The 68,229-nt window shown below is 36.4% G+C and overlaps 1 protein-coding gene across 1 annotated transcript; it reads right to left on the reverse strand.

Annotated features, from left to right (window-relative positions):
• Positions 1–4,463: 4,463 nt before the first annotated feature.
• Positions 4,464–39,009, reverse strand: LOC129253716 (RING finger and SPRY domain-containing protein 1-like). The gene is made up of 13 exons (XM_054892137.2): positions 38,450–39,009; positions 31,583–31,635; positions 23,047–23,159; positions 22,566–22,751; positions 21,617–21,683; positions 21,101–21,232; positions 20,150–20,265; positions 17,393–17,536; positions 16,592–16,703; positions 15,702–15,804; positions 10,493–10,645; positions 9,692–9,796; positions 4,464–9,140 (listed from the first exon to the last, which is right to left on the reverse strand). Exons 1-13 carry the CDS (start codon positions 38,911–38,913, stop codon positions 8,975–8,977), a joined length of 1,914 nt encoding a protein of 637 aa, XP_054748112.2. The 5' UTR covers positions 38,914–39,009; the 3' UTR covers positions 4,464–8,974.
• Positions 39,010–68,229: the final 29,220 nt, after the last annotated feature.

Raw genomic sequence — 68,229 nt, forward strand, 5'->3', positions numbered from 1 at the left:
ACCCATCCTTTTTATGATTACAAAAAGTAATTAGTAGAATGTCCCATTTTGGGGACTAAACCTCAAAAAGCGCGCGTTTTACCTTTGCAATAATTGTTTATTGGATATATATCTTGTTCTCAAATTACAACGTCCAAAAATGATTGTTTTCATATCAAAATATGAAAAATTTACAGTCGCATCAATTAAGATACCCATCCTTGTGATTGGTACAAAGAGTGTTTAGAATGTCAAGCTTTCAGTCAGAATACGAAAAAAAAATCAGCTAACACTTTGTACTCGCATTAATAGTTTATTCAGATAACATCCTGATCATTTTTACAAAAAAATGCTAGAATTTCAAGTTTTCAGGTTAGACTACACAAGTTTTAGCTCGCGCTTTGCGCTCACATTTTTGATCGGTGATACATTAACCCTCCTCATGAGTCATTGCAAACAGTTTTTCTGTCTCTTTCCTTGTCCATGAAAGCTTATTTGTTTCTCATTTTTCCCTTTCTCTACACCATTTCTGCCGACTACAGCATTAGACAAAGCCATGCCACCTGTTCTGGAACTAGAATCGTGCTATCAATCTTAGCAAAGTACAGCAAAGAAGTGTTTTAACTTCCGTAACAGTAATTGTTACGGAGGTTAATGCACTTTATATAGCAAAGGAAATTAGAAATCTTAAGTTCTAAAGAAGATGCCAATATTCAAAATTTGTAGTATGAATTATTTAAAATTCTAAAAGCATTAAATATCATATATAATTCTCGGGAAATTGTTTTTTGCTGGCAATTTTCCCTCTTTTCAAAGTGATGTTGAAAATAAGGTGTGTAATAATAATTTGACAAGGATGAATAGCTATCATTTTTATGGGTAAATAGGTGGACGGTACCTTATATGATTTATATCTGTATGATCCAGAGTGATTCAGTAAAGCACAAATTTGTAGCATATTCAAGAAAAAATGTTACGGAAGTTAATGCGTTACGGAAGTTAATGTCTTTATGCTTGATGGTCCAACGTGGTCCTTATTTAGTAGCCATACCTTTGAAAATTGTATTTATTATGAAATGTGTCTCTTATTCTATATAATACTGAATCCTTAACAGAACTGCCAAAGTGCATATTTTCTTATGGTGCGTTACGGATGTTAAAGCTGTTTAGTCATACTTTTTATTTTTTAAGAATAGTCCTTTATTTCCGTGTAATACAGGAAACACATAGGATAATTCCCTATCAATTATTTATTAATGAATATCACTCTACTTGTAGACACATTATCACATAATATCATTCAGTATGAATGGGAGAAAAAACTTGTGGCAGTATTCGTTACGGAGGTTAAAATGAATTTGGGACAAAGTTAAAAGTGAAATTAATCACAAAGGGATAATCAAATACTAGGATAAGCGCAGTATGTCGGACGTTTACACCAAGCTGCCCTCACCAGACATTAATGTAGGTAAGAAATACAGACTACTTAGGAAAGAGAATGATAGTAAAATCTAAAACTGACCCGAGACAGCGTCGATTCTAACAAAAAGCAAAAATAAAAGGCTTTTGTAATAAAATTAGAGCTTTACTAGTCACTGGTCGCATATGCTTTGTGGAGCTAGTCTATTATTGTCATTTTCTTGATAATATTTTTGTAGAAAATGTTCAGGGTTGTGAAGCTAGTGGCCATAAGATAGTCGAGACACGTTTTTTGTGAATTGTAACATTTTTTTGAGAATGACCCCACAGTATATGAGTGAATCTACATGTAGTCTCATTACTTCAGACTCTGCATTATGCACTATGCCAATACTAAATGTCTGTGCCTGCAGACTAGCTCATAACTTTATCATGCGAGTGTGAATGCTAAAAATAATTGGGCATTTTTAGCCTATTTGATCTACACTAATTGTGATCAGACTGGTATGATACCTCCTAATATGACCAAACCTTTTAAGTGGATTGTGAGAATCTCGACTACTTAGCAGGCTTCAAATAGAAAAAATGTAATAAAACTACAAGCAGAAAGCAATGAGTAGAGTTTCTATTACAATATGAGTTTTCTTTATTACAAATTTTCATTAGATACTTATATATGCACAGAGTTATAGCAGCAGAAATTTACATGATTTATCATATAATATAAACAGCATAAAGTTTGTTATCTTTACATTCAAAGCCCTAACTCCTGAATACAGGCAATAATCAAGTTGATAGGAATTCATCATCATTAGAAAGTGATCTAAAATGATATATCAATAAAAGGATATGGGCTCAGGGAAATGATTCCATTTAGTAAGCCTGAGCCTCCCATTTACCCCCCTCCCCTCTCTTATTATTATTTCTCCACTTTCATTCTCAATCTTTACCACATGGCTCTTTACGCTCATCTTTGGCCTTTCCTATGTAGTCTGATTTGTTTTGTAAGTGTGCAATCTCCTTGATTGCTGATTTCATAATTATTTTCAAGGAACCTGCAGACATTACAACCTCTGCTTTTTATGCAGGTTCCTTTGTATTCCATCGTCTGTATTATTTATTTAATGAAATGTTTTTCTTGTATTGTGTTATATTTTGTTATACAAGGTGTTTCTAGAAAAAGGTAAGTGAAGTTCAAAGGTCAGCTATATCAAGAACATATGATTTATTCTTGTTCTTTCTATTCTACAGAACTGACTATCATCAACTTTAATTTGACACCTTGATTGGGTCACAATTGTCACAGGTCACAAAGTTATGGTCCTTCGAAGGCGAAGGGTACAGAACCTACTTTTTCCAAGTTTTGGGTTTTAATGAACATTGCACCCCATGCACAAAACCAACTTCGTTGTAAGGTTTTGTTTTCATCAGAGTTTTTACCTTCAAATTTCAGTGAAATGCTATCCCTTCTGTTAACTTTTTGTGAGTGACTGGCATTTACTGCTAAGCTTCTATATCTGTTAAATACATCAGTCATCCCTATACCTTTTGCACTAACACCTTCAGCATTCTAGTACCTCCACTATGGACGCTGCATTTCTTGCATTGCTCTTGTATCCCAATGCGGGCTTGTGACGAACATCTATCTCATGCCAAACATTTGCCTGTAAATCACGAAGGAGGTGCTCAACAAAAATTGCAGCCACGTACCAGTTATAAAACATTCACTTGCAAAAATATTAGCAGAAGGGATAACATTTCACTGGAATTTCCAGGGAAAAACTATGATGAAACCAAAACCTTACAACAAAGTGTGTTTCCTGCATGTACATTAAAAACCTAAACTTGGAAAAATTAGGTTTTATACCCTTCGCCTTCAAAGGACCATAACTCTGTGACCCGTGACGCAAGCAAGAAGTCAAATTAAAGATGAGATACTCAGTTATGTAGAACAAAAGTCACACGAATAAATAATATATTCCTGATCTAGCTGACCTATGAACTTCAGTTATCTTTTTTTTAGAAACAGCCTGTATATTTTGTAAAGTATGAAGATAAATTCAATTCAATATTAATAATAATTCATTATAATAACATTGGGTACATTATGTCACATACAAGTAACACTCCCGACTCCTAGAGAGCATATCATGAAACAAATAGTGATTTTCTGACAACAATTATATGCTACTGAAATCCTTGTGTCTGTTTGGCTCGGGACAACAAAATTCACTACATATTTCATGAAACCCTCCCCTGGTGCTCCACAATTATGAAAAAAAAATCTGAACATCCTGGCAGACAACCCTCATGGGTTCGTGATGATAGCAGAGTTGATAAAGTGGCAGTTTTGTAATCCTGGTTCAAAACACAGTCCACTAGTGCAGTGGCGGATACAGGATTTGGAAATGGAGCGGGCGCAAGGAGAACATTTGAAAAGAAAGAGGGCACAAAGGACAGTATTTCTAGATTTAGCTATACTCCCATTTTCAATGGGTGATTCTCAAATTATAGAGGGGATGTGCACCCTTCATACCCCTACCTGGATCCGCCAATATACTAGTGCCTTTTAATAAGATAGGTATCCTCATTACCAGCTCCATCACAGAGAACCCATTGGTCCTCTGATTGCTCATTAAAAAGCATTCATTTCTACTTTACTAGTGGTCAAGTGAAATAATGACCACACCACATGGGTCATAATGAAATTTTTAAAGATGATAGAGAATGAAATAATATACACGGTTGCAGCAAGCAGGGGGGGGGGGGCTTACTTTTACTTCCAGGACTTACTTTTCATTTTTCAGATCTCTTCTGATCAATTGGGGGCAAGGTAATATTTCCCTGCCAGAAAATAAGATTTTCCCTCGAACTGTACACATGCATACCACACTAACAAGCAACTTATTTTGCCAAGACTTGCATACATTCTTTTTTGCACAAATCCCCATAACAAACAATAAATTAATCATCAACTATGATAGCGTGTCACATATTTTTCATGGGGGAGGGGGGGGGTATGTGTGTTTAAATTGCAAGATACATTATGTACTTACACATATATGGACTTCAAATGAACCTTAACAAAGTTGGATACAAAAATATATATTATACAACTACCAAAAATATTTTGTCATCTGATCGGTCCAAATCGGATCAAATGATACTCAGAGCATTGCACTATGGCATCCAAAATGCAATATCCTGCACTCTGACATCATACCAAATGCTCTATCCTCCACTCTGACGTCAGAGTGCAGGATAGATCAAATATAGCATTCGGGGCAACTCAGTAACATGGGTGAAGAGCGGGGTTGTATAAAACAAACAATGCAAGTATTCTTGTGCATAGAGGACATAAATAATGAACTCTGTGCTCGACTCGCCAAATGGATAAACGCACTCGGTCCTGCGGATCTCGGTGCAGTATATCCATTGGCTCTTCTCGCACATCGTTCATTATTTGGCCCTGCATGCACACGCTTACATGCATTATTCATATACTATTATTTATCACCAAACAACAACAAAAAATTCCAATGATTTACAATTTCATCTAGGAAACATGGATCCATTCCAAAATGCATACTTTTTATCAAAAAGCTGCACAAGGAATTATCCCACCAAATATAGTATTCTTTAATATTACATATACAGATAAATCGTATACAAAGATATTGCAACTTGTTCTTATAGTAAAACATTAATAATGTAGTTCTGATATCGTAATTTGGGTTAGCCTACAGACCTCATAGAGATAAGAAGTGTTAATACCTGTAGGTCTTTGATCAAAAGAGGGTTTTGTGAGTAAAATGATTTACTTTCGTAATTTAAAATAATTCTACACATTTTCTTCTCTATGGTCAAAGTGAATTTACATGTATGTTTAGGGGACAGTGTTTTGTCATAGGAAAAAAGCATCTTAATAAAATCTTAAATAATATGAAATGGTTTTTTAGCAGTTAAACACAATGAAATTTCTAAAACACAAGTTTAATATATGAAACTAAAGCTTTTTAAGCCAAATGAAATGAACTCCTTTTTGCTGACTGAGTACAACAAAAGAGAAGCATGGTCTCAAACGTTACATAAAGTCATGGCATCTACAATGAAATTACAACAAATTATAGCTGACTGAATGCCCATCAGGCCTTTACATACAGCTTGTAGATTTCAATAGCAAATGAACATAACGTCATAAAAACAATTGAAGATTTGTGGTCCTTTCTACAGCTAACTTCAAGAAACTAACTTGGTTTCAAAGCATTTCATAATTTTAATTATATTAATGGAAAATTTAGCAAATCCAGTGGATTAAAGCTTAAGAAATGTTCTAATAGAGCAATTATTACTGGAGCAAATGAAATCAAGAAAAATTATTTGAAAACTAGGACAGTAAGAAAAAGGAACATAATGGGCAATGGCTACTCAAAAAAAGTATTGGCAAGGTAAAATATGTAACTTTAAGTATTGTAATAGCTTAAAAGAGTGAAACAACATGCCCAGTCTATACATGTTCATGGAGTATATAAAGCAAATCATCAAAGGATATACCATTAAAGACAGAGAAATATGGGTCCTGTTTCATTAAGACTTGTTACAATAACAAATGGACAATTTATGTAACAAGTTTACTATCAGCCAATCAAATTGAACAATTTCAGTAGCTTTAAACTGTTCTGGCAAAGATTTTAATAATACATTGTAACAAGTTTTATGAAATTGGCCAATGGAAGGAATACTACAGATTGGACAAAATATAAGAAAATAAATTATTTCTGAAATAGAGTTGGTATTCTCTACTTCTTGATCATAAATACTTCAAAGATTCACAGAAATTCCTAAAAGGTATCGTCAAAACAGTGTTCCCACAGCTCAAAAGGCAAATCAGAGGCATTTCCTAGATTCTTCAAGTTTGCATTTCAACAAAAATGGACAGTACATGTAATACAGCAATCCTGAAATTAACAGTTAGGCTTAGAGACCTAAAACATCATGGAAATTAAGACCTCTCTTGTGCATACAATTTCTAACGTGGGCACAAAATCACTAATGCGAACATGAGCAGGGAATTTTGAGCTACCTAACGAGGCAAATAATTCTGAATATTCAAACTATTATCATTTCTTTTAATTCAATAAATTTGTTATTTCAATTTTTGTATTTCCCTGAATTTTCCTGGAAATTTTTTATTTCCTGAAAATTTCCCGAAGATACAGATTTCCCAAGAATCAAGGAAATTCCTGCCAACATCGAAACACTGTCGCCACATGCTGAAAATCTTAAATCATGATCATGGTTATCGTTTTCTCAGCGCTACACAAGGAGGCATAATACCTGAATTGGTATGAGTTGATATGAAGTGGTGGAATCATAATTCCACAACTTGGCTTTTAAAACCCAATCAATGCACTAGTGCCATTTGGTTAGGTATTTTTCACAAAAAAGTATGAATGATTCAAGTCAATTTTTACTATGGAAACCAGAGACCATTTTGTGCTCTTGTGATAAGATATCTGTAGACCTATGCAGGAATAATCACTTTAACCGATCAGCAAGCTTTTTTTGTTCCAACGGGAATCCAAAATGATTGGTGTGGTCTGCTAGTCTGCTTTTTTAAACAAGAAGTTCACTGATAATAGCTGTAGTTAAAAGGACTTGGATATTATTACCCCAGCTTTGGCTTGGTAAGCGTAATTATTTAAAACGGACATGCATTGCAAGGAAGTAATTTCTGGCAGGTACCAATTAACCTCACCTGGTTTGAGTGCAGCACAATGTAAATCAATGTACTATGTACATCTCAAATTGACAATGTGGTATTAAAACAATTGTGGCAAATGGAAGAGAAAACTTCTTTTAATTAATCACTGTTATACTTTATGTCATATGTACCCAATACCGGTATATATTCTAATTCAGCCTTTTGGCTGTGAGTTGAATTATCAAAAAACCATTCAAGTCAATTAAAGATTATCTCTTAGATACTCTAAAAAGAGATGATAATATGACAAATAATGACCCTTATCATGCGATCTAATGGCAAACTCCCATCTGTCCCAGTTTCCAAAGTCACAAAGCGGCTGTTTCTCCAAGACTAAGCAATGAATAATAGAAGCTAGCAGCAATGATATGGTGACGTTACACATAGGTAAATTCAAGCAAAAAGAAATTGATATGCAATATTGTTTCCATAATCCCACTTAATTGATTGAAATATAATATCACATGAAACGTTTTAGGAAATTAAGTTCTTTAACTGGCCAACAATCGGTCTTTGAGAGTAAATTTCTCAAAAATTGTGTATTTCCTTATAACATGAGCCCTCGGGCCTGCAGGAAGTTGCACTGCAACTAAGCTATAGCATCAGCCAGGCACTACTGGACCAACCAGTTTGACTTGGGCCTAGTTACAACCCAGAGAATTCTTTGAAAAACAGAGTGCTATTTGGTGAATTATCCATCTTAATTGCACGTAAAAATGCACTTGGGGTTTCAGCTTGAGGTGAATTATTCATATCACCACACCATTGCAAACTTGCGAACATGGAACTCACAGAATGCATGCACCATTAACCCTATTTTAACTGGGCTATTTCAGACCAGGATATACTTGGGGGGGGCGTCATTTTGACCCCCCCCCCCTCAGATCTCGCCCAATGATTGCGTGATTGCCGCAAAAATTTGCATACACGTAGAGTTGGAAGTAAATTACAAGATTGTATAGTAAAATTTTCAAACAAGTAGAATGCCTCTTGCAGTCTTGCCTGCATTTCGATATAGCAGCTTTGCTGACTTTGAAAACAGCTAATGAATAATTATTCACAAAAGAAATGTCCATTGACCCAAAATGACCATTGATCTTGATCATGTGATCTATGACGTGTGCAAAATAATCATTCTTACTTGATTACCCTTATGTCTGTTTCATGAACTAGCTCCATAACCTTTCGAAGTTATGATGCCAATTCAACAAATACCCCCAACACGGCCAAAGTTCATTGACCTCACATGACCTTTGATCTTGGTCTTGTGACCTAAAACTCAGGCAGGATATTTAGTAAGACTTGATTACCCTCATGCCCAAGTTTCATGAACTAGGTCCAATGTACTTTTATAATGACATTTCAAAAACTTAACCTTGGTTAAGATTTCAATGTTGACGATGCCGCTGCCGTCGCCATCAGAAAAGCGGCGCCTATAGTCCCGCTCTGCTATGCAGGTAAGACAAAAATTAATTGTTTATATTTTTTATTAATTTATTATGCAAATAAGCATATGAAATTTAGGGCTTTGCTAATCTCATGATTAATCCATAATCCCAAGTGCTAATAGGAATAGAATTTTGAGAGTGAGAAAACTTTGGCTAATGTAGATCAGCTTATCGTTCTGTGGTACAAATGATCATGTGACAGATGACCATGTGATGCAGGTGATCATGTGATACATATGATCATGTGATACATATGATCATGTGACACAGATGATCATGTGATACAGATGACCATGTAAAAGTTGAAGCTGTTGCAGTAGATCATAATTTCTCCCAACATCTCTGACCCACAAATTCACCTTTGTCATGAATCCTCTGTCTCTAAGGATGCTGCTGCATTGTTGTTTGGGTTGCTGGAAGAGCCCGGTTCCACGCCTATCGTGGAGTCGTCATTGCATAGGCGTTGCACTATGGTAGTACGACACAGCGGGCACTGTTCTAGCTGTATTGCACAGGATGGGCAGAAGCCACTATTGAACAAGAAAAATACATCAATGTTTTTGAAGTAGATTCTTGATGTGGCTTTACTAAAGGAAAAAAAAACTCTATTGCCAAGGCAACTGTATCACAAACTATCCCTTTACCTTTACAACTGCATTGCTATGCAAATCGTGCCTTTCAACAGCTTTAAAATTATATGTAAAAGTGTATATTACCTAAAGGTTAAAGTGTTGATGTATAATAATAATAATAATTCAAAATAATATAAATGATGCAGATGATGATGATGATGATGATGTTAATGTTGAGGAAGATGGTGATGATGATAGTAATAAACTGAAATACTAATTTGAGCATGAGAAATCCAAGTATAGAAATTAAAAAGAGCTAAATTTGAGTAGTTGAAGCAAGCAACAATTTCACCACGAAGTGTTTAAAACAAAGGATTATGTCCAAATGAAGTTTTGATTTCTAACCACCTTTGTGAATCAAGGTGTCAGATATTTGAACAGTCCATACAGATTCCATCAAGGAAGTTAAACTTTGATTTAGACATAAATGGTAGAAACTGATTTCTTACCCGTGTCCACATGGTTTGAATGTTACAGTTGCCTCTTTGTCAAAGCACAAGCTGCACGCAGAATCACTGATACTCATTTGGTGAATTAACTCCATCTTTTTATGCCTAAATCAAAGACCAAATTTATTTATTGTTCACCAATTAAAACATCTTTATACAGGATATCACATTCAGACACTGTACACTGTTTTTCAGCATGGTTCTGTTCAGATCCAGATTAATATAATAAGCAACATTTTGGGAATTCAATTGATGAAGCTATTCCCATGGCCCCATCTTGACCAAAGCAAAAAGTGAAATAATAAAGATAGTAATAGGTATTTATATAGCACCATCTATAGGCAAATCATATATCAATCAAAGGCTGATAAGCCACTAACAATAGCAATGCCAGGTTCCACTTGCACCACTTACCAGCTGAGTATTTTGCTCATAGGACCATGCAAATGAACCAAACAATGATGCATCAGCATGCACAAGTATTTGTCAAGACTATTCATGGATCATACGATAAGATTTGCAAAATGAAGAGATCAAAAACTTGTGCCCTACAACCATGACATAATTAATTTCCCTCCTGTTTTGATAAAAATTTAAAAAAATGCTCATGAAGCGATATGAAATTTTCAAGTATTGAAAACTTGAAAATTCAATTTTTATGGGTTCAATTTGGGTTCTGTCCTTACCATTTTTTCATGAAAATTCAATTTTTATGAAAAAATGGTAAGGACAGAACCCAAATTGTACATGATTTAAAAAAATTCAGAATTAATGATAAAACTTGTGAAAATGAGGTGTTACCTTGGAAGTATCTGTTTTTCTTCAGGAGTGAGCTTGGCATACTCATTGAATGTTTTAAATGGACCAGCTGGAGGGTACTTGAAGGGGGTCATCCCAAAGTTGAACTCACATTGTTGGAAGGACATGAAACTAGCGGCAGCAAAAAACCCTGTCCTGAAATAATATAGAAAAATATCATGAAACTTAAAGTAATATGAAATATCTATATTCTGTATTGTTTTGATAACAATCATTTATGTAATGATATTACTTGTTATTACATATACCAAGTGTTTTTCTGTGGCAATCATTTTACATATTCATGATATCAATTGATTTCCAGTTATGTATTTTATTTGTAACAGTTTTCACAGAGTATAAGGAAGAAACAGAATTAAAGAAACCACTCCCGTAAAAACATGTCTACAGAGTTTTGATTGATTGGCTGCAGCTACATGTATGTGCGTGCAATACATAAAGCACGCCTGCCTAGTAACAAATAACATCACAATTACTTAATAGCCAGGATTACTTCATCAAGTTTATGATTTACCTAATACCAGAAGTAGGGACAAGCAAACAGGCACAACTGTTCCAAATAATAGCCCTAATTCCACATTATACAGCTGTACAGTGCGATCCCAAAAAAAACTATACACTTTTGAAATGGCTGCCAAATGAAAAATATAGCACTTTGGGGAAAAACACTTACATGTATGGAAGTCAATTAAGTCAACTCTCAAATGACACCAAAAGTTAGAAAACTATTCATGCTTGAGCGAGCACTGCCCACTGAAACAAAGGGTATGAAAATTAGGGTGGGCTGGAATTAGCCTTCCAATTTATGCCAGTTTTTTAGAGGCAAATCCTTTGCAACTTGCAAAGTTAAGGGCGTTGTGATAAATTAATGATCAACCGTGACCAGTTTTGGTTGCTTAAGCAAATTTCATAAATTATTAAATTGAACTAAGCTTGTAACCGATTTTGCAATCGGCAACCGATTCCATTCGATTTCACCACAATCGGCGATCACTTGCCGATCTTCGATCATACCCCTTGAAGGAAAAAATCGAAAATAAAAAATCGGCGTAGATCTAGTAACAGTGCGTGATCGTTCAAAACATATTTCAAGATTGTTTTTGAGGTGCTAGCTATTTAGAGGTCGCATTATTCAGGGAGAAAGACGCGGTATTATCTATTCCGATCATTTTTAAGAGGTTATATCTTCTCTTCCAACTCATGTTGATACTGATAGCGGATGCCGCCGTGAATTTTTGAAAGGTCGTATTACTGACGGAGATCACTGCGCTACTCTCTCACATCGTTTATGATGATATACATCTTTTCAACCTCGTGGTGATAGCGGACCCCGCCGTGAACTTTTAAAGGTCGTATTATCGACGGACATCTCTGCGCTACTCTCTTACATCGTTTATGATGATAGATATCATCATATCTTCTCTTCAACCTCATGGTGATAGCGGACCCCGCCATGAACTTTGAAAGATCGTACTATTGACGGAGCTCATTGCGTTACTCTTTTACATCGTTTATGATGATATACATTTTATTTTAATGATGATAGACATCTTTCGTGGTGATAGCGAACCCCGCCGTGAACTTTTAAAGATCGTGCTACTGACGGAGCTCATTGCATTACTCTCTTACATCGTTTATGATGATATAAATCTTCTCTTCAACCTCGTTGTGATAGCGGATGCCGCCATGAACTTTTAAAGATCGTGCTACAAATGGAGCTCATTGCATTTCTCTCTTACATCGTTCATGATGATATACATTTTATTTTCAACCTCGTGGTGATAGCGGATCCCGCCATGAACTTTTAAAGATCGTGCTCCTGACGGAGCTCATTGCGTTACTCCCTTACATCGTTTATGATGATATACATTTTATTTTCAACCTCGTGGTGATAGCGGACCCCGCCGTGATCTTTTAAAGATCGTGCTACTGACAGAGCTCATTGCGTTACTCTCTTACATCGTTTATGATTATTACACCTTCTCAACCTCAATTTATTTGTCTTTGCAACTTCGTCGGGAGATGCTTCTTTTATATTTCTTCTTAGATATCAAAAGTTCAGTTCTCAAGATAGTAATAAATTGACTTGAAAACGCTAGCTACCCAAAACATTTCAAATCATTGTGCGTGCTTGCGTCTTGTACTACATTTTAATTGCACTTGCGACTTTAAGATGATGCGTCGTACGAGATCAAGAGATCATTCCAATAATCGTAAATCGCTAGCACCTAAAAATAGTTATAAAAGATGTCCCGCCGATCGTTCATTAACCTGCGAGTGAACTATGAGAACTAATTTCATTTTATTTTCCTTTGCGTCTTTCGTTTATCTTTCTAATAAAAATCACTCGGTTTATTCTAAAGCAATAGCACCTCAAAACCCCTTTAAAACATGTTCCAAACGATCGCGCATGTTGGCGACTTCCATTCCAATGCATTCGTCTTTGTGACTTTGTCAGGAAGATGCGCGCGACCGCGAACAAAATTTTGATGTATTCCTTTGTTTTTAAACATCGCCGATTCGATTTTCGATTCGATTTCGATTTTAGAAGCTTAAGTGCCGATCCGATTTTCGATCTGATTTTTTATCCGATTTACAACATTAAATTGAACTTTAATGCATGAGTGAACACAAATTACACTTTTTGGGCAGCATTTTAACTTGATCATTTGGATCTCTTTTGGGGCAGCATTTCAACTTAATCATGTGGATCACAGCAATGTGTTCATGGGTGAGATAGAACTTAAGTGGGAGAAGTAGGTTGAAGGAATAAGGGTCAACAAAACATTCAGCTCCCGCCCCCTTCCTCTTTACTGCCCTCCCCTCCTGTTGAGAGATTGATGGCTATTGTCATGTACGCGTGAAGTCCAGAGCAGAATGTTGATTTAATGATAAATTCTGAATTGGAGCATCAACTTTTTCCTATCAATCATTTAATCAAAAATTTATCAGTAAACCAACTCATTCAATGTGTGATGTGATCAATCAAACATTCAGGGTTTTTTTTCAATAAATTATTTCATTAATCATCATAATCAGTAAATTTCTTGGTAATCATTCAATGAAAAAAACTCAGCCACTGGTCACTTGGCATTTAAGCTTTGAATAGGCTACAATCCAGGAAGTGAGACAGAGAGAGAGGGGGACTGGGAAATGGAGGTGGACGGTACATATGACTTTAAATTTGTAAAAGGACAAAAAGAAGAAGAATGCCCTTTTAACCAAGTCTTAGCATATCTCGCCCTTTAGCTTGTAACAGGTACCATCACATTACTCTGACTCTCACGAACACACTTTTGAGGTCAACAAGATGAAAATGCTACACTAAAATTACAATTCCTGTTCACTCATGCATTAAATTTTAATTTAGTAACTCATAAAATTTGCCTAAGAAACCAAAGTTATCTCATTCATTAATTTAGCTTAACACCCTTATCTTTGCAAGTTCCAAAGGACTAACCACAAAAAAAAAACTGTAAGGCTAATTCCTGCCCAGCCTAGTCGAGCTTAGTCTCTCAGGAGAGAAGTGGAGGGGGGTAGAGATGGAGGGAGGGGTTGCTAAGTGTTCTGTTGACCTTTATCCCATCAACGTACTTCACCTACCTTAGTCATATTATCCCTCATCTGACTCTCATGAACACATTGCTGAGATCCACATGATAAAGTCAAAATGCTGCACTAAAAATTGCAATTCATGATCACTCATGCATTAAATTTCAATTTGATAACGCATGTAATTTTCACAAACAACAAACTGATCACAACTGATCATTAATTCACCAAATAACCCTCAACTTTGCAAGTACCAAATAAAAAGCCTGAAAGAAATTGGGAGGCTAATTCCAGCCCACCCTAATTTTCATACCCTTTGTTTCAGTGGGCAGTGCTCGCTCAAGCATAAATAGTTTTCCAAGTTTTTGGTGTCATTTGAAAGTTGACTTTATTGGCTTTCCATATATATAAGTCTCTTCCCCCAAAGTGATATATTTTTTATTTGGCAGCAATTTCAAAAGTGTATAGTTTTTTTTGGGACGCACTGTATAAGTAACAATATTGACTGGCTCCTCTATACGGGAACATCAAAATTGCACTCAAAATAACCATATTTTTTCCCTCATCTAAAGACTCGAGCTAATATAATTCTTTTGCGGGAATATATTTGATGCTCCCCTCAAGGTCAGTCAGTATTATATAATTATAGAAGTGGAACACCTCTAACAGTCTCACTTGCATTATTTGATTCAATATAGCAGCAGTTCTGACTCTGGAACAACCTTTAAGCAAAATTCTTAAAAAAACAAAAAAAACATTGATTTTATCATGAAATACTATGTTCCTTGACCTCAAATGACATTCAACCTTCACAGAGTGACCTTAAATTTCATTCATCTAATAGACAATACCCGATACTAAGTAAGTTTAATGCAATAGGGACGTATAATATACTTTTCAATATTATATAATCAATCAATACTTGTGATAACTGCGAGATGTTTGATAACTGGTAATTGATATAACTATCTAGTTAGCAATAATGTGTGAAGGAGAGGAAGGACAGGGGGATTAGGCCAAGAATATTTCAAGAATGGAGTGACAATGAGCTGCATTATAATTCATGCAAAGTACAAAAGAATACACAGGTGCACTGCAGCTTTTATTGGCAACCTATGATGCCGCCAGTTTCATGGGAAAACTGAAAGTGATTTGTGTTGAAAAAAGATAATTGGGAATATTTCCCAGTTTATTTGATTTTTAAAAAAAATCATTGATGTTATACACATGGCAATAAATACATTGTGTCCTGAAATTGGCCGAAATTTTGTATAGCAGTTTCAAAATTTGAAGAAAAAAAACTGGAATTTGACAATTTTAAAATGAATATTTTACAAATTTCAACAAACTTCAAAAAAAAAAAAAGTGTTCTGGAATGTATTTTTGGAATAATCATTTTAAAAAAACTAACCATATAGCCTTGTAGATTACATCACACCCTACCATTATGCCAATTTTTTATCACTCATCTCAGCAGCTGAAATCTCAAGGGGGGGGGTAAGGATTGATTCATTTCCTTCGCCCCAGCCAGAGAACAGGCCCCCCCCCAAAAAAAAAAAGGGGGGGAATGTGTTGACTGGTACTCCATTTCTTGAACTTGATTAGACCAAGTGGCTATTCACGGTTTGAACATACTTACTGAGCTGATTTGAAGACTTCACATTCAGGAGGAAGGATGTTGCCGTTGAGTGAAAAAGACATGTACTTCTTATCAAGGTCTAATAGAAAACCTACAACATCACCTAAAGATATACAAAAGAAATACTTTCAAGTTATAAAAAGATCTTAGCTTCAGACAACAATTCTAAATCACTTGGTCAACTAAACTGCATTATAGTCAACAAATAATGCACATTAATAATGAGTGTGTTGTGCAGATTAATTTGCAATATACAACAAGTAGGAGCCCAGTGTTTTTCCTATAATAATATGAATACCCACATCACAAATTTAGAAATGTGCATCATCCATTTTAATTTACAATAAATAATAACACACAATTTACTTCATGTTGCAAACAGAGAATGGTTTTACCACAAATACAAAACACAATTGTTTTTTATTACACCTAATTTTGAGAAAATAACACATTTTTGATAATCTATGGAAATGGAAAAATTGATTCACTTTGAGTCTACCACATGTTTTTTTTTATAATGAAATGTAAATAATCTGTTTTTTTCATTATCAACTAAGGATGCACCTTGGGTATAACCATAGTCATCATAAACAAGTGAAGTGCCTCTGGCAGTCTTGCATGCATTATACATTTCAATATGGCAGCAAAGCTGACTTAAAAAACTGCAATGGAAGGTGAATAATGTTTCCAAAAAAACTTGTTTCCTGGTTTTCATTCTCCATTAACTGTCACCATATCATCACAGATCTAGAAACCACAACCTTTGGTTCGACTGGCAGTCACTTTACCGACTGAGAAAACTGTGCTCTCTTGGATAGTCAGTTTATTGGATTTTACATGAACACATTTTAAAATCATTTCCACATTTGGCATTTATCTTTAATACAAACCTGATTTCCAAGGTGGATGTCTATGCGTTCTGCTCTTAGCATTATACCAATAGAGCTGCCTGCATCCATCGTAAGAGAAAGAGAACTCATCATCACCTATACCAAATCCTTCCTGTTCACAAAAAAATATATATATATGTAAGACTTGATAACCAATTATGCAAGTTAAATGGACTAAGGACTTCTACTTTGCATCAAAACCATCTTAAAAAGTATACTTCTTATCCTTGGTCAAGTTTTGATGTCGATGCCACAACATGGTCAAAGTTCATTGACCCTAAATGACATTTGACTTTGTTCCAGTGACCTGAAACTCATGCGAGATGATACACTAAACTGCAACCCTTTTTTACTCTTGGTCAATGAAAGTTTGAGCAAATTTCAATTGAAAATCATTTATTATTTAAAGGTTTAGATATATAAGTCTAATATGATGCAATTTGATGATAAATGATTATAAATATGAATAAATATAGTGAATTGTGTATTTCATGCTTCCCTCAGATCAGGTATGAATTACTCTTAAATAGCTCATTTGTAGTGTAAAAGCATTAAATTAAGAAGTAATACTACAATGGCAAGGGATACATTTTTTTGGTGAAATTTGAATCCTCTTCACACATCATTTAATCTCACACTCTTTAGGGCCCAGTAACATAATGCTTAAAGATTGATTGTTGAGATGATTTCAACAATTGATCATATACAATACCGAAATCAAAGTAATTAAATGCAGAAATCAGTCAAATGATCAATCACTAAGCTTTATGTTACAGAGCTGACTCAGCCCAGAGTACTTACGTGATTGAGAAATTTACTGTTTTTTGTTGCCCAGCCTATCTGCATGACACCATTGGTGATGACTCTAACCTCATAATACCAGACACCTTCATCAACACAAAATGTACAACGGACACTCTCAAATGATAAAACATCGCTCCTTGCCTTGAGAGAAAAAGGAAAATATTGAAGACATATATTAACTTTGTGAGCATATAATTAAAAAATCTAATTCAGGATGAGAAATGTATGTGGATGGCTACCTATAAACTATTGAAAGAACCCTGAAACCAACATGAAGTTAGTATGAAATACTTTAACCCTACTATTCCCAGGGGGGGCAAATATGGCCCCCCCCCCCCCTGTCGTATTTTTGTCTGTACTATGAAGTACTATGAAGTACAGACAACAATTTGACAGGGGTTCCTAATGCATTGATATTTCGAGACACAATTTCATTACCTTTTTCTCTGATCCTTCCCGCACATTTTGATACAAAATTTACGGCGATAGGACCTAACGTGCAGGTGTCAGATTATGTTTACCGAACGTGTGTCACTGAAATTTTGCTATTTCTCTATTTGACTGTGTATAATGCTAAGGACAAAATCTGGAGCTTTTCAAATTTATGTAAATACTTTTCTAGTATTTCATTGTTTCAAATAGTGTAAGTAATTGGTTTATTTCCAATTCGTCTAATGCCAATTCGTCCAATTGCCAACTCGTCTACTATCATTTGGTCTACCATCAGTTTGTCCACTCACCACATGGTCTACTTTCATTTAGTCTAATACCATTCCATCTAATAACCAGTTGGTCCAATAACCATTTAGTCCATATACCATTTGGTCTAATTGGACGAAGTGTTAAATTGTGCAAAATGAATGAAAATATTAGACCAACTGGTTATGAGAAGAAATGGTCATAAACAAAATGGTGAATAGTCGAAGTGATGATGGACCAAATGGTTGTTAGACGAAATGTTGATGCACGGAATGGCATTAGACTAAATGAAAGTATACCATGTGGTGAGTGGACGAGTTGGCAGTAGACGAATTGGCAATTTACCATTCTACCAAATAATTACCACACACACACACCCCTCACACACCCACACCCATGCATGTGAAAACGCTTGACGAAAAACAAAGAAATACATAAGAAAATTGAGAAACAATATTAAAATACATAAGAAATAATTACAACCTATCTCTTTCTTTCAAGAATTAATGAGGGAGTTATGAAATACTTTTGTACCAAAAATTGCTATTTCAGAGGATTTATTTAGTGAGAAATACGAAAATCTATGATTTCTTGCATAAATTAGCATAAATCAATTGATTAAAAAAGAATAAAGACTTTCATAAATTTACATCTTTGTAGATTGGTACATAATTCTTGACCCTTGTGCACAATTATTTTGAGGCGATCGGGCGACCCATGGCCAAGATCTCAGGGGGGCGCCTATAATGGCCCCTCCTCTGTAAGCTTTGAAATACCCTGGGAGTATTAGGGTTAAATATGTATAATCTGTTCCTGAGATAAATTTCAAACAGACAATATTAGTGATGGTGAGAGATGGAAAGAAATGAATGTGAAGACACATGGCCTATCCCTGACTACTCTATGACCTACTACACAACGCAGTGGATGGTTTCTTAGTGCATCAGTGCCATATGCAAATAGTTTACATTTTTTAATATTGTTTGTTTTTATTACTGCCTTCAAATTAATACATGTACAATACATATCTATAAAAAAATACATCCACATTTTGCTTAGAAATTTCCAAACAAGTATTTTATAACTTTAACTCTTATATTTGTACTAAAATTATTATTATTATTTTCATTCTAACCCAAAAGTTAGTATTTGCCATTTATTGAAAATATTTGAAATCCAGTTTAGAAATTGGAGACAATACTAAAGAATCTGTAGTGTACAAATTATCAGAACCTACATATTTAAGGGGGCACTTCAAGAAAAACAGTTTAGTTCAATGGATGCAATCAAGCATTGGTGCAGACTTGGCAAAGCCAGTGCATCCATAATGTATAAAACTGAAAATGCAGGAAAGGAATTAAGGCAGTACCATCCAACATTGTACACAAACTAATGAACTATACTGTCTGGCTAATATTAACTTGAATTTTATTCTGAAAAAATTCTTAAAGATCTTCCATCCTAGTTGCATTATTCCCAATAAATTTGAAATGTATTTCTGATTAAAGTTAATAAGCAGTACTCATCTGCTCATGCTAAGATAACTTATGCCCAACTATTATTCCCTTTGAGACGCTGGTAGATCATTTAATTCATGGAAATAAGCTTTGCTCTACGTCATTGATTGTGCATGCACATTGTGTACCTTTTTTATTAGATTATAAAATGGAAGAAAAATATAATTAATAGCAGGATTTATACTTCAATATCAACATACCAGAAGCTTTCCTTACACAAATAATATTTATAAAGTATGACTGTAGAACATTATTTTTAATTTTTCAATAACAATTTGCATCAAGTTGTGTATCAATTTGCATCAAATTGTGTATCTGAGTGTAATTTGTGAGTTATTTTTTAGATGTGTTTCAATCAGGAATACTTGCATCTGGGACCGATCTTTAATGTCACAATTCGAAAGACATTACTAGGGCTCAAAGCTTAAACTTATGCATCAATTTGTAACTTTCCCCATGTAGCTTTGATTAAAGGCACATACCACAATGCCCAGTTTAGAAAATAATTAAGGGGGGGAAGAAATCTCATAGATCTTACCTCAAGGCCATTAGGAGATATTTTCAAGTACTCGCTGACATCATTGTCATTCAGCATTGCATTGAGTCCCTCAAGATTGATTATTTCATAGGTCAGTGATCTTCCTGGTACAAAGACTATTTCAAAGGGAAGAAAAGGATCAAATGAGAAGTATTTAACTCAGTCACAATAATGACAAGAAATGTAAAACTGCAGAACTTTTTCGTACATTTCTTTACGCCAATGTTAACTATGTCCTACTGGTAAAAGTACAGACATGCCAACTTTCTTCAACCCCCAAAAAGTATTCTTAAACAGAAATAAGTAGAACACTTCTGGCAGTCTCGCCTGCATTACCCAATTAAATGTAGCATTAGTGCTGACTTTAAAAACAACTAAGATAAATAATTTTTCATAAAGGGAGGAAAAAACAATTGATTGAAAATAAAACTTTGTTGCACTCAAGTGCCCTTTGGCCTTGATTGAGAAACTTTTTTTTATTACATATTTTTTGTACTATCATAGTATCAACTTCATTTAATTTGATAAAGTAATTTAAAAATAATTAACAAAACATATATCTATATATTCTCATCCAAGTTTAATTGATTTGAAATGACAGTTGACCATGACCCATTAACCTGAAATTATACTAATCTAAATTCTAATACCTCCTAATCATTATCTCAAAGTTTAACATCTTGAAAATAAAAAATCTCAAATTTTGGTTAGGTTTTTTTAACTTAACATCAATTTGATCCCCAAATGACCATTAACTTTCACTTAATGACTTTAACTTTCATTTTATCTCGAAATGTGCACAAAACTTTAAAGAAAATACTTCATAAACAATGAGGCACAAGCTTGTCACTTAACAGATTTATCATACCATATGTTGAGAGGGTCCAAAAACAAATACCCCCCCCCCATCCTGAAAGGACATATAGGATTAAGAACCAAAAGTTTACTCACAGACATTATCAAGGCACCATCTTGCACAGAATCCAACTTGTCTGTGGTCTAGATCTGAACTCTCAGCCCACTGAACAAGGGGTACAAGCTTCTCAGCAATTCCAGCCTTCTTGATGGTAAGCTTATTTTCACCTGAAAAACAAATCATTTAACCACTTGGAGTGTTACATCATTATTAAAATCTGACTTTCTTTTGCAAAATGCTGGACCTAATTTGTTTTTAGGAACAGGGAGCACAAATTTGCTGATGATAGCGGCGGTCATTGCTTACCAACATCGTCTTTTATTCCTTTTATCTTTTTCTGATAAGAGAAACATTCCACTGAACATTGCGAGAAAGCATACATAGAACACTAGGGAAATGCTGTATATTTTTCACATGCCTTTTTTGAAATAGCAGAGGAGTTCGCATATTGATATCAAGGATTTTTCTCAAGATTACAATCACCATACAATACGAAGATGACTGTCAAACAGAAAAATTAAATTTTAAATATTAAAGGAGGAATTACTTACTTGTTTGTGAAAACTTCTCTAGGGCAATTAGGGCATATAATGTTATTTGTGGATGTACATTGCCAACCTGCACAGGTAAAATATTAGAAAAAGAAAAACATGAAATATGATAGATATTACACATTTCAAATTTTCTTCTTTTTTTTTTTTTGGGGGGGGGGGAGGGGCTGGGGGCAGGTCTTTCTGAATAGTCATCTGTGTGCAGGGATGTAGAATGTAAGATACCAATGATCACAAAGATGTTCTATCAAAGCCCTGAAACACAAAGGTTAGCGATTAATTGTACACTTGATTTTCATCATTGATTGTACATTGTAGTCAATGCAATCAATCGTAGAAAACTTATGTACGATCACTACTAAGCTTTATGTTACTGGCCCCTAGTTAGCGCACATCAAAGTGCTTACAGATCATTGCTTAAATTAATAGATGTCACTAGTCATAATACCAGAAGAGGGTCACTCATCATTAGAAGGAAAATAGTTCATTATAAAAATTTTCCTTTTTTCATTTTAGAAAATCATGTTTTGAGCACAACCATCATGTTGTTATTGGCTCTTAAAAATTGTACAAGATAAAACAAAATTATACTATTTGGCAGTTCTGACATACTTTTCCCCATGATGTTTTCTTAACCATAGACTATTGTTAAACCACATACATGTACTATCCTTATCCCCATACTATAATTTTCTGCCTAATGCCTGCTAAGGAAACATATACTGTTCTCACACAAAATTCAGTATTCCTGGACTAGTGGTAGCCATTCATGAGAGTAACCACAATAAAAACAGATGGGGATAGCCTACTATGCAAAAACATTAAGAGAACAGTGGACAAAGCTTCATCTCGGACTATGGGTGGGGTTAACTTGCCTTCTAGCCCCCATCTATAGTAGTACAGGGTTAAGGATAATTTGGGTAGTGAGAAATGGGTATTAGCTACTTACCAGTAAATTAAGCAAGTACTCAATGATTTCTGGCACAAGAAGGGACACACTATTTGGACCAGCTAGTTTCTCAGCAATGCAGCCCAGGACGGCTGCTATGTTCCGATGTCGCTGAGGTTTTAACTTTGCCTCCTCTGCTAGATGGGCGGATATTCCAAGGGCTCTGTATAATCTCTTAACTGTTTCCTATCAGAAAAAGGAATAAATATGATTTAATGTCAGAACACGGGATATTGAAGCAGATTCAAGGCACGTGGGCTCCGTTTTTATTGATTTCTTTCATAGATTTGAATTGATTCAGATCTGATATATTCACCTTAGTATTATATTTAAAAGAGATGAAGAAATACTAAAACTTTTGACTTGAACTGACATATACCACACTTTGGACCCTAATATACACATATGTGAATATTGGGGCTTCTAGAAAAGATCCTCCCATTATGAAGTCTCTCATCTGGGTATGATAGGTTCTACTCACCATGGTTGGAAGAGGGCATTCATCTATAAGAAGGGTGATTACAGCAGGTCCAAGGGGGTCATCCATGGGGATCACTCTAATCATTGCTTGGACAACTTTCGACCATCCACTTTCTAAAATATAGAGGAAAAAGGGGGAAATCTCCAATAATAAAAATTCAATTTGGGTATAGCATTATTTTTTGGTAAATCTTCCTATTGAGTTTCTGCCTAGACAGTCAGTGGAAGATCTGAAGTGTAGTCAACCCAGTCAATGGCATAAACATATTAAGAATTTATGAAAGTTAGGTAAAAAGTGTGTACCAATTCCCTGTGCTGAGACTAACCTTTTAGAAACTGCAATATCTATCAACACCCACTTTGCAGAAATGTTCTCACTTGCCTTCATTGGAATTGATATCATTGCCTGCATACATACTTCCAAACCACCTCCAATTGTTAATCATGGTCAGGTACTTAATGCATTGCAGAAACTCAAAATCCAGACACCCAATGACCTTCCTTTGCAGTTGATTTAAGAATTCAACATAGAGCTGGCTGAACCTTTAACTCATATCTTCAATAGTTGCATTCAAGATGGCATTTTCCCAGACAGTTGTAAAATAACTGCAATTACTCCAATTCCCAAGGAAAAGTCAAGCACTTTTGATCAACTGAGACCCATATCTCTCACACGTACATTTTCAAGAGTATTTGAGTCATTTCTTGCTAGGTGGATACAAGTTGGGTGGATACAAGTTGGGTAGATAGTTGATGATATTGCAGAACGTATTGATATCAAACAGTTTGGTAATGTTAAAGGATCGTCTACTATACATTACCTGGTTAACCTGTTTGTCAGAGTGCCCCTGAAATATCTTTACTAATTTTTCCTCTACCCTGAATTCTCATGATCCATTTGAAAGGAGCTGCACTTGATCTTTGTTATGCAAATCAACTCCACCGCTAAGCATGCTAAGTACTCTAGGTTGACTGCACAACAGGGTAGGAATTAATTTTTTTTTTTTAGGGGCTACTTTTTTTTACATTGGGGCTACCACTGAATATCTTAGGGCTATTTTCTAATTCATGGGGCTACTTTTTTTTTATCGCATATCAGCAAATACCTTTTGACATTCCGAGACTCACTGTGACGCCTAAAAGCTCAGAACATTTTAACTGTAATTACTGCATGTATACATGTAAGTTTGCATTTTGGTTGAGGATTTGTTCAAATAGACTCAAAGATCACATATATGATATTAAAGAAAGGTGTTCACCATATGGGCATTTTCACGGTAACTGACATTACATGGCACAATGTTTTCACACCTTTTATTGTGTGTATCTCTAAAACAACAAATGATAGGAGTTTGCTTTTGATAGAGTTAATAAAGTGAACCTTGCTATATACTCTGATACTAAGTTTTCCTACGTAACCACATTTTTTTACACATCAGCAAGCAAAAATGTGTCGGTAACTGACATTACGCATAAGGACATGCAATTTCAGGGTGTTCATTAAAATTGAAATATCTCATGTCCCTCAGTAGATAGAGTAATAATTTGAATATGTTAATATACCTCCGTTACTAGGTTAAGATGTGTCAAAATATTAAACAATACGTATTTGTCTTTTGGGGGCTATGATAATTTTTCCGCAACCATGCTGGTAACTGACATTACGGTAACTGACATTACACTTAATTTGCCATAGAGATAACACATGGAAGTCAAATGTGTGGAATCATTGCATTGTATCTTCTGTGCAGGGCTTCACATGAAAGTGAGCTTGATGTGGAACTATACCCGAGTTTCTAGGAACATTTCAATGAAAAAACTTTTTCTTTCTCTTAATTCCTTTCTTTGATTTGAACATTTTTATCATTACTTGTCGGTAACTGACAATACACATTAACATTTACCAGTGCTATATGATTTTCAAAGGCATAATTTTCTTGGTACTTATATGTAAGGCTTTTTAAAATCATAAAAGTTTCATAATACTTCACATTTTTAATTATCAAAAGATAAGAAATGTATGTTTTACTTACTCGGGGGGGGGGGGTGGGGTCATACCAGCTACATGTTTTCCTATAGTAATTTAATATTGCATTGACTGTACACATGGATTTTTCTGACTATACACCCATAATATATTCATCAGTTTTATATTGACTTTTTAAACCTTTTCCTTCTCCAACCTCCCCCTCCCCTCAAAAAAGGCAAAAATTAATAAGGGTCTCCTCCCCTAGGCTACACGTACCCCTCCCCCAATCTCATGCAGCCATGTAGTTTTATTGATTTCTATTCTGGTCAGTGCAAGCAATGCTTGTTCATATCTGTCGGATTTCAATTCTCTTCATCATTTGTTTAATCATTTTCTTTGCTAATTTCTTTTTTAAGCTGTCAACAAAAAATAAACTCCAGCTTCTAAACTGAAACTGAACTATTTGTAAATTAGAAAAAAAAACACAGTTTTAGTAGATGCATGCAACATTGATCAGAACTGTCAAATTACACTTTTCCTCTAAACTTGTAAACCAAAAACAAAATTGTATCACACATCCACACTACTAACAGGTATAAAAACCAGGAATTTTCTTTTAGCGAGGCAATGCTCAAAAGAATCCTAGAAACTAAAAAGGGACCCTGGTAATCCCCTTCATCACAATGTTAAGCTTAAAAAATGTTGCAGATTTAGGCAATAGGTTGGGAAAAGTACCCCCTACCCCCCCCCCCAAAAAAAAAACAAAAACAATTTCATAGTAATTTTTTTGCACGATGGGAATGCAACTTCCTTCATAATTTCATGTAGTATTCCTTGTGAACTATACACGTACCTTTTAAAAGTCAATAGCAAGCTCCTTCTGGTGTGACTTTTAAAGTGAAAGACTTATATTTCTTCACCATAAAATTGACCACATATTTGCATTTCAATATTTGTAACCAACGTTTTATCATGGTAACTGACATTGCATTTTCCACTTGGTAACTGACATTACATATATTTAATGGTACCCTATGGCTTCATTGTTAATTGGTAATCTTTAATTTTGGTGTAGAAGGGAGGGGTGTTACCTAGAGAGGAAATCTACCAAGTTTCATATAATATATCCTCTTTTCCAGGAAATGAGAAAAAAAAGTTCATGTTTTCGGTAACTGACATTACATACCATATCACATACTTCATCAATGTTTTTTTATCAAATGAATGAATTACTGGAGTTTCTTTCTATGGGATTTTAAAAAGTGTTATAATAGCAACTAAGCTAAATCACAGGCGAAAACATCATGATCAAACCTGTTCTTTAAAAATCTGTCAAAACAAAATATGTATCAATATCCTATTTTCAACACTTAATTTGTATCCATACTTTGGCAGCCATTTTGAAATAAAAAATGGCTGCCAGAGTCGGAAAAAAAATTTGTCTCAGAAACTTCAGGTCTTGTTTCATTAAAAAACATAAAGCATTTGACATGAATATCAACTTGATTTTTTTGCCTCTGTGTCCATCTGTGGTGAAAATGCCCATATATGAATGTCCAGGCTTGTTTATTCTTAAGTTTTGTCTCAACTTTGAATAGTGATATCAGCCCAGAGTGATATAGTGATGAGCAGTTGAATGAGTGGCTATTGAGTAATACATATCCAGCTGAGCAGAACAATGATGCTGTTAAGGCACACCCAATCAAGCTGCAGTGCTGCACCAAATTCATAATTCCATGATGATTTCCATCAATGGTTAACCATTGGCAGCATTGATGGAATTATGAATTGGTTGGAGCAATGCAGCTACAGGCCTTACAATAAACAGTGATCCCACCAGAGTCGCCTTCAGCTTCACACACTTCAGATTCGAGCCAATCAAGGCCCCAAGACTTTATTGTCGATTGTCTCTGTACAGTCTGTTTCTTTTTCTGTTTCTTTTTTGGCTTATCCTTCTCAACAGTATCTCGATTTGGAGAGGCTTCTGGCGCTGGCTCTGGCCGTTTGGCAGAGCCAGGTTGAACTCGAATTAGAAACTTATCCATCTCGCACTCTGACTCAACGATGTCGATAATCAGCGCCGCGCTGTCACAATCGATATCACCAGCTGATCGCATACAATTCTGTACATGCCTAATACACATAATATACCGTACGATGCATGTGGTCTCGTTACCAGCTGTGCAGTCTAATCGTGCACGCGTACATGTACATAAGCCATGCGGCAAGTGCGTCAACAATTCTAAAAACCCCGTGCTAAAGACTATGCTTACTCCGCATCCCATATTGCATTGCGCGTTTATTTACAATCGCGAAGCTTCCGGTGTTACGGAAGGCTCGGATATTACATCGACCGTTCAACTAAAAGCTGGCAAGGGCGATATATAAAAGATGCGCTTGCTCCGCCGCCGGAGAACGTAATTATGTGAAGTATTTTTTTACATTGTCGATGGTATTTTATTGGGGCGATTCTGAAATAAATAGTCGCCCCAAAGCATTGGGTGTTGATAATTTTTAGGGGCGATTTGGGCTGTCATGGGGGCTAAATTGCCCGTCGCCCCCGTGTAATTCCGACCCTGCTGCACAACTTGTATAGGTCATGTAGGTAGTGGGGTGTGGAGCTATGTTGGGCATATTTGATGTGCTGGAGAGGTCTCCACAGAAAGCAGGGACCATTTTGATTTATGCAGAGGAAGCTATCAGACCCTCTTTGAGAGGAGTTTCTTCGAGTTTTGTTTTGCCAGCTTTAAAGAATCAACTGGCGGTTTATTTTATATTCATCTTCCAAGAAATCAAGTGTAAGTCTTTGATATTTCTATACTTGTATTAATTTGGACAATCAAACTTCTCGTAGCCGTGATATGTTAAGACATTATGAAAGTATTAAACTATTATTGGTATTGATAACGCTACTAGACAAATATACATGTCATTATGGTACAACAAGTCATGTGAAATTATATATTGAAATCACAAATTTATGTACTCACAAAAAGAGATTTTGCTAAAACCATTCTGACCTGATTGATACAGAAGGACAAAGTTGATATTAAGACGTGACAGATTAATGATAATGAGAATTTGTATTTATGTTTGGTTTTACTTTAATGTGTAGCCTGTTCTGTCATAAGGAAGTTTGCTGTAATTTTCAGGTGGCTCCTAATTTATGGGCAAACCAATCAGCCCCCGGAAGAACCCTTTCGTGTCATCCGATCTGGAGGGGTGCTATACTTAATTCTTTGTGGAAACTGGTGTATTTCACCGGCTGCTACGTGGCCCCAACCTGAGTGAGGGGGATGTTTACAAGTGCTCCATGTTTCGACGGATCACGGAACCATAGGGACATCTATACCAACATAAATTGAAAGAATTAAGATCAACCTTGTCAACGAGGGACATGTTCGGTACGAGGAAGTAGGTCTAGTTGACTGGCCCGGTAAGCAGTTGATTACCAAGAACTTACACCTGAGCTTGAATCAGTGAGCATTGCTTGTCTTCCCTTTGAACTGGACATTACATAAATCCTTTCTTACTTGGAATAGATTTTTATATCATACCGGCCTGGTAGTTATCGTGAGATGTTTTAAAGGGCAGTCACTTTGTAGTACAATCAGAACAAATTGCAAACACAAATCTGTCACAGATTACCCTTGGAGATTGTATACGTTTCACTACCACTTTTGGTTGTAAAATTATTTAACATGTCTTCTAGCGTCACAAGACTGAACGATATAGAGATGATTGTATTGTGAACCTTGAAAATAGACTAATTATTATGTTAATAAACCTGTACTTCAATTTAAGACAGTAATTTTATTCTATTTATTCTGCGTGCAAGCTTTTACCTGACACTGTTGACATTTATACTTGAAGGTCTTGATAAACCTGGGAACTATGCTTATTGGCGACAATTGATTTTACTTAACCCTTATCAAACTGGGGGGGGGGGTGAATTTGACCCCCCCCCTCGACAATGACAGCGCCGCTCTCTTAATACTTTCATAAATGTATGATTATTTTTACTTTTGTTGCTGTGGATGGATTTATTTTATGTCTTTATGATTGCGAAAGGGTCCCCGACAAAGTTCATCGAAAAAAAACAATAAAAAACAAAGGTTTGAAAAAGCAAAGAAACACATACATGTGTAAGAATAAAAAAAAAATAAGATACATAGAAACGTGTAAAAATCTATATATTCACCAAAAATTAGCATTCTACTAGCTATATAAATCAAATTAAAGGCAAAAACATTTTTTTAAAAATCAGGGCAAATTGGCATAATTAATTAATAAACAATATACGCAATTAATTTTTTGAAAATTTTACTACCGTATACAGTCTTGTAGTTCACATCCGGCTCTACACGCGTGCAAATTTTCGCGGCCAAGATCGAGGGGGGGTCAACTTGACCCTATCATGTGAACATAAAATTGGGTATAAAAGAAATCTATCTGTCTTTAATTTTTTTCTATATATGTTTTAGAAAAAAATCATCATTGTGGACCTAACCCCTTTTGCAAGTAAACTGAAATTAATCCAATCTCTTTTGATTAAAAAAAGTGGTTTTTCTTTGCCACTTTCATTCAGGTTTTCATTTGAATTTCGAATTGTCTTTGGTATCATCAGAGTGACTAAATAATTAGAGGATTAGAGATAACAATAAAACGCAGAAGCATCATATCCGTCATTTGTAGTTTTCTCTCAGACAGGACTCAAAGTACCAAGATAGGAAGTGAGATCTCACTTTTGTTAATACATTTTGTGGTATGCCGCAAGGCACACAGCTAGGTCCCATCTTATTTTTAATCCTTTTTAATGACACCGCTAGTGAAGTTGAAAATAAGTGGAAATATGTAGATGATCTTACACTTGGAGAGGTCGTTAGGCGAAAGGAAGCCCCTAGCCTCCCGAACTTTCTTGATAGTGTTTCATATTGGTGCACTGAAAATGATGTCCTTCCCAAACCTGCCAAATGTAACTTGATGAATGTGTGTTTTTTTAAGACAAATGAATCCCCAAACAGATTTCTCATTGAATGATATGTACCTTAATTCTGTTTCGCATTGTTAGGAATTACCATCCAAGATGATCTGAAGTGAAACCTCCACTTGGAAAACAGTTTCAAAGGCATCTAGAAAGTTATATACTTTGTGTATTCTTAGGAAGTGCAAAATACCAATTGAAGACAGTTCTCGAGTATGCATGCCCCGTTTGGCATACCTCACTGATGGAAACACTGGCAGATAAAATTGAATATGTGCAAAAGAGAGCACTTTGGATTATCTTGGGCCAAAACTATACATGTAACGATGGTGCCTTGGATGTGTGTAGACTGCCCTCACACCGCAGTCGGCGGGATGCCCTTCTTCATAAGTTTGGATTGAAGTTATTAAATTCTGTCCGGCATCAGCATTTGCTTCCACCATCAAAGGAGAGTAGTTGTAGGAGACAGTTAAGGAACATGTCTGGTTTAAGTATCATCAAATGCAATACCAAAAGATATCGGAAATCAACAATACCCTTTTTGTTGAGACACTTACAAACTAGATTTTTATGACAAATTTAACATGCATGCATGCCTTTAATTTACTTTTGAAATTGTTATGAAATGTTTGTACATGCAGACGTTTCCTCCTCTTCGTCAACTTCTTTCTTTCCTTCTTTCCTTTTCTTCTTTCCCCTCTTTTTCTCCTTCTTCAACACCATCCTTCTCCATCTTCTCCCTTTTCTCTTCTTCATCTTCTCCTTCATCTTTTTCTTCTTTGTCTCCTTCTTCTTTCCCTTATTCTCCTTCCCTCATTCTTCATATTTGCAATAAAATGTAGCCAGATATATCATATATGTGAATGTTCACTAATTTTTGGAAATGTTTATGTTCTTGGTTTTTGTCTCCTCTTTTAGTCTCTCTGACCTCCCTCTATTTACCCGTCTCAAATTTCTCATTCTGCAATACATTTCTACGTATATATCCCCCTGCTCCCTCACTTTTCTTTCTCTTATCTATCCTTTTGTATTCAAGAAATACATACAGTATATCTCCATGTAAATTGATTTCCATAATCATTGATGCCATTCAATCATCAAGCGAAAAATTATATTTACTGTGCTTGTTATGTTTGGGTTTTGTACTTTGTATTGATATTGTCAATTGACCCATTCAGTCCTGCTGCTGGTCAATATATGTGCATATAATGATAATAATAATAAAAATATTCTTACATCGCAGATTTGTCGAAACAAAAAGAAAATTAACTAGGCGTACTAAAAGAAATAATAAGAACATAAATGAGTATTGCCCATTACTCATAAAATATCTGAAAACATACTAATTACTAAGTATTATTCATAGTGCAAGCATGTATATAACATTTGAAAATCAAAAGAAATACCTTTTATAATGCTTTTATATGTTCATGATGACTGCCCGCATTAAATTGACAATTTTTAGGAATATGTGATATTTCAAATGTACTGAAACATTGATAAGTGATTTCATTCACATTATAGGAGAACTCACATATCAATGTTTCAGGACATTTAACACTGTACAGTATTCTGCAAACTTACCTGTTTCAGCTATTTCATGTAATCTCAGCATGGCATATGGTGGCTCTTGTTCACTGTAAAGTTAGATGATCAAAACATTCAAATTAAGTGTTTTTAAAGAGTAAGTCCACCCAGCAAAAAGTTGATAATGAGAAAAATCAAACAAGCCTTACACTGAAAACTTTATAAAAATCGGGAGCAAAATTAAGAAAGCTTTGACATTGAAAAAACTGAACAATATATTTAAAAAAAAAAACAATCTGCTTTTCAGATCCTAAAATAAAGTGTGTCAAAAATAATATAAAAATTCGATCGAAATTTAGTTTCATCTCGTCCCAGGCCCCAGCCTTATAGCTACATCTACATGAATTCATTGAATGCATTTCTGATGACAATGCCGTAGAGCGAATTGAGAAAATTATTAAAAGATCACGTTAATAATGACAAAGCCACAGGAATGGATTGATATAATGTCCAACTCATTTACTTACAGCAAAATGATTTATTCACATTTATATTCCAATTTTACTCCATAATTTCCAAAGTCTTAATCTCTACATCAATCTTTTGAAAGAGTTGATTAATTTCGCGACGGTGTGTCTACCAAGTTCTGTGTCACGGCACTCGCGCTCGCCACGGCCACATACAGAATACAAATCGCACATGGCATCAAAATCCTTGCTCCGCGGGGATCCGAGTCTTCCAAAATTAGATGGGATCCAAAACCGATTTGAATGTTTTTTGTTTTTTTCAGATATTCATTGAATCTGTTATAATTTTCATAAGTAATAATCTTTATTAATATTATTCACGCTTTTTATCATATTACGACTCATTCTTTAATGTGAGTTATAGGTACAGTGTATTTTCATTTGTATTGTTCTTTGTTACTCTTTGCCTGCCAATTAAATAATGAACGCACCTGTCACGGTCCTGAGAAATGTTTTTAGTCATTACAGTGAATGCTTCATGAATTTGTTGTACAATTGCTTAACAACTCCCGGTATCAACTACGATTTAAAATAAAATATTATTTGAAATTAATTTGTGTAAATGAGAAAGAGAATAATGGGAGGTGGCCGTGGGCAATGTAAATGAAAATAATGGGATGTTTGTGACTTTGTGGGGGAGGGGATTGGCGAAAAGAAGTCAATTTTTCGGAGCGAATTAAATCAATATTCTTTTATGGATGTGTCTACTGTGATTGTGGCTGCATAATCTTTATGGCGAGTGGAAAATCAACCCTTGGTCGGGAGGGGTACGTGATTCAATAGATTTCGATAGAAGTACACATTCAACAAAGTGGAATTGACAATTCATTCACAGATATTCATTCCAGGGCCGCGGAAACGGGGGGGGGGGGGGGGGGCTGCCTGGGTGGGCTTCAGCTCCCCCACTTTTTTCTTCCAAAACCGTGTACAAAAACATAAAATGGACCACCTGATTGCGTTTTTTGCATGCTGGTCAGCCCCCCCCCCACTTTCAAGACCTTTCCGCGGCCCCTGCATTTCAAGTACGAATTATTGAAGTTGATATGTGTGAACGTTTTAGAGGATATGTATTTCGTTTGTCCACGCCCACATGAGTCGCAAGTATTTAATTTGAATATCGTTGGATGAATTTTTCAATTTCACTTATGTCTTTATATACAATATATATGTTTTATATCGGAATTGTGTTTTATATAGAGTTATCTTTACAACGTCGTTAGCCTAATTACTGCGAGTGGATTATATTTATGAAATGAGTTGGAATGTGAACGAGACGCCCCAAAGCCGATGGCACGTGATCTATAAATTAGTATTCACTTTCTGGGTTGAGCCAATCATTGTGCTTGAAAACGGGTTCCCCGAATTCCCGCGCTTGGAATGTGTGCCATGTGCGTGACCTGTTAACCTGTTGTATGAATGCGAATCAGCTGGTTTCGTGACATCAAATATTCTTCATGTTGTTTATGCTGGATGGGGGCTATAAAATCAAGATCTTTCTCTTTTTTTTTCATTTTTAATAATCTGTTCGTGAATTTCTGTAACTTAAAAACTGATGCAATTTATTGAATCACGTACCTTGATCTTCCCACTCATGGTGCAAGAAAATATTTTTAAATTTAAAATCGCTAAATATGTAAAGAAATATTATTGAGCCGTAATGTCTATAAATATGCATTCGCTTCGAATATTGACTTCTTCACCAATCCCACGATCTCAACATCCCCTTGTCATTGTCCACGCCACTACCCCTCCCCTTTTGCTCTCCCCCTTCGACCATCCTAGCTATAACCCCCCCCCCCCCCCTCTTCTCTCTTTCACACACGCTGTATTTGTAGGCCTACATAGTGCATTATTTAAAAACAGAAATCTGCTTTCCTGTCAAGCTTTACTTTCAAAACATTTTAAATCGCAATTAATTATAATAAGAACAAAATCGTAATATTACAGTATGACGAATGACTAAAAATATTTCTCCCGCTCGTGATGGACACATTCATTATTTCATAGGCGAGTATAGAACAATACAAATGAACATAGCAATATTGACAGTGATAAACGAATCTTGATTGGATATTATTAGTATAAACATCATCAACAGAAGTCTTAATTATGAGAGTTATAGTTTCAGTGAGTATCTGAAAACAAAACAAACATGCAAATTATATCGTCTCATGAATACCAATGCCCATTATTTGGAAGCCTCGGAAGTTTTCTTCCGAGGCTTCCAAACAAAGTCGGAACAATCTTTGGATTTAGTAACGGCGTGGCGCGGAGCAAGCTCAAAGGGCTACGCATGCGGTCCGTAGATGTAGTCGGTCATTGACACGCATTCACAAAATGAATCGCACTTTCTAAGGACTTAGCGATCTAGACATTGGAAAGCATGGAGTACATTATCGATGTCATCGATGTGAATAAATCTATAAACTGTAAGTATAAAATAAATTGAATTTAAATCATTTCCTTTGACCTTTTTCATCAGTACTTGCCTTTCTGCTTCAATCGCAATTCGCGCAACCGTTACGGCTGTGTGGCCGGAGAAGCATTAAATAGACATAAAATGTGGTGCATTTAGCAGCAATCTAAGCTCGTCAATATTGACATTTTCGATAGCTACCGCGCTCCGCGAGGGAGGGGGGACACCCCACTCCCGCAACCCTCCCCCCCGTGCGTGCTTCGCACGCACCGAGGCCGCTGCGCGGCTTGCGTCGCTTCGCGCCGCCAAGCGTTAGAATGAATCTGGCGAGAACGTACACAACAAGAAAAAGGAAAATTGCCACTGTTGCAACCTTTTGTGGTTCATAGAATTGCTACTCTATAGAGTCTATAATCTGCAAAACCTAAAAATAATCTGTATTTCATACAATAAAATAAGAAAGAACTAGTGAGTGACATCAACTTTCTTACTTGCAGTTGCATATCACTGAGTTATGCATATATTAAAGCAAAGTAAAAATGATACAGCTTTCTTATTTTAAATCCAATCTCAAAGAAATTTTCAGCAGTATGCTTGATTTTTTTTTGAAAATCCACTTTTTGTTGGAATGGATTTGCTCTTTAAGAACAATAGTACAAATAGTGAATATTCCATCTCCATTGAATAAAAAAAGAATGAAGCTGTTGAATTTCAAAGGTCTGTATTATTCTGATAATGTACACTTCTACATGTATGCATGGCATTAATGAATATGAAGGAGTTGATGATTTTGACAAATCACCTTTTTCTGTTGTGTAATACTTACTACATACTTACCAGTACTGGTTATATTTACAGTGGTTGTTCAAATCAACTCAGCACTTATTATGATCATGTACATGTACATGTAGCAACTCATAGTTTATCTCAACATACTGAAATGACATTTTTTTTAAATAATTCTTCCCAAATTTACCAGAACCTTGTGCAACCATCTAACAATTAACAGACTTTCTTTGTTTTGTTTGCCCACTATTATTCACTATTCCTCGTCATTTTCGATCAACCAATTATCTTTCATCTTTTCGCCTTCATGCAGGTGCTGTTTCATCTGAAGTTACATGTACATGTAGGTCACCACACTCTTCGTTCACCAATCGCTGTAAGTGTAGCCTAAGAGAAAAACATTTCAATGGAAGAATTTCCATCTCACTTTGTCTTCTTACTTTTTCTCGCAAAGTGGATATTCAGTGAGAAAACCAACCTATAAATTTTACCTTTGACAAATTTAAACTGACTGAGATATCCACCTTTCTCTTGTATCGCAAACTGAACTCATTTAACCTAAACTTCCTACTTCACTGTGAATATTTACTCCTGACTGTAGAATAGACAGTGTATTGATATTATAAACTGATCCAATATACCTTCGAACTGCTCAGGAATGTCAGTACTGGTTAAGTAGAAATACACATGAGCATATAATCATATTTCCAAGTTGTATAACAGGGTTAATGATATCATGAAAAAATAATTGTGATGTCACAGGTTTGTCCATTATGCAACTTCAGACTTGCAATACAAAATGCCTGTTAATTTCTGAAAATTGGGCAATTGGCTCACTTCAGTTCTACATCAAAAGAAGTATTCTTTGAGGAAAACATAATATCTTTTGAGCCTCGCCTGTTGCTGTTGCAGTATGGGGCCAGAGCGATTTACGTGTCTGGTCACTGTCAAGGATTGTGAAGGCCCCAAAACGAGCATAGGCACTGTAGCTTGGTTACAGTATAGTATTAAAGCAGATTGTGCATAATACATGGCACATACAGTACTCCATGATCATAATTTTTTTTAATGTCACAAATCATACCAAAAAAGTATTGTCTCATAGCTACCGGTAATTAGGAACAAAAACAAGCAAAATAAGAAATGGTCTGCATCTCGGGTACATGTATGTCTGAACACTTGGAAAAGCTCTGAGCTTTGTTTCAACATATCTGAATGAGGCTAGTCCACCACCACAACATAATTTCAATGAATAGATGAAAAATTAAGTATAATGCTGAATAAAAATTGTGTGCTCATTACATTCAGGAACAATATTTGATTCCTACATGAAGCTGAAATATTTATCAAGCAAATTTGCCATCATATTGCAGAGAAAGTCACAAAGTATGTTCCAACAATAATAAGTGAATTGCGTTGAAATTGGTGATTCTTTCTGCTCATTTTTGTATACTAGAACTGCAATAACGACCTTTGATTTAAATGTCCAGACACCCCCCCCCCCCATCCTACATGTACTTGTGTGTATCCTTCCTATGAAATCTGTTTGTGCTCCCGAAGATACATGTAATTCATATTCACTGTACATGTAGGCTACGCACAAATTTCGTACAGCAAGATAAAGTACAGTTTGCTGCTATTTGAGTATTGCATGACAATATGGATCCAAGAACGCAGTAACTTTTATGTATTGAAAATGCATGTCAAATGACAAAGAAAAGCTGGGAGATCTTTGTCCAAAATTGTTCTTTGTCATGACAGGTATTTGACAATACACTTTCTCTGTTCTAGAAAGCGCTATGTTTTACTATTTGTGCCAATTCAACGGGGCAAAACCCAGGAATTTAGTAAGGAAAGTGTACCATCAATCTTCAGGCTAGTTTCCCATAGTAAATCTGTACTGGTTGGCACCTCTGATATTTTACACTGAAGTACAGGGTAGGCGCGTTTTGGGTACACGTGTACACGCACGATTAAGTCAGTGCACGTGTACTGAATTCCATGACCTTGTACACGGTAGCATCTCCATAAAACTTGCATGGGAGTTCAAGTGAACAAGCTCACAGCCTCACATTAATTCTAGGTACTATCATTCCACTTTCATGCCCACCCTTGAAGTTCTGTATTTGTGAAAGAAGCCACAGCGCTCACTCACAAGTAACCAATAATTCCCTGGTGAAACAGTAAAAAATATCAGCTTAAATTTTCCTCTGGACAAAAGTTTAGCCACAAACTCACTCGCATTCATGTTACAGCTCACATCAACGTGTTCGTACCGTCGAAGGTTCGGTTGGTTGACCGCAAGATGTCTCGTAACTTTTCTGATGTCATTGTTTTGACTCCTCTCCCCCTCTCTTATGTCCCTCACCCAACCCTTTAAACCCTCCTCCCCTTGACTTCTTTTTCTCTGCCATCTCTCATTCTTTCTTTCTTGTCTCCACAGACACAGTCCTGTAATTCCCCTCCCCTTCCCGTCTCTGATGAACTCTCAACTTTTACGCAAAGGGCACATTGATAGAAAGCATAGTCTGTAGAACCGCCCTTTGTTCAGAGTGGGTTCAGTAAGGGGTCAACTCCAGTTGTGGATTGCGCAATAAATTCATGGTACAATCAAATTGAGCTTCTGTGTGTGTGCAGGGATAGGAGTGTACACTGTTTGCAGTGACCATGCCTCGATAGCGATCGAGTGGCCAGTGTTTTTATACTGATCTTGTGTTTTTCCTGAATTTCAATAAAATAAATAAATGTCAATGTCATCTCCTATCTCCTACACAAACTTTCGAGTGATCGAGATTGGTGATTTTTTTATATCAAAGCAATCTACAGTCATTTTTTAACACTTTATATTTGCTTATAAGAAAGAAAAATCAAGTGGAAAAAATGTGAGTATTGTAATCATCAGTTCATGAATTATTGGTGGAAATTCAGACAATGCAAGTTATCGTACCTTACATAGCTGGCTGTTTGCGTTTACAACGTGTACACAACCGAAAAACATGCCGTGTACACGTGCGTCAAAAATGGACTTTCAAAAGTGGCCTACACTGAAAAGAAATAATTATGCTTAGGTTTAGATTTATCTTGGATCCCCACAACATGTATGACAAGATCGTAGATAAAGATACCAAGCCAGCACCAAATGCAAAAGTAGGATTCTAATATCTACATGCATGACATCTTCTAAGGCACACTTACTTATCCACAAGAGTTCTAATGACTTGCAACGTCCTAAGCATGAGTTGATTCACATGCTCCATTTCCTCATCATCACTACTGTGCACATGCGAAATGTCTGAGGTAAAGCTAGGTTGAGCGGCAGCCATGTCCCTGGAAGCCAGCATGTACAAAGGGGTGACCTGAGCTTGAACCTGTCTATTCTCATTCAGGGACTGTCCTGACTGATCTGAGTTGTGATTTGTCGGTGTGCTATGCGAGGAGGGATAATCAGAATAATGTCCACCACCACCTCCACCACTACTGCTGCCATTACCTCCATCCGTGGTGTCTCCATGCTCCAGAGTTCTTCGTCTGTGGTCCTTACTGATACATGAGTTTCCCATGGTATTGATGCAATACCTGAGGAAACGGTAAACCACCGGCCACTTCCGTACAAGCGTCTCTCGCAACACAAGATAGGAGTACCAAGCGGAGACAATCATGAATGTATTGCTGTCCAGTTAGAGATTAGAGGCAATATGGCATTTCACTACTTGATTCTTCACTTCTGCTTCAGGTTCTTCCTTAAGATTATTCCTGATTGATCAAGAGGAAAAAAATGAAAATTTTAGGAAGGCAGATGATGGGTAACTTGAATAATCTTGTTGCATTTCATATCATTTGAGATATTAAACTGGTTAATAATAACATTAACACAATAAATATTTCGCTGCCGATTTCAAAACATCGCACGCGCATGCGCGAGAGTCTGAGCGGACCCTCGTGCATGTGATGTTTAGAAATCGGCAGCAAATTATTTATATGTGTGAAGAACTCAATGTTGGCTCTAAATCACCAATAGATATCAGGGCTCGAAATTAGCGGTTGCCCGGGTACCATTGGCAACCAAAACTTCCGGCAGGCAACCTAAAAGTCCCTCCATGGTTGCCTGGATGGCCAAAAAAAAATTCTGGATATTTTTTTTCTCAAAGAGAATAAAATTCTCTAGAATTTTGCGGCAAGCAAAAATGCTTTTCCAGTCCAAGGTTTACAACTTCGGGAACAGGAAAAACATCTTTCAAGATCGCATTGTCGCAAAGTTTGAGCTCCAAAAGATCACCCAAACCTAAGCACATATTCTCGATCAAGCCATGTGCTATGCGATCCAATTGAGCCAAAAGTTTGCCTACAAATGAGGTCTTAGATTGACTTTCTGTATGTCAAAGATCGGCTAAGTCCCCGGTGAGAACCGTTAAGCTTAAAATGTTGACATGATTAAAGTGAGGTGTTGCAAGTTCATGTAGAAATAATATAGCACTTATGTTATGGTTAGTGAATGCACAAAATGTAGAGGGCACAACAGTTTGTTCATCAATAATCAATAAATATTATCAGATCAAGAATGTTGAAAGGGGTCTCAGTACTAACCTTTTAATACTTACTTGCGCATTTGTTGATCTTCATTTTAAAAAAGACAGAAAAATTGTCATATTTTCAATTTTTATTTGATAATTACTGCTACTTCATGAACTAATATAATATGCATGAGCATGATTGCCTATTCATATCAGATTTATGAATATTGATCAGCAACTCAAAATATGGCATTTTCTAACAATTGAGGATATTTTTGAATGCCAAGTTGTAATAAGAACTTGAATCACGTGTACAAATCGGAATGACAATTATCTGATTATATTTGCGCATCATGAGGTCAAAGGTCATAGAAGTCATATTGCTATATATGGAAATATAGCAAGAAGTGAAAAACCGTTTGAATGATATACTTCAAACTTGGTTCTTACATTCATATTGGATGGACAATGATCCGAGTAGACGTTGCGGTTACAAGGTCAAAGGTCAAAGGTCATAGAGGTCATCACTGTATGTATGGACATATCATTCTCTTGACAACTGTAGATCCGTTTGGGGAATCTACTTCAAACATAAGTCATAACCATGTATGCATGTCGGCTGACAATGATGTGATAATAAATTGAGAAGTTGTTCTTGACAAGTTGAAATGTGTCAGAGCTCGCTAGAGACTTGACAGACATAGCATCAATTATTTACAAACTGGATATTAACCAAGATACGGAATTAAGAAAATTATATGTTTTCGAATTTCATACATGTATATTTTTTAAACAATGGCTGCTTTTTGACAACCTGAACATTGTCAGAGGCTTGACAGACATAGCATCAAGTGTGCAAACTGGATTATACATGTATTACTGTACATTGCAAGTAGACCTCATTCAGCTATAATACATACATTTGTACATGTGCTCACATATATTCAAATTTTATACTTCCTAAATAATGGCTGCACTTGACATCAGGGGGGCGTTTCATGAAAGGACTTGTTGGACGTTTTATCCGACAAGTCACATTTTATCCGACAGTTACCATAGTAACAGTACCTCTCAGCCAATCAACATCAGAGAAAGATGTCAGATCTGACAACTTGTCGGATGAAAATGTTGATGAAACACTCCCCTGAATGCTTGTCAGAGATGTGACTGACATAGCAACAATTAGTGTATATCATGCAAACTGGATGCTATGGTTTGTATTATACAGTGCGTCCCAGAAAAAAACGAAACCGAAATTTATCGATGATTTATCATAACTTAATCACAAATACAATAGACAAGTGACCTACCATTGTAAAGCTTAGAATCTCCTCTTTCATCTGAAATTACTTAAATAATTTTTCATTCACGCATGATTGAGCAAAAACAATTTGAAGAAAGGATACCAAAAACTCATTTGGCGGGGGGTATCTGAATTTCAAAAAGAAAATCACATGCCTAAAAAGTTCAATATCTGCTCTTTTATTTGATACCTTAATCACAGAAAATGCTCAAGAGGTAAAAAGTTATGTCCCCTCGAAACAATGCTTGTATTTCCATAATTTCATTATTAAAATAAACATGTTTTCACCGGTTTCCCACAGAAGCTATCGCACGGTTAACAAAAGACTTAATGCATGGCTAATCGTCAACAAACGAGTGACTCGGAACGCTAGCCTGTAAAACCTCATTATTTTATGAAATTATTGAAATTCAAGCCTTATTTCAAATAACCAGAACTTTATTATTTCTTGACCATTTTCTGTAATTGAGGTATCAAATTAAAGAGCAGATATTGAACTTTTTAAAAATGTGGTTTTCTTTTTGAAACCCAGATACAGCCCGCCAAGTGACTTTTTGGTATCCCCTCTTCAAATTGTTTTTGCTCACTCATGCGTGAATGAGAAATAATGTAAGTAGTTTCAGATGAAAGAGGAGATTCTAAGCTTTACAATGGTAGGTCACTTGTCTATTGTATTTGTGATTAAGTTATGATAAATCATCGATACATCTCGGTTTCGTTTTTTCTGGGACGCACTGTATACATGTACCAAATTACACACCTATTCAAATTTCATAATACTCTTTAAATTCTTCATTAAAAAATAGCTGTGCAAGCCAACATACATAGTACCTGTATTCCAATTTTCCCAGTTCATTCACTTCTTTATATATTTTTATTAATTGTTTTTGACAACCTGAAAGTTGGCCACAGGCTTTCCAGAGCAACACATTCAGTCTATGTTGCAGACGCCAAGTCCAAGTTTTCATTTGTTGATTAGTTAGCAAATTACATAATGTTATTATATTATGATAAATACTTTTCATAGGTTGACTATATCAAACACAGGAGTAAAATAGCTTGAATTACTTTCCACTCTAGTAGTTATTTATCTGAAGGAAAACACAATTTGCTTCGCTCCCTCGCTCATGGATTCTGTGAAAATTTGAATGCTCCCTTTGGCATGAGCTTATCTAAATCAAGGAGTGGCTGGTTAAAAACAAAGGGTTTCACAAGGTCTAGTATGATTTCTCTGAATTTCAGTTATTAAATTAATAATAATAGGACTATGTAGGTCTTGTGAAACATGCAACATTTTGAAGGGGTTTGCTAATTGCTATCGATGGTTCACACATTCTGTGTACAATCATCAGTTATTACCTGAACTCATTATGGCAACCTAAAAATGCCATTTGGCAACCTAAAAATTGGTTTAAAAAGTTAAGTGAGAGCCCTGGATATGGAGTGAAATTGGGATGATAAGTAAAAAATTTAGCTTCTTATTGTTTTTAAGCTAGTTTTGGTGTAGGATTTTTACAATGAATATGCAATTATTCCCACCTTTGATCAGAAAGAGTTTTGGACCTTGATGTTCGGGTAGGTGTTGCGTAGTGTAGCGGTAGTGAAGTTCTTCTCAACACTGTATAGCTGAGTAATGGCCTACATCAGCCCCACCTGCTACTTTTCATGTTATTACCAGTGGTAATGTGAAGTGCAATCCACTTCTCCAGATTTGGTAATGTACCATACTACTACTCTTTACCTTTACCCGAGATTCTGGAAGAATGCTGATGATCCCAGCAGTCGTGCTTCCAGTTCAAGTCCTTCATCCTTCTCGTTAGTTAGGTATCTTCATAGCAGTCTAGCTTGGAAATCTACACCGTCCTCGACATTAGTATGGTTTATACATCATAGGGTGAGCAGTACCGCTGGTCTGCCCACACTTTGTCTAGCCTTATTTTGAAACTGTTCACTGTCTGAGCTGTGACTACCTCTTCAGGCAGCGAATTCCAGCCATTTATGACACACTGGCTGAATACATCTTGTCTGATCTTTGTCAAGCATCTGGGTTTTGAGAGCTTCAGACTATGCCCTCTTGTGTTGCCTGTTACATACACAAAGAAAGTATCACCTAGAATGCGTTCAAATCCATGGATTATTTTGAACACCTGTATCATATCTCGTCTTCTGCGGTATTCAAGAGAAGGAAGATTGAGTGCTTTTAATCTCTCTGTGTATGTGCACAGTTTCTGATGGCATAGATCATTTTTGTTAATCTCTTCTGTACCTTCTCAATTGCTTTACTGTCACTCTTGAATCTAGGATACCATATAGAGTTGCAAAAGTCAATGATTGGCCTGACAAGTCCTTTGTACAGTTTTGGGATTGTAGATTTGTCTGTACATTCAAAACTGCGGCGAATGCATGAAAGTATCCCATTGGCTTTTTTGACAACATATGCAACATGGTTATGAAATTTGAGCTCTTCGTCAACCAGTATGCCAAGGTCTCTCCACTGCGGTATGCTCAAGAACGTCGTCCCCGAGTGAGTAGGAGTGTTTGACATTTCCAGGGCCTACGTGTAGAACTTTACCCTTTTGAGAGTTAAAGTGCAATTGCCATCTATTACTCCAGTCTACTAGTGCATCAAGGTCAGCCTGAATAGCACAGAGGTCTTGATTGGTGGAGGCTTTGCCATAGAGTTTAGTGTCATCGGCATATATCTTGTCTTTCCCCTGTAGGCCGTCTGGTAGATGATTGATGCAAAGTACAAACATTGCTGGGCCGAGGATACTGCCTTGGGGCACTCCGCTCCTTACCCTTGTCCAGTCAGATAATTCCTTATTGACTTTAACTCTTTGTTGTCTTCCTTGGAGAAAGTCCGTTATCCAGGCTTTGATTTCACCACCTATACCATAAACCTCAAGTTTGGAGAGGAGGCGCAGATGAGGGACACTATCAAAAGCTTTTTGGAAATCCAGGTAGATTACATCAATAGGACTTCCTACATCCAGCATCACTGTCCATTCCTCCATAACCGTCAAAAGCTGTGTCACACATGAGCGTCCAGGAACAAAGCCATGCTGTTCATCACACAGAAGATCATTTTCTATAATACTATACTACGAGTCTCCCGAACTTCTGCATGTTTGTGAGAGTATACCTGTAAGGCTGTAAGCAAATCTTTGAAAATGTATCCTGATTTTTGAGGTGGGAATCTGCTTTTCTCAAATCGATTGTTTGTAGATCTACATCATACATGTATGTATGGATGGTAAACTTTTGTCTTTTGGATATAATTTTTCTTCATTTCAAGAAAGCCTTTGATCGAGTACCTCACTGCCATCTGCAAACGAAGCTAGCATACTATGGCATCAAAGGAGACACCCAAAACTGGATCATGTCTAATGTTGTAAATCTGATAAAAAATCAGATCGAAAATCGGATCGGCAGTTAAGCTTCTTAAATTGAAAATCGAATCAGCGATAGTTAAAAACAAAGGAAAAAATTAAAATTTTGTTGGCGGTCGCGCGTATCTTCCTGACAAAGTCACAAAGAAGAATGCATTGGAATGGGCGTCGCCAACATGCACGATTGTTTGGAACATGTTTTAAAAGGGTTTGAGGTGTTACTGCTTTAAAATAAACGGAGTGATTCTTTTAAGAAAGATAAACGAATGACATCTTCCGAGCAAAGTCGCAAAGGCAAATAAAATGAAAATAAGTCTCATAGATCACAGGCTAATGAACGATCGGCGGGACATCTTTCATAAGTATTTTTAGGTGCTAGCGATTTAGAAATATTGGAATGATCTCGTACGACGCATCATCTTAAAGTTGCAAGTGCAATTAAAATAAAGTAGAAGTCACAAGCACGTGCAATGATTCAGAACATGATATTAAAATGTTTTGAGGAGCTATCGTTTTCAAATCAATTTATTACTATCTTGAGAAATGAACTTTTGATATCTATATGTAAGAAGAAATATAAAAGAAGCATCTCCTGACGAAGTTGCAAAGACAAATGAATTGAGGTTGAAGAGAAGATGTCTATCATCATAAACGATGTAAGAGAGTAGCGCAGTGATCTCCATCAGTAATACGACCTTTAAGAGTTCATGGCGGCGTCTGCTATCACCACAAGGTTGAAGAGAAGAGGTCTATCATTATAAACGATGTAAGAGAGTAGCGCAGTGATCTCCGTCAGTAGTACGACCTTTAAAACTTCACGCCGGCGTCCGCTATCACCACGAGGTTGAAGAGAAGATGTCTATCATCATAAACGATGTAAGAGAGTAGCGCAGTGATCTCCATCAGTAATACGACCTTTAAAAGTTCCTGCGGCGTCCGCTATCACCACAAGGTTGAAGAGAAGATGTCTATCATCATAAACGATGTAAGAGAGTAGCACAGTGATCTCCGTCAGTAGTACGACCTTTAAAAGTTCACGGCGGCATCCGCTGTCACCACGAGGTTGAAGAGAAGATGTATATCATCATAAACGATGTAAGAGAGTAGCACAGTGATCTAAGTCAGTAGTACGACCTTTAAAAGTTCACGGCGGCATCCGCTGTCACCACGAGGTTGAAGAGAAGATATCTATCAGTTAACATCGTCGGAGATAATACTGCGTCTTTCTCCCTGATTAATGCGACCTCTTAATAGCTAGCACCTCAAAACAATCTTCAAACATGTTCCGAACATCCACGCTGATTTTTTAAATTCGATTTTCTCCTACAAGGGGCATGATTGAAGATCGGAAGGTGATCGCCGATTGTAGTAAAATCGGATAAAATTGGGAGCCGATTTTAAAATCTGTTTTTGTTCAGGGATCACGGTCATCTTGGATGCCAGTGACATCTGGGGTGCCCAAGGATCAGTGATCGGCCCTGCCCTTTTCTTGCTTTACATCAACGACATCACTGCAAATATCCAGTCCAAGATGCGCCTCTTTGCAGACGACAGTGTGATATACCGAGATATCAACACAGCACATGATGTCTCCATCCTGCAGCAAGATCTTCAAACCCTGTCAGATTGGTCAGCAAAGTGGCTTATGGCTTTTAATGTCAAGAAGTGTGCTTCCCTTACCATTACTAGGAAGCGAGCTCCCATACAACACAGCTACAGGCTTTCCAATGAGGTAATAGCAAAGGTCGACCAATACAAGTACCTCAGAGTCACTATCTCCAAAGACCTCCAATGGAACACGCACTGTCAACTTATTGCGAACAAGGCCAGCAAAAACCCTTGGGTTGCTGAGAAGAACTCTCTCACCTTGTTCTGAAATGGCCAAATCAAATGCGTATATGGCCTTGATTTGACCAAAGCTTGAGTATGGTGCTGAAACCTGAAATCCCCACACCTCTACTACGGCTGCAAGCCTGGAAAGGGTACAGAAAACAGTTGCTCGCTTTGTTATCCGCTACTACAGAAAATCTACATCAGCCTCAGGTCTTGTCTCAAAGTTGGGATGGGACCAGCTGCACACACGTTGTCTCCTTGCACAAAGCACCATGCTTTATCAAATACACCACCAGCTTGTGAATATCCAGCTTCCACACTTCATACACGTAACCCAGGCTCCATACACTGTACATCAGTAGAAGAGATCATATGTACTAAAACTCTCTGTACCACAAGCAACGATTGATGCATACAAATTCTCATATTATCCTCATACCATTCATATCTGGAACCATCTACCAGCTATTAAACAGTTACTGCCCCGTCAGTTGCTGTTTTCCGGGGGGCTGCCCTTCCTGTCATCAGAGGATTAAAGCCTCCTGTAGGTTCCAAGATGCTGTAAGCACTACATGTAGGAGCATGATTTTTACTTGCACTTCACAAATTTTATTGTAAATAGAATAACAAAATTGTCTGCACTGGTCACCACCTTCTGTCACAGCACATCCCATCCCAGTTTAGCTTGGAATCGCTGCTTAAAGGGATTACTCCTTCAAGGTTCAAGGACCTCAAAACAATTTAAAACATTCCCAGTCAATCGTTCATTAATCCGAGATGTTTGTGACTTCTATTTTGTTTTATTTTCTTTTCCGCCGTTGTCAGAATAATGCGTGATTTTCTTCTCGAAGAATGGGAGTCCATAAAGAAAGGTAATATGAAATATATGTTAACTTGTTAGGACCTCAAAACAATTTTAAAACATTCCCAATCGATCGTTCATTTAAGGGGAATGAAACCTTTGGATCACATAGGCTTGTGTCGGAACAGAAAAATCAAAGAATAGGAACAAAGAAAGTTTGAGAAAAATCCGACAAATAATGAGAAAGTTATGAGCATTTGAATATTGCAATTACTAAATGCTATGGAGATCCTCCCATTGGCAATGCGACAAGGATGTGTGATGTCACATGTGAACAACTTTCCCTTTGATGGACTATAAAATACCCTCAAAATGTCTCTTTTTGCTTTTTCTTATGGTGGTACAAACTCTTTATTCATGATGTATTCTTTAGAAATCTGTATTACATGCCCTCCTATAGAAAGAAAACATGATCTATTGATAGATATGATAAAAAAGGCAATTTAAGTGAAATATTTACTCAAGTAATGGGAAGAGTTGTTCACAAGTGACATCACACATCTTTGTCGCATTGCCAATTGGAGGATCTCCATAGCATTAGTGATCGCAATATTCAAATGCTCATAACTTTCTCATTATTTGTCCGATTTTTCTCAAACTTTCATTGATCTGTTTCTTTGATTTTTCTGTTTTCGCACAAGCTATCTTGTTCCAAAGGTTTCATTCTCCCATAATCTGTGATGTTTGTGACTTCTGTTTATATTTTTTTTCATTTCCGCTGTTGTAATTTATACTTCTTAGAGAGTTCAAATCGAAAGGTATATGAAATATATTTTAACTAATTAACACCTCAAAACAATGTTAAAACATGTCCTGATATATCGCTCATTAATCTGAGATGTTTGTGGTTCTATTCTGTTTTATAATCCTTTCCGCCATTGTCAGAATACTGCATGATTTATATTTCCTCTCGAAGAACGGGAGTCCATAACGAAAGGTATATGAAATACATGTTAATTTATTAACACCTCAAAACAATGTTAAAAAATGTCCTGATAGATCGTTCATTAGTCTGAGATGTTTGTGACTTCTATTCTGTTTTATTTTCTTTTCCGCCGTTGTCAGAATAATGCGTGATTTATATTTCTTCTCGCAGAACAGGAGTCCATAACAAAAGGTACAGTGTATATGAAATATATTTTAACTCGTTAGGACCTCAAAACACCTTAAAAGAGAAGTCCACCCCAACAAAAATTTGATTTGAATAAAAAGAGAAAAATCCAACAAGCACAACACTGAAAATTTCATCAAAATCGGATGTAACATAAGAAAGTTATGACATTTTTAAATTTCGTTTAGTTTCACAAAACAGCTATATAGGTCGGTATGAAAATGAATGGACTGATGACATCACTCACTCACTATTTCTTTTGTATTTTATTTTATGAAATCTGAAATATTCAAAGTTTCTCCCCATTGTACTGTGAAACAAAGTTTTCTTCCGCCCTGAACATGTGGCATCACCATTGTTATAACATTTTATGGTTCAGTTAAGTTGGTCCTTGATGTTAAATTGGTAAAAATTGGAATATTGTATGATTCAGACAATAAAAAACAAAAGAAGTAGTGAGTGATGGACATCATCGACTCTTTCATTTGCATGTCACTGAGTTATGCATACAATAAGCGAAACTTTAAAATGTCATAACTTTCTTATTTTACATCCGATTTTGATCAAATTTTCAGCATTATGCTTGTTTGGTTTATCTCTATTTATTAGAATCAACAATTTCTGGGGTGTACCTGACCTTTAAAACATGTCCAGACAGAAAAGAAGACCCCTGAAATGAGATTTGAGATTAAAAAAAACTTAACATTCCAATATTTTTGCCGAGATAATTTTAGGTATATAGTGAGTGATTGTATTACTGACCGGCCTTGTATTACAGAACGCGCGCATCATACGCATCAGAAAATAATTTCATACGCTCAAAATTTTGCAACATCCTTCCAAAGAGAACTTGAATAGAAAGATGAACAAGTGGAATGCCTCTGGCCGTCTCACCTGCATCACGCGATTCAATATAGCAGCAGTGCTGATTTTGAAAACTACTATAACTCGCACAAGATGTTCAGTGATACTTGGTTACTCTTATTTCCACGTTTTATGAACTAGACCAATACACTTATAGAGATATGATGGCAATTCAACAAATACCCCCAACGTGGCCAAAGTTCTTTGACCTTACATGACCTTTGACCTTGATCATGTGACCTGAAACTCGCACAGGATGTTCAGTGATACTTGATTACTATTATGTCCAAGTTTTATGAACTAGACCAACACACTTTCAAATTTATGGCTGTAATTCAACAAATACCCCAATTTGGCCAAAGTTCATTGACCCTAAATGACCTTTGACCTTGATCATGTGACCTGAAACTTGCACAGGATGTTCAGTAATACTTGATTACTATTATGTCCAAGTTTCATGAATCAGATCCATAAACTTTCAAAGTTATGATGGTAATTCAACAGATACCCCCAATTCGGCCAAAGTTCATTGACCCTAAATGACCTTTGACCTTGGTCATGTGACGTGAAACTCATGCAGGATGTTCAGTGATACTTGATTAACCTTATGTATAAGTTTCATGAACTAGGTCCATATATTTTCTAAGTTATGATGACATTTCAAAAACTTAACCTTAGGTTAAGATTTTGATGTTGATTCCCCCAACATGGTCTAAGTTCATTGACCCTAAATGACCTTTGACCTTGGTCATGTGACATGAAACTCAGGCAGGATGTTCAGTAATACTTGATTAACCTTATGGCCAAGTTTCATGAACTAGGTCCATATACTTTCTAAGTTATGCTGTCATTTCAAAAACTTAACCTCAGGTTAAGATTTGGTGTTGACGCCGCCGTCGCCGCCGCCGCCGCCGTCGCCGTCGGAAAAGCGGCGCCTATAGTCTCACTCTGCTATGCAGGTGAGACAAAAATGGTATAAAAACACATTTTCAAAGTCTTAATATTCTAAAAATAATAAAATATGGTCAAAATTAGGCCTGGGACAAATACCCTTTTTGCCATTCGATTGTTCGCCATAGTAAACAATCGATTAGTTCGATTAATCGAGATTCCTGGAATATCAGAAATCACACACACAAAAGTTGACCTACTTCCATGACCTACCGGTAGCTGCGCTAACTGGTATGATGGGAGTGGAACTTGGAATAAATGCATTGTATGTACATACAAGGAACATGTACTTGCTCTGTTTTGTCATTTATCCTGCCCTCACTGCACACAATGAACGAATAGCAAAGGAGATTGAGAACTGTGCGTGACCGCTATATGGTGCATGGATGTGTTGTATGTATTAGCTATGCTTGCACTTGCTCTGGTATGTCCTAAATCCCACCCATGAGTGCACACAATGGACGAATAACAAGGAGTTTGAGAGCTATGTGCGTGACCTCTAATATGCATGGATGTGTTGTATGTATGTATTGCTTATGTTAGTATATGAACATACATGTAGGTCCCGCCCATGAGCCCATTCCAAGAACGAATAGCAAAGGAGATTGAGAACTGTGCGTGACTGTGAATGGACGTGTTGTATGTATTGCGCTGATGCGAACGTAGATCCCGCCCACAAGCCAATTCAAAGAACGAATAGCGAAGGAGATTGAGAACTGCGCGTGACTGGGAATGGATCCTATTCGTTCAGTCATTGGGGGAAAAGTTAGGAAAGCGCATCCGGCGGAAGGAAATGTGTCAATCAAACCCACCACGTACACGTACCCAAAGATAGAGCTACTTGTGTTACGCAGAGAAGGGAATTTTGCGGGGGCCTATTTCGTGGGCGGTTCCAGTTGGTTTAATAGGCTCTGCCTCAAAACTACCTCGTACAGTGACAATGCTTTTGCGCACGTGGTATGTCACTGATATTGTTTGAGTGGGCGGGTATAACATAATATAGCAAGTTCGATACTGAGGTGTGGCTTCTCAGGACTGATTCAGAGGATTCGCGTACAAGTTAACTATTATGACAATATGGGCGTATTTGTTAGCGCTTTTGGAATGATTATTGGGCGTGGCTGTAATCACATACAATGTTTAATGAGCAAACTGAGCTCACCCGACTCAGTGCGTCCAGCACAGCGCCTATTGAGACGTACGTGCACATCAGCCCAACACATCTGAATTGTGCGCGGTCGCCGCGGCTTAGTCGTCATTGTGTGTCATGAAAGAGATACGATCTTTGGAATTCGTTAATTTTAGCATAATTTTCATTAGATATCTTGCACTTTGTTTTCAAAAATCTAAGTTTACAGTCATGTACTTTTGATAATCGAATGTTTCAAATCAGTAATCATCATCTGGCAAACATTCGATTAGTGTAAAAAGTAACATTCGAGTGCTGATTGTTGGCAAACTGATCGAATGCTTAGATGGATCGAATTTTACTCCCAGGCCAAGTCAAAATAGCTCATCAGTGATTTTGTTGTTTTCTCAACTTTTATCATAGAAAACACACGTTCGGTAATACGATACCTTCTTCAAGTGACCAAAATATTTCACATGCGAAGAGAGGTCCGATTGGAAGCTAATATCATAAAAAGGAAAAACGAGTTTGTCAAAATTTTTACATAATTATATTTTGTAGGTAATTGTGTATTTATGGTGAAAGTTTGATGAATTTTATGAGAATAATGTGTTTGATATGATTGATTTCATGAAAAGTGTTCAGTAATACGATCCACTACCATATTGACTATCATGACTATTGGTGTGCGCCGCCGATTAAAATAGCATTACATTGAACTTCACGGATAGGGAATGAAACTTGACTTTGGATCAAAGCACAGTGCGTGTGAAAATCAAAACATCACATGCAAATTTGGCCACCTCCGAATCGGCGGGTTTCTGACACGCGTAAGAAAAATTATGGCAAGAACGCTGTTGTACAGGCTACAGCATATTTTTACATTATAAGGCTGTATGATGGGGTGTCCAAACTTCGCGGACTTTAAAAAAATATTCATCAGGCTTAAATTTGTTCACAAACTATTCGTTATTTATACAAAACCAATTCAAGAAATAGTTACCACATTGACGGCAAGATCCTAAACTATAAAATCATGGACGAAAATGTAAAGTAGGTCAAGGGGTTTCGCCGGTATCACGATCTCAAAATTCTATTTCGATCGGCGAATGCACGCTGTGCTGTAAAACCGTTCTGAAAAAGTGTGACCTAACTTCGCAGACCAAAGTTTTTTTGGAGATTTGAACAAAAACTCAAGCTCAAAAAGTAACATATTTATATCATATTGATTGCAAAATGCCATAGAATTGTTTAGTACCACATTTAACTCACATTTTTGATGATTTCTGCTTGCAAAATGGTGATATCGTAATGTTTGTTGAGAATATCAGATTTCTTCAAAACGGGCACTAACGGTGACAAATTTGCCGATCTTTTGTCAATATTTTCATAAATACTGAACTCATCCTACAGAAACTTACACCAAAGAGTAATTTTAGGTCGCTTTTCATGTTGATGATGTCAGATTTTAAGGATATCGCCTTTTTCGGCTAGTTTTTGAGATAATTGTCCGCGAAGTATGGACACGCGCACTCACACAAGCATGCGAGGTTAGTTGTCAAAATTCATTATGAAATGACATGCGTTGTGCGAGGTTAGTTGTACTAACCTCGCACAACGCATGTCATTTCATAATGAATTTTGACGTTTTCATTCATCACACGAATGTGAGAGAATGACAAACGCCAAAATCTTCACAATATACTAAATTTATTCATTTAAATCTGTTCATTGAATTAATTTTCAAACTATGCTCCAAAATATTCATAAAAAGGGATTTTAAACGCTTACCTTCAAATCTCATCCAAGATACTCCGTCCGATCCTTAATACTGCGGTGGAAATTACGCAAACAACAATCGAAATGCGAATTTTTCTTATCGAACAGTCTAGATTCAAGTCGCCGGCGCATAATAGGAAATTGAACCAAAAAAATCAACAGGCATCTCACGTATAATCGCTGATAGCGCTACATCATAAAATAACGCTGAACAGCGAAAAAAATGCAGAACGCCTAGAACGCAACCAGCAGTACAGCTGATCTGACGTAAACGACGTAAACAAGCAAGTTTATTAAATAATATCGCGCGCCCTCTCTGTGCGTATAGAGAAAACCAGCGAATTGGCCGCATTCCTGCTTGGACATCAAGTAAAATCATCGATATAAAGTACCAGAAAGACAGAGAGGAATTGAAATTGGCTTCATATCATTTGGTAAGTTTCATATCCAAAGCTTACTTCATCTAAAATGTAGATAAATTTCAAATTTTTACATAAGAATAAATAATAACTTACTGCAAGTGCTGTGCCAGCGGTTATCCTGTGCACGGCGGCGGTAATGTACCCATAGGTCACTCACACTAGTACGAGGTTAGTATATATATATACTAACCTCGTACACCGAACCGTGTTTGACCCTTGATTTCGAAGTAGTCGGCAAACATCGCTTCATTGCTGAAGTAATATTTGCCGAAACTCCTTCTCGCTACTCACCGGGGCTCTTTCCGGTAAGTAGCAATACATTAAAAAATTAAAAATGTAATTTGAATATAATAATCGGTCAAAAAGAGCAAATTTCGCTTACCTCGGCCTGGAAAGTAACTTCGCTTGTCTCTTCTACGGAACTACAAGGAGGCCCGTTGGTGGCGCTAATAAATTTCACAACCTTGATTCAGCTCCTCTGTAATTTTATAACTGTGTCTAAATTCTTTGAATGCGCAATTCTTATGATTAATTTACTAATTATGGGCACCAATAAATGAAATACCTTCAAATACCTTCATGTCAAAAACATAATTCAAGATTATTATTGGCGATGATAACACTTTTCTGCAATTAATTTAAAACGATGACTAATAAAGAAAAATTGAAAAAATATACGTGCCTGGAACGAAACCAGCAGTACAGGCTTCAACGAACATCAATAATACGGTATACCAAAGTCTTTACAATGAAAAGATTGGACACTTCACAGACTTTGCGTAATGACCTGCCTCAATTTGCGTGTAAAATAGTGTAGGTGCCTAGTCTTTCCCTTGTTGTGTCTTTGATATGAATATAAATCGCGTGCCCTCTTTAGACGAAAATTGATATCGGCGCTGACCAAATTTTATCTCCGTGAAATCTTCACTAAAGATCAAGAAAATATACATATTTTTTAGAAGAAACTTCAAGGAGAAGTCACGGAAGGATCTAAATGATTGGGTAAGTGTCATACTCATAGCAGAATGTGAAATCCCTAATTATGTGTGATGTTTTATGTGGGCGAAAGCCCAGTAGTATATGGATGTGTCGTGTGTGTCTCGTTATTATGAATGATATTCATTCGCACGCGAGATGATATGAGCCCATGGCCATGGCATGGGCACTCACACGTATTGCGAGGTTAGTATTAGTATACTAACCTCGCACCACGAACCGCGTTTGGCAGTGGATTTCTAACTAGTGGGTCGCGCGTGCTGGGATCTCACTTCTTGGGTCCACAACACACGACTTCTATGGCTTGAATTTTCTGTGCGCGGCGGCATGTAATGAACCCTTGGGTGTGGCATGGGTGCCCATACTATATAGCCTTAGGACCGTACTTAGGTGGGACACGCGCGAAGTTTGGACTCACTGCCATTACTAGTATGGTCAGTTCCCCCATGTCTGCGCGGTCTCCCAAGTCTGCGCACCCGCGTATCTGCGCGATTCTAGTAGTAGTAAAAGAAGATACGCAACGAGCACGAACTTTACACATGCAATACAGGTATTCATAAAAAAATCTGACTCAAAATGGTGGAAAAATAATGAATTCAGGGTATTTCATGTGACTGCCTCAAAATGCAGCCTTTGTCATCAAAATACATGAATCGTGTGCAAAGTGAATGAGTGCGCAGACATGGGGTACCATTTTTTTTCAATCTGAAAATGACTGCCCAAACTAAGGTTTTTTCAAGAAAATCTTATATTTTCTTTCATTTTTTGATGAGAAATTTGGTACACTTACTCTTAATAATATAAGGAACACTATTAACCAAAAGATTTTGTGAAATAAGAAGAAATTCATGTTAAATCTTAACTCAAATTGTCAGGTGCGCAGACTTAGTTGGGGCCCACCATCATCATATAGTTGAGAAGTTTTTCTCTTATGACCGAAAATGCTATTCAAATTTGGGAGCAAATTTGTAAAGCAAAATTATTCCCTGCACATTGTTAGGTGCGCAGTCAGACTTGTCTTGCCTCTTGGGGACCACATCATGATGTTGTTGACTCACCACTGCCAGTGGCAGTGGCACTGGGCAGTGCTGTACCGGTGACTATGCCTGTGCAAGTGGGCCGTGGTACCGATACAGAATCAACACAACAATCAACATCGATCATGAACATTATGAACATAATTTAACACAAATCACAACCACCATGACTATGATGATCTGACGTTAGGAGGTGTACGAAAATCTTACCAACTTCAAAGAAAGAAATGGTCACTGTTTCTTCCGCTTTTCTTATCCTCCTGCAAGAAATCTGCCATATTACAAATGAAAATTAGCCAATCCATCAACTAGGAAAATGACCTTTCCTTTAGCGCGCGCTGCGCGCGAGCAGTGCATGTTGCATGCTGAGACTATTACCGTATATTCGCCGAGTCCGACCCCCGGCCCGTAAGCGCGGCCCGTAACGTATCGGTGTGTACGATCGACCGTGTACGACACAGGAGTGTACGGATACGAACAACGCATGGAAAGGGCGCCACCATGGGGCGCCACATATGGGCGTATGGCAAGCCGTTTTAACATTTAATCAAATTTCTCGATACATGATATCAAGAATTCGATTTGACTGTCTGTGACTGGTACAATGGTTACATCTCATTTTTCTCCAGAACTTTGAGATCGAGCAGGCAGCAAATGGCACATTTTGTTGAAAAACGTCACGTGACTAACGTACTTGACAGTTGTTTCCGTTCCTATAGACCCTTTTTATTTACTTACTTACTTTTACTTTATCCAACGATCGATGCTTGTATAGTAGGACTATGCCTGCATGTTCATCGATCCAAGGGAATAAACGGTATGCTCCACACTATCAGTTTCAATTAGTTGCATGTGGCAAATAGTAGCATGTGGCAAGTAGTTGCACATGACAAGTAGTTGCATGTGGCAAGATATAAAGTCCATTACTCAAAGTCGTAAACAAAAGCAATATCCTTCCAGTGACTATATATATCAAGCCGATTCTTAAAGGAATTTACAGAAACAATACAGTCCAAACAAAATTAATTAACGCATTTAATGTTCTTGTACTGTAAAGCTTTGCCTACTGATGTTTGTAATAGCTACAGTTTGAGAAAGCAAATATTTAGTAGTATTTTTTTTGTATTACGAAGTTTTTATTTGTCAACAATTTCAATTCATACTTGTCATATACAAAATAAAATACATACATCAAATACAATATATCTTTACAATTAATATATGAATACATTGTAAACTCATATAATTAACACTTCACATTTTCTCTCTTTTCCTTTAGTGTTACAATAAAACATAATAAAACTCAACGTACTCAATTTTTTTTCTAGTGTCAAAATATTCACAACATAACAGATTTTCCAAATACACAAAACCAATCATTATAATACAACCTAGTCGAATTGAACCATTAACAAGGATTTTCCATAACCCCCCCCCCCTCCCCACACCTTGGCATCATTCCTCAAATATTTCATATCCTATAACAACATCCGCCTCAGGCCCTGAACCCTACCTACAACCCCCCCCCCCCCCCTCCCGACCCTTTGTTGTTTATATATAAGGAGTTTGAAAATAGCCAAGAAGCAAGAAAAAAAAAAAAAAAACACGGAACTGACGGAAGCAAAACAAAACAATACAAACCCCCTTCCAACCCAAGGCATGTGTCCCCCTACCCTCTACCCCTCCCCATAACCCCCCCCCCCTCCCATGCCCTTCGTCGTCACAACCTTCCCGTTCTACTCGTGTGGGGGCGGAAAGAACGTTTTCCTTCCTTCTCTGAATGGTATATAAGAATGAAAAAATATATGTATATATGTACATATATATATTAATGAAAAATACTCTCACACCTAAGCACTCATTAAAAAAATATTTTATTCATTATCGTTATAATACACACATGTTATTTATTTCATTTATTCTTTTATTCTTATTTTATTTTTCACCTATTTATCATTTATTTATTTTATTTTTTTAATTTATTCATTTTAATATTTATTTTCATTTTGTTTTTGTTTTTTGCACATCTAGTTCGGAATCGATTTTGATTTGCAATGGAATTAAATTTGGAGATAAAGAAATTAAATTAGCACTTTATGCAGATGATATGACAGTTTTTGCTCGTAATGTAAAATCAGTTGATAGACTAAAAGTTTTATTTGCAGATTTTGAAAAACTTTCTGGATTGAAAATCAATAATGAAAAAACTAAAGTATTAAAATTAGGCTCGTGTCAGCATTTGGATTATGACTTCTCCTTCGGCGCGATCGTTGATTTTCTTAAAGTTTTAGGAGTATTTTTCACCCTAGATGAACATAAGAAAGAAGATCTAAATTACAAAGAAATCTTAAGCAAAATTAAAACACTCATGAACTTTTGGAAGCTAAGGGATATAACGCTTATGGGGAAGATTCAACTATTAAAGGTGCATATCTATTCTAAAGTCCTCTATCGAGCGTCTCTTACTCCTATTCCTAAGTGGGTTTATGAATCATTGGATGAATTAACTTTTGATTTCTTATGGAAAGGTAAGAAAGACAAAATTAATAGGAATACAATGTTCTTAGACTATAAGCAAGGAGGATTAAAGATGTTAAACTTCCCTGTGCAGGCAGCGGCGTAACAGGGGTCGGTGGCCAGGGGGGCAAGAGCCAAAAATTTCCCGGTCATATCATGGTATGAACAGGCGTAATGGTGTAATGAGGCGACTATTTTGAGAGGGCCAGATATTGCGTATAGGGCAGAATTTATTTTGTTTAAAAAAATTGCGAGCGAGCGAAGCGAGCGAGCAAAAATTTTTCACCTGTTTGATACATAAAAATCCAATTTTTGTGATAGATTTAGAAATGATCGATATCCAGAAAATAATATATTTCACTCTTCTCTCTTCCATTCCTTTTTTGTGGTCTGAACGCCACTGTGAACAGGATTCTTTGCGGCAGTAGCGTGAAGAGTAAAAAAACGAGGGGCGCAGTATGACACATGTGCTAAAAAGCTGCTTAATATAAGTTCCGAGCGAGCGAAGCGACCGAGAAAAAATCACCTTTTTCATTAGAATCTAACTTTGAGATATTTTTGAAATTATATTCAGTAAATAAAATGATATCCTACACTTTTCCTTTGCTTTTCTTTCCTCCTTCTTTTTTGTTCTTGTTTGTAGAACTTTTGGGGGCCAATGGCTTAACTCTTCCATACTCATATATGGCAGTGCTGTGCGGTTGGGGTCCGGGGCGGAGCCCCCCGGAACTTCTTGATATCAAAGCCACTTAAACCTCGCAGATTGCCGCTATTTTAATCAAATCGCGAGTATATACAGAATATAGCTTTTACACAACACATTTATTCAACCCAGTTGCGTAATGAACCAAATATTTGAGGTGGTAAAACATAGCATTGTGGGAAAATTTACATCCTACATCCACTGCATGTTGGTTCTACTCTTTCTATTTGTCATTATATTGATTTTTTATGTATTGTTTTTTATTGTTCATATAATATTGTATATTGTACCTTTTTAATGAATGTGAGTAAAGTGAATTGAATTGAATTTGTTAAAAGTCGCCAGCGTGCAAAGCGAGCTGGAAAATTGCCTAATGAAATTGAATTCTAATTATGTGATAGATTTTTCCATTATATTCAGCAATGCTGACAGCAAATAACACATTTCATTGTTTCCATTCATTTTATTATACGGTGTCTCCTGTATAATTTATTTTATTTCCTCTTGGGTGTGGAACCAAGACCCCCCTCCCCGCGCCTGTACACCAGTGATTGAACGTGATTTAACGGGGGCGTTATAGAGCCATTTGATGGTTATAGATGAAGAGCCCCTACTGCTTTGCATAAAATTTAGCAAGCTTATAGCACAATGTTGCGTGCAGTTCATCTTTCTTCCCGCTCTTTATTTTCAATCCTCGGCAGCCCGGTCGTGTTATTATTTTTTTTTCTTGTCCCTTTTGTTTGTTTTCTAATTTAGCTTTTGACTAATTCCATTCTTCCTTCGTTTCCCGCTATTGTTTGTCATTTTGTCATATTTTAATTTATTTCCCATCAAGCTACTGCATTACATTAGCCTATTACGTAATGATTTGTTCTTTGTCAAATGTTCTTCTTTCGTACATTTTCCCGCTTTTTTTCCTTTTCCATTTAAAAAAAAATCTTCGTTTTCTTTTTCCCCTTTCCCTTTCCTCCTTTCCTTTTCCCCTTTCCTCTCCCTTTCCCTTTCTTTCTCCCTCCCTTTTTTTATTTTTCCCGTTTTTTTTATTTTCCCGGTGAAATCCGCCAGGGGGGCAGCTTGCCCCCCCCTGCCCCCCCCCCCCGCCTGTTACGCCACTGTGTGCAGGTAAAGGCACAGCGAATAATGTGGATTAAAAGACTTTTAAATAAAGATGAAGATATGAAATGGAAACAGTACTTTAATTTTGCCACTGAACATTTGGGTGGAGATTTGATATTTTCATGTGACTATATACCAGGTTTATTGAAAGTAACAGCTTCATAATTTTACATGGACTTATTAGAAGAGTGGGTAAATATAAGACATATTAGAAGTACAGAGTTTGGGAAAGTGGTGATTTTTAATAATAAGCTTATTCGATATAAAGGGAGTTGTATATTTGATAAGATTCTATACGATAAAGAGGTTTATAAATTGCATCATATTTTGGATAATAATTGTAAACTAAAATGTGATACACATTTTCTTAATTTGAATTTAGATGCAAATGATGTTGAAAAGATCAAGCATATATATGCCTGTTTACCCGTTAGTTGGAAGAACAATATCGAAATAAATGCAAAACATAACTCTAGAATCGATTTCAATTTGGGTAAGAAAACAACTAATTTAATGCTTTTAAAATCAAAAGAAATATACGAACAGCTGTTGAATAAAAATGAAATTAAACCTTCTATTTTCGACAAAATTAGAACGAATTATGATCTTACCAATAAGGAAGTAGAAAGTATATTTTTAAGACTAAGATATTGCACACTGAATAGTCGATTAAGGGAGTTTCAGTATAAACTCTTGCATAATATTATATACACTAACCACCACCTTTTCCGTTTCGGTCTTGTTTAGACCAATAATTTATGCTCATTTTGTGAAAAGGAAGAAGAAACGTATGAACATCTATTTTATACTTGTGAATTTTCAAAATCACTTTGGGATCTGTGTGCAAGAAGTTTAAATTTTGAAATAAATAAATTTAGTTGGCAGGAAATTATTTTCGGGAAGCAGGAGAAAAGTAAAGATAAATATCAATTAATTAATCATGTCATGATTTTAGTTAAATATCTTATTTACAAAAACCGAGAATTAAAAAACCCTCCTTCATTGAATGAAATAAAAAAATAGTATTAGGGGGGATCAAAGAGAAGAAAAGAATTTAGCAACAAATAGGGGGAATCTTACAATCCATTACTCTAAATTTGGAAAACTTAACTATTAGACCATATAATTGGAGCCTAGAGCCAGTTCTCCACCGGATAGGGGATGGGGTGTTTTAGGGAGGGGAGGGGGAGGGGGAGGGGGGTAGGGTCCAGGGCTGAGTTTGTTGTTGAGATTGATTTTATTTGAGTGAAGAGGCCGAGGCGATGGGTTTTTAAAAAAATATGCTGATGGCTTCAATTCGTTAGATTTTATTAATGATTTATTTTTGTGTATTTGGAAAATCTCTTTTTTATATTTTTATTTGACACTGAAAAAAATTCAATATGTTGAATTTATTGTAGAAGTTTATTCTTAATTCATATTATTATTATCAATGTTATTTATAATTATATATTAGAAGATGTCTGACAGTGTGTTTTATTGTAACATTCAAGAAAAAAATGATGTTAAATTTATAAGTTGTCAAGGTATTATCAATTTGTAAAGACATCAAACTTCTATTTGTTATATATATTTTATTTTGTATATGAATTGAAGTTGTCAATAAAAACTACTTAATACAAAAAAAAAATAGCTAGGGTCTGCGTGCGTAGAGTATAAACCTAGCGGGCTATCATCGTCTGCTACGTAATCCAAATGAGCGAACATGCGTGCATCCTCCCGCTGAGGAAGAAAACTTCCGACACTGGCAAATGGCAAAATGTGTACCCCTGTCCCCTTCTTCTGCTTCCAACAGCTGATTTTCCAAACTTTATTTAGTTCCACCTCCCCAATGATGTGCACCCCATATCACTAGCGTACCTACGGGGGGGGGGCAGAGGGGGCAGACTGCCTCCCCCCCTGACGAGTCACAACCCATGCAAGGGACATATCCGTGCCTCCCCTGACGAGTCTCTTTTTTGAAGACCTTTTTTTTTTTTTTTTTTTTTTTTTTTTGCTTGTCAAATTTTTTTCTGGAACGAAATCCTTTATTTGTGGTTGAAGACCTTGGAAAATCCTAGGTACGCCACTGCCCCATATACCACTTTAGTTCCACCTCCCCATGCTCAAAAGAGCCTATACGCCCTTGTTTTATTATGCCATTTTCACCTCAATTTGTCTCTGCCATTATTGTTACGTACCCACTGCCATTTTTACCTCTGTCATTTTTGCCTCTGCTATTTCAATCTCGATCTGCCCTGGCAGCGGCGTAGCAAAGTTTAAAGATTAGAGGCAGCAGAAAACGGGCATAACTGCCCCAAAACATAACACATTATATACCGCTGAGAAACTCACTCATCACCACAGAAAAAAAAGGAACAGTGACTTTCAATATTGTGTAATTTTGCAACTTTTGAAATTTGACCTTGCCCCACATTTCAAGGCACTGCACCTCCATGTGAACCATTATCATTATCATGTATAGGGTATCATTTTAAAGAGAATTAAATGATCTATCCATTTATATTAATTATATCTTGATATTAACTAAAACCGAGGAGGGATTATAATTGATCAAAGTAAGATTTCCAAACTTTTTTTGAGGAGTTTATTTTCAAATCACCAGATTACGTTTCTGCCAGAATTAGGTACGTTTTGAAATGCATGCATAGAGTTCAAGGGGATTTCTGGGGCGGTATTCTGAACATCGTCTTTTCTCCATAATTTTGTTTTTTCTCAGAGATATGACAGGAGGCGCGTAGCCAGGGGGCGGTCGCCCCCCCCCCCCCCAAAAAAAAAAAAAAAAAAAAAAAAAAAAAAAAAAAAAAAAAAACGCCCCCAAAAAGAAAAAAAAAAGAAGAAGAAGAGGAAAAAAAGAAAAAGCGAAAGGAGGAAAGGGAAGAAAGGTATAGCTTTGTTGTTTTTTCCTTCTTTTTTGTCAAAAGAATAAAACCTATAACGAAACGTTGATTCTCTCTCTTCACACAACTTTTTTTGTTTCCCACAACTTTTTTTCTACTCTGTTTTCCCCTTTCCCGGTTGTGGGAATCGTATATTCTTGCCAGAAATTATAAATTATACATGGGTTTAGAATATGAAAATTATTTTTTTTAATCACATTGACACAAAATGTCAGCTATGTCAGCTCTTCTGTATGAGGCGGGTAAACATTACCGTCATTTCCCGACTCCCCAAATGAAATTTCTTTTGCTTTTCAGCAAGAAATTTTTGGCAAAGTATATCTGCTCAAAGGGGGAGGCATTAAATTCGTGCCGTGCTATAAGCAAAAGTATGGCGATATGAAACTTTATACTATAATGCTGCGCATCCATCTCCTGTCTTGTTTTGTGCCATTGATTTAACATTTTTAATATCACTGAAGTTTCTTAATCAAATAAAAGCAAGCGCTTAATATGATCGAAATTACACAATTTTGTTTTCTTTTGAAATAAATCACAAAGGTTTCCGTGCTTCGCGAGCATGGGAAAGGGAAATTAAGCCCCTCTTCTAGCTTGCAGCTCATTTTTCTTCTTGATCGAGTTATAGTCTAAGAAATGTCAAAATTTTAACACGTTAAAATTTCAGATAAATTTTTAAAATTCAGAGCTTCAACGCCATTCGCGGGAAGGAATATGGCTTATCTCCTTCCTGCATATACCCGACTTCTACTCTGTTTTGCGACTTGAGTTAACGAAATTTCAATCAAATCTGATGTGACCAAGTTAGGCATTTTATACCACTTCTGTTCTCAATTTTTATAAAACGTTTTAGCTTCCGCTCGAACTTCGAGCGGTATGGAGGAATTATTTCGAATTCCTCGATCTTTTCCCATTTTTGGGGCGCTAATCATTTCTTTCGAAAATACTTTTCTTTTAATTACAGCAAGTCAATTGAATTCGAGTTAATAAGGGTATTAGAGACGCAGGAAACCTCGTCTTCTTTTGATTTGAATTTTATAAGACATCAAAATCTTATCGCTTTGCGGGAATAAATATTTCCTCCATGCATAATATATACCAGTATTCTACTCTGTTTTGCGACTTGAGTAATGACCTTGAGTTAACGAAATTTAAATCAAATCTGATGTGACCAAGGTAGGCATTTTATACCACTTCTGTTCTCAATTTTAAAACGTTTTAGCTTCTGCGCTTCGCGCGGTAAGAGGAATTATTTCAAATTCTTTAATCTTATTTCAAATCTTCAAGCTCATAATTTCTTTTGAAAACAAGTTTTTTGAATCACAAGCAATTCAATTGAATACGAGTTAATAAAGGTACTATAGAGACGCCTTCTTTTAATTTGAATTTGATGAGATATCAAAAACTTTGCGTTCCGCACGGGAGGGGGAACCTCCCCCCCCCGCAACTCCCCCCTCCCTGCACCCTCCCCCTAGGGAGCGCACATTGCGCGCTCTTTAAGGGTAGGCACCAGCTCCCGAAGCTACCGCCATTTTGATTATCCATTAGAAGCTAAAATAAGCCCTCATTAATATCAATGAAGGCTTATGAATTATGTATACTAGTATAGGCCTATCATAAGGTCTTTGTATGCACGCTTCGCGTGTATTTACCGCCCCCTCCAAAATTAAATCCTGACTACGCGGTTGTATGACAGAATCGGTATTCTGGTGGATGTCATAACTTTTGTCATAAAAATTGTCATAAAGTTTGTCTTTTGTCTTTAGCGCGCACCAGAAATACGCAGCTCTCATATATTTATTAAAATAACATATAGGCCTACATGTCCGCTATCATCTCCGTCGCTCGCAGTTTGGAAATTTTATGAAATTAAAGTAATAAAATTGCTCTAGCGCTAATAAAAAATCTGAATCTTTTAAAGTGCGCATGGACATCAGAGCAGAGGATTATTTTTTTTTGGGAGGGACACAACAGCTTTATAGATGTCCCCATGAATAAAGGATGCACTGCATGACACTCGTGGAAGCTATAGTATAAAAAGATAATATATAGAAATTTTTCTTTAAAAAAAAAAAATGATTTTTTTTTTTAGGAAAGTGATTGTCGGGAAATACCCTCGCGATTTATCGAACTTCAAAAAGACACTTTTGGGGGTCATGTTATCATTGAAAAAGATGAAGGGCATCATGATATGCTTTTCTATGCTAAAATGCATGTTCGTAGATAATGTCTAATTCGAAATGATGTCTTTGTATTAGATACGCGCCCTTCAGGGGCCAAAAATAGGAAGCATTGATAATAATAATAATAATGATTGTAAATTTATATTGCGCAATTTCTATTTGGTTATACTCAACTGCGCATTACAATGCATAACAGATAAGCAGAAAAACAATTATTAACAGGATACGCAAAATTTTAGGACTAAATTTAAGTTCGCTAAAGTAATCGATATGGAACAAAATGTAAGTCCTGGGGGGAAAATGTGCAAATTAAAAAAGTATTAGCTCACAAACGGCACATTTTGAAAGAGTAGCACTTTTTTTCCTTTGTGTAATTATTTGGGGGGTAAGTGCATGCCCCTTGTCTGCCCCGGGTTCAGCGCCCCAGCATAAACAAAATTTAAAAAAATGTAAATTTTGAACTAACAACGTGAACAAGAAAAAAATAATAGTAAAGAAATTTATCTGAAGTAAATAAGAGCATGTTCAAAAGGGCCTATAATTGATCAGATGTATCAGGAACATAATAATGTGTAGAACACATGCACTTGATCATGTTTTATCCTGTTTATAGATATTCAAATCTACGAATAAATGAATAATTATAAAGAAGCACAATGCAGAAGAAAAAGAGGTATTGTCATGCTTACGTCAGGACCGGGCGTCAGGATAATTGAAAAAAAAAATTCCAGGCATTTTTGGTGGTGGGGTGTAGCCGCCAGACACAACTTCTTCTTCTCATGTTGGTTTGAGTGGCGATTAGTCATATTTGGCTTAGTCTGCTGTGCAAACCCTTCACTCGAGTAAAGGGTCTGAATTGCAGCCTATGATCATGCATTGTGTACTGAAGGCCCCCTCGCCCACAGCAAGTTTTGTATGCCTAGTCTTCGCGTGGAGACACACTTATTTCAATCAGGGTCCCTGCCTGCAGACTATATTTGACTATTGTCTCCATTGTCTATAAAATCTCACTTCACACATATTGATATTAATACCAATATGATGTATACACAATAAAATATTTTTTCTTGTTTATCCTTCTTATATGAAAAAAGATAATTATACAAAAGTTTGTCATAACTCTTTTGTCTTAAATGGCATAAAAAAATCTTCACCAAAAACAAGCCGCTATCTTCAGCCCAGTTCCAACTAGTTGCGCTTGCCATGCCCTTTGAATAGTATCAAAGATGCAATCATACCCGTCAGAAAGGTACATATATTGTGCCGATTTTTCGGACATAAATGCCTAGGTCACCATACATACACACACACACAGTCATGTATATATACACACACACATATATGTATATTTTTTCATATTAAACTTATATATACAAGCATATATCCGTTCATACTTCTTATAAAGTATATAAACAATATATATATACTAGCACATCACTAATAACTACTCCTTACTAAAACGTTTCGTTCTTGAAACGAAACGTAAAAAATGCTTTCTGTGTCCCTGGGCCATCTTTTTTAATACTTTATTATTTGTCCTGGCTGTGATTCATTCAATTCTGCAAGAAGCATGATCGTTCAATCATATTTTGGACAATGTAAAATATAATGTCTGACAGTTTCTATACCTCAGGAAATCCATCACCATGATCACAAAACCTGTTTGATGGATCCCTAAATAATCTAATACCCCTTTCATACTGAGCTTTTCCCCGGTGAACTTCGCCGGCGAAGTTCGCCAGCGAAGGGGGAAGTGTCCAGTATGAAGGTACACAGGAAAACTTCCCCCGGCGAACTTCGCCGGTGAAACTGTTTCCCCGGCGAAGTTCTCCGGTGAAACAGCCAGTATAAAAGCTAACCAGAGAACTTCTCCTCTTTAATGACGTCAGATGTCTTTTTTTTTCTCCCCGAAATCCCCTGAACTGAGATTCCGCGCGCTAGCTATAGCTACATGTATTATTTCCGTGGCTAAAATGTAGAAGGCCACCCTTAAAGAGTAGTCTGCTGGGCAAACCCTTCACTCGAGTAAAGGGTCTGAATTGCAGCTTACTCATGCCTCCTGAAACAGCAAGTTTTGTATGTGCTAGTCTTTGCGTGGAGACACACTTGTTGATAAAAGTTTCAATCAGGGTCTGCCTGCAGACTACTTTATGAGCGATTCGATCATTCCATAGAGTTAAATACTCTCGAACATATATTTTTTTTCACTAACAATATTTAATTCAAAAGCGTTATTTTACATGCTGAAAATACGCTTGAAATATCAAAATACTTTGATTCTTTTTTGTTTTGCTTCTAATATTTCTCGAATATGTTGTAAATTTTTTAACACCTTTTTGTAATCGGTAAGAAGCAATATTTACAATTTTCTTTTCGTTCGTTCTAATTCTGCATGCATGCACGTGCCGAGTGAGATCGATCAGCAGCAGCAGCTGAGAAGTGTTTACCAGCTGTCATCTCCAAAACTTCACTGATATAAAGGACAGAGAACGATTAAAATTCAAATTTAAAAAAGCGCGCGCTTTCACTCCACCACTGAGAGATCAGTGGTCTGCACTTACTTCCGCCCGAGCAATTTTACCCGTCGACTTTCGCCGGGGAAGAGATGTAGAAAGGGTACATATTTTTCTTCAAGTTCGCCGGGGAAGTGAGGAATGCGTACTGGAAATGTTCGCCGGCGAAGTTCGCCGGGGAAAAATGAAGAGGCCAGTTTGAAAGGGTATATAGATCTTGGTTGAGACCAGTGACTCCAAAACGGAGACGGTGGAATATTCGTGTCTTTCTAAATTACGTTTATATGCGGAGCACTGATGCTTATAGTTCTTTCGATCAGTGCTGAGTTAGTTTTATTCCATCTCTCGCCAAACTATCTTACAACTTTTTGAAATAAGTTGCGTAATTTCTGATAATGTTATTTGATTATGAAATTCTATTTTGTTTGATAAAGCCTTTTTTGCGCAGGAGTCTGTTATTTTATTTCCTTTTATTCCACAGTGACCAGGGATCCAAACCTTTATATTTGAGTCTTGTAATAGTCAGAATCGTCCTTCCGATTCTGTAAAGATAAAAGTGCACTTAATGAATCACTGAAAATAACAACACCTGTATATATATATATATATATATATATATATAGATATATATATATATATATATATATTTTATCGATTCCAGTGCAAGAATAATCGCAATCGATTCCGAGAGGTGAAATTCGATAATCTTTTTCCTTGGTAAATAGAAAAATAAGGCGCATACCGTATTGTAGAAAGCGGCTGAACTATAATCCCCCTTTCTGGAACTTTGGATCCATCAGCTGTATATATGGAGTTGGTTGGACCATTTTGTAGATGTCAATTCCAAACTCAGTTGTTG

Source organism: Lytechinus pictus, chromosome 2 (assembly GCF_037042905.1).
Source record: "Lytechinus pictus isolate F3 Inbred chromosome 2, Lp3.0, whole genome shotgun sequence".
NCBI lineage: Eukaryota > Metazoa > Echinodermata > Echinoidea > Temnopleuroida > Toxopneustidae > Lytechinus > Lytechinus pictus.

Bases quoted from the DNA above. Each gene is read 5' to 3' on its own strand.
- LOC129253716 (XM_054892137.2), bottom strand. From the start codon at position 38,913: ATGATTGTCTCCGCTTGGTACTCCTATCTTGTGTTGCGAGAGACGCTT. The intron at 20,266-21,100 runs GTGAGTAAACTT...CCTTTGAAATAG, and splicing joins ATGGTGCCTTGATAATGTCT to TCTTTGTACCAGGAAGATCA. The intron at 17,537-20,149 runs GTAAGATCTATG...TTTTCTCTCAAG, and splicing joins TATCTCCTAATGGCCTTGAG to GCAAGGAGCGATGTTTTATC.